The sequence below is a fragment of the Elephas maximus genome, chromosome 11, assembly GCF_024166365.1.
Source record: "Elephas maximus indicus isolate mEleMax1 chromosome 11, mEleMax1 primary haplotype, whole genome shotgun sequence".
In the NCBI taxonomy this organism is placed as follows: domain Eukaryota; kingdom Metazoa; phylum Chordata; class Mammalia; order Proboscidea; family Elephantidae; genus Elephas; species Elephas maximus.
Window position 1 is genome coordinate 20,599,254 of NC_064829.1, and position 72,089 is coordinate 20,671,342.

The 72,089-nt window shown below is 41.9% G+C and overlaps 2 protein-coding genes across 2 annotated transcripts; both read left to right on the plus strand.

Annotated features, from left to right (window-relative positions):
* The first annotated feature begins 1,699 nt into the window (after positions 1–1,699).
* LOC126085493 (myosin regulatory light polypeptide 9) lies at positions 1,700–14,217 on the plus strand. The gene is made up of 4 exons (XM_049900940.1): positions 1,700–1,832; positions 8,238–8,436; positions 8,847–9,008; positions 12,856–14,217. Exons 2-4 carry the CDS (start codon positions 8,253–8,255, stop codon positions 13,026–13,028), a joined length of 519 nt encoding a protein of 172 aa, XP_049756897.1. The 5' UTR covers positions 1,700–1,832; positions 8,238–8,252; the 3' UTR covers positions 13,029–14,217.
* A 6,626-nt stretch (positions 14,218–20,843) lies between these two features.
* On the plus strand, positions 20,844–42,219 carry MYL12B (myosin light chain 12B). The gene is made up of 4 exons (XM_049901034.1): positions 20,844–20,945; positions 35,294–35,492; positions 38,219–38,380; positions 41,807–42,219. The coding sequence occupies exons 2-4, from the start codon at positions 35,309–35,311 to the stop codon at positions 41,977–41,979; spliced, it is 519 nt and encodes a 172-aa protein (XP_049756991.1). The 5' UTR covers positions 20,844–20,945; positions 35,294–35,308; the 3' UTR covers positions 41,980–42,219.
* The last annotated feature ends 29,870 nt before the right edge of the window (positions 42,220–72,089 follow it).

Below are 72,089 nucleotides of genomic sequence, written 5' to 3' on the forward strand. Positions count from 1 at the left end.
TCCTAGTGTTCTTTTTGAGGAAGAGGCCACCAGTGCAAGGACTGCGCTCTCCGTGGTGGGAGGCCACCACTCTGTGGAGGGGAGCGTGTACTGCAGAGCATACGCACTGCTGCCCAGGCCAAACTCCAAGAACAAACTTCGTTTGCTCAGCTGGTGTTTGCGCTGTCACTGCCTAAACCTTAGGCTGTAAGCTGTGTAACTCTGCGTCCCCCCTTCCCTGAAGAGTCACTTAGGACCCCTGTTAACCTGATGGCTTCCTAGGTCTCGCTGTTGAAGAATCTGATTCAGTGGGCTGGAGACGGGGTATCCAATCATTTGTATTTTTAACTAGTACCCCAGATTTTTTTTTTATCCCAGGTGATTCTTACTATGAAGTTTGGGAAACTAACCACCTTTGTTTCAGTCACCCCTCAAGAATTAGGGCCGTTATTCTTTCTAGCGACTTTACTTCTGACGTAACTTTGGAATATGTTGTTGGTTAAAAGAAGAAATGCTTCAGAGTTCCATGAAGGAAGAATTCTGAGTCTATTAAGCTTTTGAGGTAATACTTTCTTTCTCAGGAGGGTGACTCACGTGAGAGCTGGCTTTTAAAAGGACCATAGGACAGCCCCACATTTCATGTTCTGGCCACATGAGCGACGAGCTACTGAAGTTTAGTGCCAGGAAGATCTGATTACCGATTCCAACTCACCCCTTCCTCCGATGAGGTTAGAGAGCTAAGGTGACTGCTGCCGACCTCCTCCCAGCCAGACAGACTTTCGGTGGAAAAAGAAAATCGGGGAGGGCTTTCTCTTTTCCTTTACCAAGACTCACTGTTAGAAACCGTCCTAGGCAAGGAGCCCTGAAAAATAAGGACACATGTTCATCTCCACTTTGGCCATACCGCGAGTCATTATCGGAGTGGGAGGCGGGGGCAGGACTCAGTAAGCTCTTGTTGCTGGTGGCCTATCTTCTTTCCTACTCTGATGCAGGTCAGACTCCCCTTGTCAATCGGAGCCAAGGGGATTTTGGCGGGAGGAGTAACAGCAAACGTTTCTGAAGAGGTGAGGAAGTGTTCAGACACTCTGACCGTATAAAATCCGTCTGGGCCCCAAAAATAGTGGCTGTTTGGCTGTTTGGCTGAGGGCCCTCGGGACTTCACAAAGTTTCCTCCTACATGGAAGCGGTGGAACTCCTCAGAAAATCACACGGTTTATAGCTACCAACCCGCTTACACTAACCCCGCCTCCCCAGTCGCGCGCTGCGAAGCAGCCCCAGGCGCAGACCCGACTCTCGCGCAGGCGCACGACCGCTCGGCGCAGGAGCCCGGCGCTCGGGGGCGGGGTGAGGCCGAGTCACGTGAGCACCGCAGTCCTCTCCGCGACTTCCTTACAAGGCCTTGAGCGAACGGGCACCGCCCCTCGCGGGGCTCTGGAATGCGCACAAAGGCCAACCCACAGGACAGACTGAACCATCCTGCCGAGCAAAAAAGGGGGAAGAAAAGATTTACATTGTAAGAGTAGACACAAAAGGAAATTAGTAATCGGACCCACGCACCATTATACATGTCTCTTTGTGTTCTAAGCCGTCCGCTTTATATTTCCTTCGCGTCCACTCGGTCAGTATCGCGCTTGCTGACCCCGCTGCCACTTCCCTCCCTCTCGCCCTTTCATTAAGTTAGGTCCACTACTTTTGCCGATAATGGGGACCAGCTTCCTTCCGGTTGTCGAAACGAGGACCGGAAGTGCTGAGTTTAAGCGGCTCCCTGGCTAGCAGGAGTGTAGCAGGATAGCGGCAGGCGGCGAAGGCAGCTTGGCGGTCGCTGGAGTGTTTCTGTTCTCCCAGCTGCGCAGGTGAGGGGTGCTTGCGGTCGGGCGCACAAGACCCATCCCGGGGACCCATCCCGGCCGGGAGGGCGGCGGCAGGCACTCGGCGCTGGGCGCGCACCTGGGTGGGCGTTGCATCTGGTTCCCGGGTTTCGAGCCCAGGTGCCAGCTCCCGAATCGGAGGCCACGTCCGGAAGCGGCCCAGAGTCGAACTTTTCTCCTTTGTCCAAACTTGGCGCTCCGGAAGAGTTTGGGCGACAGCCGGGACCGCGAAACCCGAGCTTTCTGTCGCTGACTCGGGTACTAAGTTTAGTTTGTAACTTAAACTTGAGCGATTCAAGAGTTTGCGCAAAAACCGTAGCCCTGTGTTCCCCCTGCTGCAGCTGTTGTTGCAGCTGTGTGGCTGCGTTTAGTAGGAATAACCTATTCTAGTTAGGAACTTCTTCAGTATCCGCCTCTGTAATTAACACTTTTTTTTAACTGACATTTGGGCAAAGAGAGGCTTGGGGTTTAGCTTGCGGCTTGAGAAAAACTCCAAAATGCAACACCATGTCCCTTTTGGATGGGGACGTCGGACTAAATCGACTCATCAAATTGTTTTAAAGTAACTGAATATATACGAAAGGATGTATCAGTTTTTACAGAAGTGTTCTGTTGAGATTTTTTTCTTAATTGCAAAAAGTTTTATATCTGAAGGTAAAGAAAGCAAATATTTTTTAAAGTTACTAGTATGTTTTGTAAGGCCTCTGATAAAACTTTAAAAAGCTTTTTCTTTTCAAACATCATATTGGCAGGCCAACCCTGACAACTCATCGTCTTTGTCAAGTGGTGAGAACTTTTTGGGTGTGGCAGTATAAGAGAACTAAGCCTACCTCAACCGGAAGTTTGCATAGAAAAAAAAGACTTGGTTTAGTTGGAAGGGAAGCACCAAATTGTGGTGAGCACCAAAAAAAAGCTTAAGTTGGAAAAAAAAAAGTGCATTGATTAAATGAGCAACGGACTTGGTCTGGATTTGAAAAACAGCAAATATTATATACTTAAGTATTACAAAGAATGTGTCTGACTACGTTTAAGGAATGGGGGAGTAATATACGCCTTAAGTCTTTTTTAACTACATTCAGAATAGAGGGAATAAAGTTCTACACTGCATAGTTTGGGTGTACCTCCGAGACGTGTTACAGAACGGAAATACACGTTCATGAATGGTTTAAACAAGTTCGTGAAGGTCAGCTTCCTAAAGGGTGATTAAAAGAAACTGGAAACGAGGGCCGAGTATTTGGTATAACTTAAAAAAGATGAGTTTTTCGTTAAAGTATCATATTTCAGAGATATTACTTTGAGTACTCTGTAGAAAAAGTTTCCAGATTATTTTACGTTTATTACCACTTTATAAATGCTGGTGTCTAAGAATCTAACTAGAGCAGTCTAATGTATGTATTAGTAAATGAAACCATAGTACCTAGAAATTCTGAAAAATCTTCTAGTTTTACTTGATGTGTGGGGAAAGCCTCTGAGGATCTTTGAGAATTTTGCATTTCTTTACCCCTCTTAATCCAGTCTGACACCTTTCTTAAGTATGATTCATATCTTCTCTTTGTCATAACCCTTAATGATTTCTCTTCCTATCTCATCAAGCTAAAAAAAAAAAAAAAACACAAATTCATTGCCATCGCACCCCCCCCCCCAACTTGAAACAAAATTATGTTCTTTTAGATCTGTAAACTAAATCTTCTTGACTGGGCTTATATCACCTTTTCATGCATCTGAAATCCTCATATATACCCTCTTTTCACTTACTGACATGGTTAGGTTTCAAAGACCAGGTTGTTATGTGAAATCAGTGTTATGCAAAAATGGAAGATGACCACATCTCATCGCAAAATCCAGGATGACTGCATCATTACGTAACTGCCAAACTGCCAAGAATCATGGCCCGGCCAAGCTGACACATAACCTTAACCATCAAAGTCACTGTTACTCTCACCTCAGCATTCTTTACTGCCAGACATAGGTTGTTAACGTGCAAAATAATTAGATGGTAGATTTTTTACTATTGTCATAAATGCAAAATGCCAGATAATGAGATAGTCAGTGATAAGTGAGGAGAGGATGTATTTTGGAAAAGCCTGCTCTGTAAGTCTCCCTGCTTTCAAGTTACCTATGTTCAGCATTCTTGCTCTCCTCATTCCTATGCGTACAGCAAATACCTCTCTATACCAAATTACCTTTCAATAAATGCTTCAAAAATAAAGACTCGAGACTCTAGAATGGGTCAGGAGCCTCGTAACTAGGCAATCTCAGGTGTGTACAAAGATGATCTTTCCTTCCGAGGTAAAGAATGCTTACATTGATGTGTAAAACAAAAACCAGACCAAACCCATTGCTGTCAAGTCGATTCCGACTCATAGCGACCCTGTAGGACAGAGTAGAACTGCCCCCTAGGGTTTCCAGGGAGCAGCTGGTAGATTTGAACTGCCGCCCTTTCGTTTAGCAGCTGAGCTCTTAACCACTGCGCCACCGGTAAATTTTATTTTACCTAAGCTTTCTAAACTTTTGAGTTTTGCATTTGCTGAAATTTGTTGTATGAAGAGAATTGTAGCCTCGTTTGCGGGAAAGTAAAAATAGTAAACTAGAATCAGAACAAGGAGGACAATGATGCTATCAAAATTTACCTGCCCCCTGGGCTCATGGCACTGTTCCTGATTTGACTCCCTTCCAACCAGTGTTTATTCCACCCATAATTTTAGTTTGGCAGGAACAAATAAACCACAGTTTCCTCATTCGGGAACAACTGACTGTGAAGCTAAACACTCCAGGTGCTGAAAGGCTCCGGGTTTCTGGTGGGAGACAAACTCATAATTCAGAATCCAACTTCCTTGAAAAAATAACGTCACAGGTGGTAATTTGCCCAGCATTACACTGTCAGTTTTGGTAGAATTAGGACTAGAACCTGAATCCTGTAGGTCTAAGGACTCTTAGCTTTTAAATGATCCAGTACAGGGTCTTTCAATGTCTTTTTTTTTTTTTTTATCTGAATCTTTTAGAGGCTCACAGAGGCCTTTGCTGAACTCAAAGTGTTTGATAATCATGTACCCCCTTACGAGTTTTTTTTTGTTGTTGCTGTCACGTATTGTTTTAACTTCAGAGTCATACTTCTGGAATGAAAACTGTGTGACTCATTTCATAAGCTGAACCAATCTCTCTGTTCTTTATAGTTGCCTCCCCAGCTATATTTTAAGCTCCTCGAAGATGGAACCCATGCCTTACGTTTCTTAACCCTTTAGTAGTATGCAACACTAATGACATTTGATGCACCTTAATGTAATTAACCTATCATGCTAAAGTTTGAAGATCAAATACTGGAAAAGCTAAAGAAAAGTTCTATGGGAGACCGCTGTTAGTGCTGACCCCCCCAAAAAACCTTTATAACGTTTTAAAACTTCTATAACACATTTGCAAATTCAAGAACACATGAACAACAAGAAAGTAAAAGGAAACATGCTAAAGTTCAAAAATATGTATCACTTTACAACCAAATCGACTTGACAGCAATAGGTTTTACAACTAAAAGTAAGTATTCTTAAAAGGTATCTAGAGAACTCCTACCAAATTTCGTAATGTAAAATTTTGTAGATTAAAAGGCTAGTCGTGTCAACCATTTGACCTGTAATTCTCATCAGTTTCTTTGTTCTTAACATAACTGGCATTTCTGCGTCATTGGGAGAGGACAGTGTTGTCAAACAAAATACTATTTAAAAAAATATGCTTTCGTTTGCAAAGACATGACATGCTTAAAAATACTAAAGAGATATGGAATGATAAGTATGTACCACCCATCTGATCTCAACCGCTCACTCCAAGTCCTTGAGTACATTTAAGGGGTTAGGTAATAATAATATTCCTTAACATTTTTAACCAAAAAACATACCCACTGCCGTCGAGTCGGTTCCAACTCAGCGACTCTCTAGGACAGAGTAGAACTGCCCCATATGGTTTTCAAGGAGCACCTGATGAATTCGAACTGCCTACCTGACTTTTTGGTTAGCAGCCGTAGCTCTTAACCGCTATGCCACCAGGGTTTCCAGCATTTTTAAAACTTCATTTAAATTTGCTGTTGTTAATTGCGGTCAAGTTGATTTCGATTCATGGGTACCCTGTGTGTGCAAGGTAGAACTGTTCCATAAAGTTTTCAAGACTGTGACCTTTTGGAAGCAGATTGCCAGGCCTGTCTTCTAAGGAGGCCCTGGGTGGGTTTGAACCGCCAACCTTTTGGTTTGTAGTCCAACACTAGGAACTCCTACGTTAGAATAGAGGTAAAAAAACACATCTCTACATAGTTTACATAATGGATATATTGTTGTTGTTAGGGGCCATTGAGTCAGTTCCTACTCATAGCGACCCTGTGTACCACAGAATGAAACACTGCCCTCCCTGGTCCTGGACCATCCTCTCAATTGTTGCTGTGTTTGAGCCCATTGTTGGCAGCCACTGTGTGAATCCGTCTTGTTGAGGGTCTTGCTCTTTTTTGCTGACCCTTTGCTTTACCAAGTATGATGGCCGTCTCCAGGCACTGGTCTCTCCTGATAACATGTCCAAAGTATGTAAGACAAAATCTCACTGTCCTCCCTTCCAAGGAGCATTCTGAGATGCACTGCCCCAGAAGGTGTAACAGAATAAAATGTGTTTTCATTCGTGATTTAGGTGAGCTCAAGAGCAGCCTCCTAAACGATGAATAAAGGAAAGGAGGAACATGGAGAGGAGTATACATCTTAAGTTCTGAGGCCATGTGAGGTATCTCTTCCCAGCATAGTCAAAGATTGCTGTATTGGAATTTGTGGCTACCCTTTGTGGAATTTCTTATAAAATCCAAGAACAGATACAGCTTAGAAAAAATATATATGTGTGTTTATGTGTATATAAGTATGTGTATATATAAATACATATATGCACAGAGCTTTTTGAATTATTTCCTAATTTTGTATCTTATTGTTTCCAAATTGAATTTAGCCTTGGTGATGTGGTATAATCCAAGGAAAGAATGTAAGAAATAGCTTTATAGACTCGTGTGACACATTATATTCAAAGGGTCACTTTGTAGTGCTGAGATCTAGATAGTAGTTCATTCTTCCGCAGTCCACAAACTTATTTTTAGAGCAAGGGCATAGTGTTTTGCTACATCATAGCTAAATGTTGTTTTCCCAACGTAAGCTTTAAAATTGTTATCCTGGTCAGAGAATGAAATCAGTCGTGCCTATTTTAGACCTGCTGGAAAGAGTATAACCGTACAGTGTCAGTTCTGCTGGTTAGAGGTTTTGCAGGCTACCACCTCCACCTCAGCTCTCAAGAATGGTATGGTAAAATTTTGTTATCTGATGACTGTGGGATTTTAAACTGCAAACAAATTCGTATAGTCTCTTAACGGTTGAACATTCAAAGGAAAATTGCCTTTTCATTTTAGGCATTCTTAGACATCATTTTTATTTTTAACTTAAATTTTACAAGGATAAGTTGAGATTATTAGAGAGCAAGGGTAGTTTTCATTTCCTACCTCTTAAGACATTTTCTGAACAAGCTTTTTTTTTTTTTTTTTAACGTTTAAAAAAATTGTTGGGCTCTGATGTCTTCTCAGAGGACTCAGTTGCTTCAAGTGATTTAGCGTGGCTCTGTGCAAGAAACTGGCTCGGATAGAGTGGAAAATAGAACTTCGTTATAGATGAATTAACTTCAGCGTTTTCTATACTTTTCGGTTAGCCTTTCAACAAATACCTTTTTTTAACTACTTGGATTCCAGAAGGGAGGATACAACAAGAAATGTTAGTGGAAAATGGAAGAAGCCTATTTGATCATAGAGATTGGAGATAACATGCCCTATCCGGCTGTTCACCCACCTACTTCATCTTGCTGTCCACCGTGGAGGGGTCCGGTTAGGTTAGGCTAGCACCCCATAATGCTGAAGCGTAGAACTGGCATTGCTTCCCTGGGTCTCTAAATTTTTGTTGTTTCTTGTTTTATTGCTGTTAAACCAGTAATAAGTCCGTTGTCATTAGGCTATACAGCAGTACTGGGAATATGTAATCTTCTTGATACGCTGTGAACGTATAATTAATGTGGGCCGTGGTTTGGAATTTGAAGTTCATGATGGATTGTTTATAAAATGTCACAACTACTCAGGGTGAACAAACTTAAAGCCTGAGTCTGGTTTTTCTCTTTAGTAGCCTGGCCCAGTTAGTAATCGTTTCAGTCAGTTGAGAGAAATTTTTGGCAAGTGATAATGTCCTGTTGAAAAATTTTTAGACGCAGCTCTCTCTGATTAGCTCGAGCGTATTAGGAAGGCTGATTCAGTTTACTTTCATTATTTTGATTCAAACTTAGGTAATCTTAAATGTTGACTTTAGTTTTTTTTTTTTTTTTTGTATTTTTTTTCCTAAATAGGATTTAACCACCACCATGTCGAGCAAAAGGGCAAAGACCAAGACCACCAAGAAGCGCCCCCAGCGCGCAACATCCAACGTGTTTGCCATGTTTGACCAGTCCCAGATTCAGGAGTTCAAAGAGGCCTTCAACATGATTGATCAGAATAGAGATGGCTTCATCGACAAGGAGGATTTGCATGATATGCTGGCCTCCCTGGGTAATGATCAGTTTTAATAATACATTAGCTAGACTTTATATTCTATCTTTTATGTTTATTTCCTAAGTTTATTTCCTATGGACTAAGATTCGAAAAGGCTCTGAAGCAGTGTTCCCCAATGTGTGGTCCTTTAATCACTGACAGGTTCTTGGCTCTGTCTCCGGATTGGCTAGGCACTGTGTTGAAAACACTGATCTCGATTATCAAAACATTTTTCCTTCTGATACCCAATGGAAAAGCAGCGTCTTAATACAGGGTTGTATTCATTGAAAAGACTTTTTCCCCAAATAGTTTTGTTGTCATGAATGCAAAGAGCAGATTGTACAAGTGATAGTCTTTCTTGCCAAAATGCTTACTATAATTAATAATTGGTATGTATCATAATTAAAATTATAGCCCCTTTTGTTTAGGGAAAAATCCAACTGATGAGTATCTGGACGCCATGATGAATGAGGCTCCGGGCCCCATCAATTTCACCATGTTCCTCACCATGTTTGGGGAGAAGCTGAATGGGACGGACCCAGAAGATGTCATCAGAAATGCGTTTGCTTGCTTTGATGAAGAAGCAACTGGTAAGTCAGAGATAACCTTTAATTACAAAGTGATTTAATGTGCAGCTGTGGTAACTAAAATACACAATAACTTGAAATACGATAACACCCTCAGGTTTACACCACACCTGTTTTATCTTGGACGGGATTCTTAAGTACGGCAATCACTCACTTCAGGCCCCTTACCTATTTAGGAGTAGTTTACAAATCAGTAGGCTGTACTGAAAACCTTTTTGGAGGGTACATTACCCCTTCACTAGAATGTTAGCTCCACAAAGGTTAGGCTCTCAGTAAACGTGTTTTGAATGAATAACTTTTACCAGTGTAATCTTGGATAAAGCGTGATTGCTATTGTCTGACTCCAGAATCTATAGGGTCGCTGTAAGTTGGATTCAACTGGATGGCAATGGGTTTGGGTTTTTTTGTTGTTGTTGTTTGGTGACTCCAGTATGATCCTTTTGTTGACGAGGTATCTCTCAGTTCTAAAATTGCTTAAATCTGATTTCTAACCTCTATTCTGAAGTAAACAAAGCAGAGTTTAGGCTCTGGAATAAAACTGTCTGATTTCAAATGGCTATTCTGCTACATAACAGTTGTGTAATTTAGGGCAAGTTAACTTCTTTAAGACTCTGCTTTCTGATTTGTAGAGTTAATTCTTAAAAAAAAAAGTTAACTACATGAATATCTGATCCTTTGGCAGAAATGTATATGAGGAAACATAAGGGAATATTTTTCTGAAACTCTCAACTCACATGGCGTGGCTAACTATGGAAAGGGAAGGCGAACAGCCATTGGCCACGTACATGCCTTGGATTGCTCTGATGCTGGGTAGTTGTCAGGCTGATAGAAGCATAGTTTCCACACTTTCAAGGCTGCCTGCACTATGGGCTCATTCTGCCTTTTCAGATATCTACCCTCTCCTATGTAACCTCCCCATTTCCTTCCAGGCTCCACTACACATCACTGTCCTAATTTTCCTCCACCATTTCTGCCTCTGTGCCTTCATCATCATACCACTGTCTCCTCTCTCCTTTTAAATCTAAACTCTTAATGGTTATTTCTGGAAGGAGTAGGGCGTGGGGGTAGAGTAAGCTGAGGTAACTTTTTTTCTCCCCAATACACTTCTGAATTGCTTGACTTTTCTTTACTGTGAGCAGATGTTACTTTTTTAAACAGGAGGAAATAAAAGAATAAGATATCCATTCTTCAAACTGATCTCAATGGCCATATGCTTTATAGAGTCTTACCTGGGCTTTCATACTATTTTCTCCTGGCTCCCAGGAAAACTAAAAGCCTTTCCCTTCTTCCCACCTCCAAAGTATTTTATTTGTACCTCTCTCCTGGCATATATGCTGTTTGACCTTATATTTTAATTGTGTACTTATTCTCAATCATCACTATCTACCTCTCTCCCCCAAATAATGACTCCGTGTCTTAAAAGTATTATTCCCATCTTCGTAAGCCCTTCTAGCACCTACCACAGTCGCCTGCACATTGTAGGTGGTTAGCGCATGTGATGGCTGAATAGCTTGGCTGGAGATAAGGATTTCTTTCTATGAAGCACAATTATAGGATTTGGGGGAAATTTTTTTTTTTTTTTTTTTTTAGTATAGGATTGAATCAACATAACTCAGAAATCTTAGGTTTATTTTGTGAACTGACTTTGTGCTTTAAACTCACTTTAAGGAAACGATATAGCAGTGTATTAGGTTAATTTCATTATTCACGATTACAAAAGTAAATGGTCAGGTTTTTCTTTTTTAACTATGAATTTCAGAATCTCTGGGCTGGCTATTTACTACCTTTGGTATACTGCTTTAGCAGCTCCCGACCTGGGTTATGCGTTAGAATTATTGGGGAGCATTTAAAAGTGTCAGTGCCAGAGAACAAATCCACGGTGGCACCTGGGCATTTCTGTAAGCTCCCAAGGTGATGCTGACATGCTCTCAGGTTTTATGAGAACCCTGGTATCAAAAAGTGAGAGTCAAAAGCATTCTCTATCCCCGGTGCCTAGCACAGTGTCTGCTACATGCTAGTACTTGATGCTCAAATATTTATTCAGTGTTTTTGCACATCCTGGGCCTGGTCATATTTGTTACTAAGTCTGAATTATATTTGTAAAGAATATTAGAAATCTCATTTTACAAATGCAAAAACCAAAATCTGAAGTAAAGTGCCTGAAATAAAATAGCTTGTTAAAACCAGATCTCAGCACACCCATGTCCATTGCAGCACTGTCCACAATAGCAAAAAGATGGAAACAACCCAGGTACCCATCAGCAGATGAATGGATAAACAAATTATGGTATGTTCACACAATGGGATACTACGGAATGATAAAGAACAATGATGAATCTGCGAAACATCTCAACATGGATGAATCTGGAAGGCATTATGCTGAGTGAAATTAGTCGCAGAAGGACAAATACTGTATGAGACCAGAATTGTAAGAACTCAAGAAAAGGTTTAAACACAGAAGAAAACATTCTTTGATGGTTACAAAGGGAGGGAGGGAGGGAGAGGGGAATTCACTGACTAGGTATAGTAGACAGGAATTATGTTAGATGAAGGAAAGGACAACACACAATACAGGGGAAGTCAGTACAACTGGACTAAACCAAAAGCTAAGAAGTTTCCTGAACACAACCAAAAACTTCGAGGGACAGAGTAGCAGGGGCAGGGGTTTGGGGACCATGGTCTCGGGGGCATCTAGGTCAGTTGCCATAACAAAGTTTACTAAGAAAATGTTCTGCATCCCACTTTGGTGAGTGGTGTCTGGGGTCTTAAATGCTAGCAAGCGGCCATCTAAGATGCATCAATTGGTCCCAACCCATGTTGAGCAAAGGAAAATGAAGAACACCAAAGATACAAGGAAAATATTAGCCCAAGAGACAAAAGGGCCGCATAAACCAGAGACTCTTACCAGCCTGAGACCAGAAGAACTAGATGGTGCCCAGCTACCATCAGTGGCGGCCCTGACAAGGAACGCAACAGACAGTCCCTGATGGAGCAGGAGAAAAGCGGGGCGCAGAACTCAAATTCATGTAAAGAGACCAGACTTAATGGTCTGACTGAGACTGGAGGAACCCCAGAAGACATAGCCGCTAGACTCTCTGTTAACCCAGAACTGAGACCATTCCAGAAGCCAAGTCTTGAGCAAAAGATTAGACTGGACTGTAAAACGTAAAATAATACTCATGAAGAGTGTGCTTCTTAGTGCAAACAGATATATAAGACTAAATGAGCAGCTTATGTCTGGCGGCAGAAAGGAATAAGAGCTGGTTGAATGGTTTCGGGAAACCCAGAGTGGAAAGGGGGAATGTGCTGTCACACTGTGTAGATAGCAACTAGGGTCACGTAACAATGTGTGTATAAATTTTTGTATGAGATATTAACTTGAGCTATAAACTTTTACCTAAAGCACAATTTAAAAAAGGAAGAAAAAAAAAGTAATAAGCCAGACCTCAAAACTCCGGTGTTCTTTCCACTGCAGCACGTTATTAATGCTTGTAGAGTGGCACTGGTTTCAGTGTGGCAGAAAACAGTTACTTGCTTGTAGTATAGGTGTGACCACTGAAGCAGCTTTAAGGAACTGTGGGAGTTAGATTGCTTTACTTTGCTCTTGTTTAGGCACAGGTTTTGCCACTGTTAAAAGATCGGAAGACGGAGTAATGGCCCAACAGCCTGGCATCTTCCTAGGCAACTGACTGCCGAGGCCGGCTATAGCGTGTGGAGACCCACCCTTTCATGTATTTGTGTGTTAATAGTTCTTAACCTATACAGGGTGCGGTCAGTCAAGCATAGGCATTCCTTGTAAGTAATCTCAGAGTAGTATGTATTCTGATCCCCAGTTGTTCTTTTTTTTTAGGCACCATTCAGGAAGATTACCTGAGAGAGCTGCTGACAACCATGGGAGATCGGTTCACGGATGAGGAAGTGGATGAGCTCTACAGAGAAGCCCCTATTGACAAAAAGGGGAATTTCAATTACATTGAGTTCACGCGCATCCTTAAACACGGAGCAAAAGACAAGGATGACTGAACGAACTTCAAATTCCGGCCAAACGTTCCTTGTTGCCACTTTGAGTATTTCTGAGACTTTCTTTCTCTTAGAGCCTGTTGCATGCCCTTAGCTTTACAGCTTTCGCCTTTTTGTTGTATTTATTCTCAGCCATTTTGGGCGCATACATCTCTATAATCAGACTGGAAATGGGACTTTAAGTTGAAGTAAAATAGAACCGGGAGAAAGATCATTGCCTTATCACAGCCTAAGGAAAGTATTCTCTCATTTTTCTGATTTACTGGATTTTTACATTTTTTGGTAATAAAAACTTCAAAGTAAACATTGTGATTCAAGTCACCTAATGTTAATTATTTTTGTCGTTTTCAGAATAGAAAAATAGGGTAATTTAGGTTCCCAGCTTCTCCCACCCCCAGATAGCTACAGCCTACACAGAATCAATATATTTTCTCAGAGTCATTCACTAATTTTTTTCCTCAACCATAATTAAACTTTATGATGAAATGCTTTCTTGTTTAAAACTCATTTATCGAAATTGGCTTTTCCTCCACCAATTTCATCTTCCAAAAAAGGTAGGTGAGGCAGATCCTAGAAAAGTGACTTGGTTGTCGGCCACCTCTCCCTTATTCCTTCCAGTTTTCCTGGCAATTCTGTCTGCTGTACTCCTATTCATCCCTCTGTCTCCTGAAAAATTCCTTTCTAGCTACCCCAATCAGGTTTCCTGTGCCTTGTCTTCTGATTTTTTTTTAATTAATTTCCTGTAGAATTTGCACGTGTGTATGATAGCTTTGGGAAACGCTGGTGGCTTAGTGGTTAAGTGCTATGGCTGCTAACCAAAGGGTTGGCAGTTCAAATCCGCCAGGCGCTCCTTGGAAACTCGGACAGTTCTACTCTGTCCTGTAGGGTCGCTATGAGTCGGAATCGACTCGACGGCACTGGGTTTGGTTTTGGTTTTGTGCTGATAGCTTTGCTGGCTTTAAATCCTTAAGTTTGACATACCTGTTGACATTTTGCCCTTATCGTTCTAGGCTTCTGTACGTTATTTTATGTCATCTAAAAGTAGACTAGGCCACTGAATGTTATTTTAATTTGCCCTAATTTTAAAAATTATTTTAGCCCCAAGGGTTCTCTGGAATGCTGCTACCAAAAAGACAGATTTTTTTTTTCAAATTGTATTCCAAAGTGCTGGAAATAGTTTTTTTTTTTTTTTACATTGTGTATAGGTTTTCTTTAAAACAACAATCCCTGTTGAAATCCTATAATTGTTTATGCAGGGAGTACCCACGTGTGAGTTTTGGACATTCCTGACCTGCCCACAATAAAAACAGCTGAAGCTACATGCCTAGGAGAGTGAGGTCATTATTTTAGCCCTAAAAATAATTTCTGCTATTTACAGAAATGCAAGACTGTTTCAGAGTCATTCAGGGAGTGGCAGACGATTTGGTTCTCTTTGGGCTTCAAAAATCAGACTCACAAAAACAGTTTCATGAGTTTAAGAATGATCCTGAAACATTGAAAAATGTTGGCTGAAAAAAGTTGACAATTAGTGTAATGTGAATAATTGACAATTACTCTAATAACTTCAGGTTTTCTGTTAATATTAAGAAGACCATCCTTGGACAACTATTACCTCATTCGACAAACAATTGCCAGATACTCTCTGGGCAGTGGGCCTTGGCAGTCAACAGGATAGGTAAGCTAGATCCGTTAACCTGGCGAGGCCCTCTTCTTGGAAGTAGAACCAGTAACAAGATTCCTATTGTCCCTTTTGAGACTAGAATCTTCATACCTGCTTTAATTTCTTGCATTTTATGAACTCCTGAATTTCGTTATGTGGTTTAAACAAAGTACTTTTTCTAGCCTGTGGACATGGTGCTAAAATTTTGTTTGTTGAATTCCATTTCAAATGAAAAAATCACCTCTGCTTTCTTAACAAATTTCAGTTGAAGAACAGATTCATTACTTCCACTACAGAAAAAAAGAAAGGTCTCATCTGAAATTCTCTCTTGGCAGTACCCCCATCCCCATTTCAGATAACAGCTTAAGGAACCAGCCTCCTAGGAACAGTGGTCTCCCCTGAATGAAATAAGCTCCTAACTTAGTCATAGCCGTTTCTGCTTAGTCACTGGACCTTCTCAAGCAACTGTGATTGCCAGTAAACAGCCAACAGCATTTATTTGAACAGTGGGTTGGACTGAAAAGCCAGTCTCTGAAAAGTCTCCATGATGAAAGTCATACTTGAAACAATCCTTTTCAAAAGTTCTGATGAAACTGTCCACGTAGGGGGCAGCATCCTTATCCATTTAATATATTGTTATTTGGACTCTAGTGCTCGAATTTTATTTGATCAAGTGGACTATGACTGGGTGAGAGCAGGAATTGATGAATGTTGATGGGAACAAAGGGAGGAAGGGCAGACTGAGACACGTAAAAGCCAAGCTTAAAAAGGAAAGGCAACCATTTAGCAGGAAGTATGAGGAGAGTACGCGGAGGAGTAACACCTAGACTTCACGCAAGCAGACACGTGAGAGGGATCAGACAGAAGATGATAAAGGGGGTTGGAGAGGTAAATAGAGCCACAAAAACAGTGTGTTCAAGGGTGAGGAGGTTAGTCAATGGGGTAAATCACGAAAAGATGAAGTAGGGGAAAGTTTAAATGAGGCCTCAAGAACTGGCAAATCCTTGGTCACCTCTGCTCAAGCTGTAAGTTTTCATTGCAAAAGCCAGAGTGCAGCATGGGATGGTGGACAATGCCTGAGTTTGGGGTCAGGAAGACCTGCATTTAAATCCCATTGTTTGCTTCATCATGGCTTTATAACCTTAAGCATTTAACATCTTTGACTTACTCACTTGTAAAACGGAAGTAATGCTATTGGCTCCTGATAGGAATGTAATCTATTAATACGAAAGCAGCATTTTGGGGATTAAAAGCAGCATGGGTTTTTAAGCCAGACTTGGTCGAGCTTGAATTCCGTTATTTGACTAGCTTTATGACCTTGGGCCAGTCACTCTTAAGTGTCAGTTTCCTCAACTGTAAAATGGGGTCAGTGCCCTCCAAGGTTGTGAAAATTAGAACCGTGAAAGGTAAAGGGTCTGGCACATTGTAGATATTCAAACAATAGTTTTCTATTGTTCTGTTTACCGGGGGGGTCATGAAATTAGGGAACGAAGAAGCTTTAAGAAATGCAGGATCCAAAGGCATGTCTTTAGAAAGAGTGGAGCCTGTTTGTAGGCAAAGGGGAAGGAGACAAACCAGGAGAAAACAGAGAAACAGAATGAACCACCCCAAGGCAATAGGAAGGGATAGGACCTAAATCACATGTTATAGGATTATCCTTAGAAAAAAAGAGGGGAAGTCAGGTGAAAATAGTTTAGTGGTAGTTGGAGATTAAGTAAAAGGCTGAGGTTAGAAAAGTTCATAGTTCATTGATAGTGAATTATTCCAAAATAGAATTTTGTTACCTTGAAGGATTATGGTATCAGGTGGCCTGGCAGCTAGCAGATACTCAAATAGTTTTTTTTTAGATTTCCTGAGTTAAGTCCAATATGCCAGATTTTGTGTGCCTCAGTTAAGTGTACAATTTATTTCTCTGTAATCTAGTTTTCTCTCTGCTGCCATTAAAGGGGTTGCTGGAGTTAATCCCACATTGAAGAAATGCTGCCCGGTTTCTCCAGTGTGGCTTATCCTGTTTTCCACTTGTTCTTCCAACATCAAATCCCTATGCCCTTTCATGCTAGATTTCTTAAATGCTTGCACACAGCAGGAGGCAGGACTTTTCTCCAGTACTTAGCCAATGAATATACAATTTGTTTTTTAATATTTCATAAATCATGTTTTGGCAGTCACCCCTTTTTTTTAGTAGTCCCTGATTTATAACAGGGTTCCATTCTGACAACAGGTCGGTTCTGATCTAAGTCAAATATCTCTTTTTTTTTTTTTTTTAGTTTTCATTATTATTGCCTTTTATTATCAGTATATAAATCCGATCTTTGTCTTTGGGGGTTGGAAATATTACATATAAACTTAGATATATTTTAAAATACATAAAAAAAACACATCCGTGAAAAAAATGGATGACATTGACATTTTGTCATTTGCTGTAATAACTCCACTTGTGGAACGTTCTGGATCAGCTGGATTATTCCTGGGAGTGGGGATGGCGTTTCTAGTCAGAAATTTAGTGTGAGTTGTCTGTATGGTCTTTTTACATGGTGCAACACTGTAGTACATTTTACTAATGACAAGGTGTACAAAAAAGATAATGATCGTAAGTATGGTTCAAGGTAACCAAAAATGTTGTAAGTCAGGGACTACCTGTATTTATTACCTTTTTAAAAACATTCTTTTTAATGACCATAATCATCTTTGGCATGGATATGCCAAGTTCACTATTTCCCAAGCACTTGATGTTTAGATACCCAGTGTTTTAATATGTACAAGTTTTTTCTTTCTCTTTCCAGAGAGAACAATACACCTTAGGATTATTTTTTAGAACAAAGCTGTCCAATAAAACTCTCTGTGGTAATGAAAATGTTCTCTGCACTGTACTGTAAGGACACTAGCAATATATGGCTATTGAACACTTAAAACGTGCCTAATATGACCGAGAACTGAATTTTAACTTTAATTAGGATAGCCACAGGTAGGTAGGTAGTGACTATCATTGGACAGCACCGTTCTAGAAGTTTAAGTATGGAGAATAAGGTCAAAGTACAGTCAGATGACTTAACTATGAGCTTCAGGTAGCCGGAGTTGGGGTGTATGGGGTAGAAAAAGGCCATGCTTGGAAGAGCTCTGTGAAAAAGACCTAAGAAGCCAAAACCTTCTGATGAGTAGGAAAAAAAATTATGTAACTATTGAACCAAAGGGCAGACTGCAACTAAGAGAAAGTAAATATTTTAGAACCAGGTAACTTCTCAGTAGTTGCTTTTCCAACACTACTGAGATGTCGTCAGTTATGAACTGGATTTAGGGCAGTGCTAGAGGACCGCAGCATCGCCTGGGGGCTTTTTAGAAGTGGGAATTACCACCCCACCTATGAAATTAATATCTGGGAGTGGGACCCAGGAATCTGTTTTAATGAGCCCTGCAGGTTATTCCTATATGCTGCCGTTGAAGAGTTACTACTATAGAGTGCTGACCTACTTAGAGTTCCCATCATCTAGATCAATGTATTCTACAGTGTAAGCTCCCTGAGGGAAGAGACTGAATTGTCCATTCATCTAGATTATTTGAAGGTGAGGGAAACTACCCTGTCACAAGTGATACCTAGAACAAAACCTGAATAATGTAGCTTCTGGGTTCCTTTTGCCAAAGAGCATTATATAATTGTGTGTGTGTGTGAGCAGGCTCGCACATATGTATGTGTCTGCATAATTCTAATCTTTTCTGTTTAATGCCCCAAAGGGAAGCAAATAATTTGAATAAAACTTTCTTGTGTTTGCAAGGAAAATTGACAGTCATAGGCTGTGGCCAAGGCCTGATACCAAAACCAAACCCATTGCCATGAAGTGGATTCCTACTCATAGCCGATACATAATCCATATTTATGCCTATTCCCAAGAAAGGTGATGCAACCGAATGTGAAAATTATAGAAAAATATCATTAATATCACACGCAAGCAAAATTTTGCTGAAGATCATTCAAAAGCGGCTGCAGCAGCATATCGATAGGGAACTGCCAGAAATTCAGGCCGGTTTCAGAAGAGGACGTGGAACCAGGGATATCATTGCTGATGTCAGATGGATCCTGGCTGAAAGCAGAGAATACCAGAGGATGTTTACCTGTGTTTCATTGACTATGCAAAGGCATTTGACTGTGTGGATCATAACAAACTATGGATAACACTGCAAAGAATGGGAATTCCAAAACAATTGTGCTCATGAGGAGCCTGTAAATAGATCAAGAGGCAGTTGTTTGGACAGAACAAGGGGATACTGAGTGGTTTAAAGTCAGGAAAGGTGTGCATCAGGGTTGTATTCTTTCACCATACCTATTTAATCTGTATGCTGAGCAAATAATCTGAGAAGCTGGACTATGTGAAGAACAGGGCATCAGGATTGGAGGAAGACTCATTAACCTGCGTTATGCAGATGACACAACCTTGCTTGCTGAAAGTGAAGAGGACTTGAAGCACTTACTAAAGAAGATCAAAGGCCACAGCCTTCATTATGGATTGCACCTCAACATAAAGCAAACAAAAATCCTCACAACTGGACCAATGAGCAGCATCATAAACGGAGAAAAGACTGAAGTTGTCAAGGATTTCATTTTACTTGGATCCACAATCAACAGCCATGGAAGCAGCAGTCAAGAAATCAAAAGACGCATTGCATTGGGCATATCTGCTGCAAAGGACCTCTTCAAAGTGTTGAAGAGCAAAGATGTCACCCTGAAGACTAAGGTGCACCTGACCCAAGCCATGGTATTTTCAATCGCATCATATACATGTGAAAGCTGGACAATGAATAAGGAAGGAAGATCGAAGAAGAATTAACACCTTTGAATTGTGGTGTTGGCGAAGAATACTGAATATACCATGGACTGCCAAAAGAACAAACAAATCTGTCTTAGAAGAAGTGCAGCCAGAATGCTCCTTAGAAGCAAGGATGGTGAGACTGCATCTTACATCATTTGGAAGGGATCAGTCCCTGGAGAAGGACATCATGCTTGGCAGAGTACAGGGTCAGTGGAAAAAATGAAGACTCCCAACAAGGTGGATTGACACAGTGGCTGCAACAATGAGCTCAAGCAGAACGATTGTAAGGGTGGTTCAGGACTGGGCAGTGTTTTTGCTCTGTTGTACATAGGTCGCTATGAGTCGGAACCGACTTGACGGTGCCTAACAACAGGACAGAGTAGAACTGCCCCACAGGGTTTCCCAGGTTGTAAATCTTTGTAAAGGCAGACTGCCACATCTTTCTCCTGCAGGGCTGCTGGTGGGTCCATACTTTTGGCTACTGATCGAGTACTTTAACCACTGCGCCACCATGGCTCCAAAGGCCTAATCCCGTTGCCATCGAGTCGATTCTGACTCATAACGACCCTACAGGACAGAGCAGCATTTCCCCCATAGGGTTTCCAAGGAGCGGCTGGTGGATTTGAACTGCCAACCTTTTGGTTAGCAGCCCTATCTTGTAACCACTGCAGCCACCAGGGCCTAATTAATTAAAAAAAAAAAAACCTGTTGCCGTGTAGTCGATTCAAAGGGCCTATAGACCTTATGATTTCAGGGTAAGAAGGGAAGAGAAAGAGTAAACGATTTATCGGGCTGGAATGCAATTTTAAAGACAACGGGTTTGGAGAGCAGGCAGGAGTCTTCCCGGGCACCGCCCCCCCTTACGTCCCCAAATATCGCATAGGACACAATTACTCTCTGCAAGCTTTACTTTCATTAGCCAATTCTGGGCGCCCAGGACTGGCTGCTTCCACCTGCGGGGTACCCGCAAACCCTCAAGGCTCGCGGCCCTCTCCGCCCCGCCCCTCTCCGCCCCGCCCCTCTCCGCCCCGCCGGCTCCTTCCGCCCCGCCCGGGTCAGATTCCAGCGCGCGGCCACCGCCCCCGCCCCCGCCGCCGCCGGCTCAGGAATGCGGAAGGGGCGCGGGACTCCGCCACCGGGAAGATCCCGGGGGAGGGCCTTGGGGCTCCATTGCACCCGCAGAAGGGGATGCCACGGCAGGCCGGAAAAGAAGAAAGTACGACCAAACGCGGGTTCTGTTCGTTGGTTTGAAGCCCCCCATTTCTCGGCGGACATCCCGGGCTTTGCTCCATCCGAGCAGGAAAGCCAGCAGCACCCCCACTTCGAGTTGGACCCGCGCGTCTTCCGGCCCGCCTCTCGAGGCAGGAAGTGCCGGGCGCCCGCCGTCGCGCCGCATCCCAGCTCGGCGCCGTCGCCGTCTCCTTGCGCAGGGCAGCCCGGCTCTGGTGTCTGGCGACGGTGAGTGGCGCTCGCTCCAGCGCTCCATGGCGCCCCTTCCCCCGCACTCCGACCTCGCGCCCGCGGCCCGAGCGGACGGGCCGGGCGGCTGGAGGACCTGTCTGCGCCAGCCTGAGGCCGGGCGGCCGGGTCCCGCCGCGGGGCAGGAAGGTCAGCGAGGAGGCCCTGGCAGCGGTCCGGGGCCCGGAAGCCGAGGGGCGGGCAACTCCGGGGGGCCGAGGCCGGGCTGGGGTCGCCGCCCGGACGTGGGTGGCCGGGTTCCGTTGGCCGGTTCCGTTGGCCGGTGCTGCGTCACCCGTACGGCTCCGCGCACCTGGTGCCCTGACCGCCCGGCGGCCCCGCCGCGGCCCTGGTCCGCCGATTAGGACCACCGGGGAGTGTTCGTGCTGAGCACCTGCTCCGTGGCCCACACCGCGCTTAGGTGCAGGATATAGGAGCCTTCTGATGCATGGTTCTTGCCATAGGTGAAGCATCAAAACCATTAGAGAACCGAGGCTGGAGTTCATGGCTAGTATAGGCCGAAATGCAGTGGTTTCCTTAAGAGTTATAGCCCTCACGGTACCTTGCGTCTGGTAAAGATTTGATTCATTCGTGTTGATTGAAGAAGAGGACAAATAACAGAAATCAGGAAAGGCTTCTTGAAAAACAATGGGGGCCTCATTGAAATCCTTAGATTAAGACCTAGAAGGACCAGGTTACAGGATGTTTCTTTCTGGCTGGATTAAGAGCAGAAGCTCAGAAGGTGGGAATTGTGGTGCATGGAATGCAGACAGTGGAGGGACCAACCGGAATGGAACAGAACTCTAATGAATAATAATTGGAAACAGGAGTAGTTAGGTAGGTGGGTAAGTGGAACCTTTTAAATGGATGTTTTGAAAACCGGGCGAGAAGTAAAAGATTATGTAAGAGGCATTAGAGAGTCGCATTGTATCATTCACTAAGGGAGTAATATGAAGAAAGGGGTGTTTAGAGGATTGCTTTGGCAGCCTTTGTGTAAGATAAATTTAGAATGATCTTTTGGTAAGACAAAAATGCACATTTTAGAGTTCAGAAGGATCTTTTAAATTGTCTTATGAAACCCTTTCGTTTTATAATTGAGGAAACTAAAACCCAGAGAGGTGAGGTAATTTGCTCAAGGTCACTTGAGGGATTCACTCGATGCCGCCCTGTTCTCTCGGTAAGTCTTAGGTGGACCCTGGACCAGAAACTAATGGCACACCTTTTTGTTTGTTCAGGTTCTGTTTAATGGAACAACTTCTGTAATGGCTGACCTCATATCCATTTATGCTTTAATGATGAGGCTGAGTTTGGAGAAGACGAGCTGCAACTTGTGAAGGGCAGATCCCCAGGTGTGAATGCTGGGGTTAGGAAAGATCAGAGGACCTGAATAATTGTCTCTTTCTCCCAAGATTCAAAGACACCGTATATCTAGGGAAGATTTTCATTATACACTCTTTGCTAGCATCTTTAATGCTGATCTTCCTTCTACACGAACCCCCACCTAATTATCCACATTTTCATGGTAGAGAAATTCAGCAGCCTGTATGCAGAATGGAGTCCCTGCGTGGTGTAAACAGTTAAAAGCTTGGCTACTAACCAAAAGATTGATGGTTCACACCTACCCAGAGATGCCTCAGAAGGAGGGCCTGGTGATTACTCCCCAAATATCACAGCCGTTGAAAACTGTGTAGAGTGCATTTCGATTCTGAAACATGAGGGTTTTTGTGGGGTGGATGGGAAACAGGATATGCAGGATATTAGAGGCTGGTAGTACAAGCACTGGAGCCTGATGGCCTAAGTACAGATCCTAGCTCTAAGCTCCACTGTACTCTAGCTGTGTGGCTGTGGCAAGTTGTGTATTTTATTTCCCCTAATTTTCTCATCTAAGAAATGGGGGTAGTAGTAGTACCTGTATCATAAGTTGTTGTGAGAATTAAATATGTTAATCAATGTAAAATACTTAGACCAGTAACTGGCACATATTTAACACTCAGTTATTGGCCATTATTAGTACTATTCCTCTCAGGTATGGAGCAAAGGGTAGCTGATAAGTTTTGTTAAGTATCCCTTGAGGAAGAGAGCAGCAATTCCAGTGGAGTTTATGCTTAATAAATAGCCTTATTTTGAGAGTCAGATCCAGCATTTACCATATGATGAGTGTATATGTGCTTTTGTTTGTTATAGGAGGGAAGCATATGTATGTATTTGTTTAATAGTACTTACTAAGCACTTGCAGTGTACAAGGCACTCTACTAGGCCCCACAATCCAAGGTGGAAAGACTCATAAAAGATGCATGTATAAAATGGCATAGCAATGGAATACTACTCAGTAAAAAAGAACGAGCCACTGATGAACACGAGAAAGGTGAATCTTAAAACATTACATTAGGTAAGAGCAGTCAGGCACATAGGGCGCATCTGTATAATTTCATTTATAAGAAGTCCAAAGGCGGGCAGAACTCATCTATAGTGATACAAATTTGAACAGTGGTGGCCAGGGGACGGGGTGATTGACTTCGAGGGAATTTCTGGAATGATGTTAAAATGTGTAACCTGATAGGGGTGGTGGTTACATGAATGTCTATCTTTATAAAAACTCATAGTTAAAATCTATACATTTCACTGTATGTAAATTTCACTGTAATGAAACAGTGATACGGGAGTTCAGAGGTTGGAAAGTTTACAGCCAGTTGAGGTGATCATGAAACTGGTAATAAAGAAATGACAGCATTATAATGTATGTGGTTAAAAAAAAAACAAACCATGCCCATTGCCGTTGAGCCAATTCTGACTCATAGCGACCCTACAGGACAGGGTAGAACTGCCCTAGAGGGTTTTTCCAAGGCTGTAAATCTTTACCGAATCAGACTGCCATATCTTTCTCCAGCAGAGCGACTGGTGGGTTCCAACTGCTGATCTTTCAGTTAGCAGCCAGGTGCCTTAACTGCTGCACCACTAGGGCTCCTCAGTGTATGTGGCAGATATGAAAATATGGATTTGTTGGTGGTGTTAGGTGCTGTCAGGTTGGTTCCTACTCATAAAAAAAAAAAAAAACTCATAGTGGCTCTATATACAACAGAACGAAACACTGCCTAGCCCCGTGCCATCCTCACAATCGTTGCTATGTTTGAGTCCATTGTTAGAGCCTCTCTGTCAGTCCATCTCATTGAGGGTCATCCTCTTTTTCGCTGACCTCTGCTTTACCAAGTGTGACGTCCTTCTCAAGGGACTGGCCCCTTGCATGTTGCTGTGATGCTGGAGCTATGCCACTGATATTTCAAATTCCAGCAGAGTCACCCATGGTGGACAGGCTTCAGCAGAGCTTCCAAACTAGGACAGACTAGGAAAAAGGAGCTGGCAATCTACTTTTGAAAAAATTGGCCAGTGAAAACTTTATGAAAATATGGATACTACAGGAAAAGTGGAAACCCTGGTGGCATAGTGGTTAAGTGCTACAGCTGCTAACCAAGAGGTCGGCAGTTCAAATCTGCCAAGTGCTCCTTGGAAACTCTATGGGGCAGTTCTACTCTGTCCTACAGGGTCGCTATGAGTTGGAATCGACTTGACAGCAGTGGGTTTATGGGAAAAGTTTAACTGGCATTAAGAAGAGAAAGGTTAAGTGCTCGACTACTAGCTGAAAGGTTGGTGGTTCAAACCCACCCGCTTGGGAGACGGGCCTAGGGAGCTGAGCTACCAAAAGGTCCCAGCCTTGAAAACCCTATGGAGAAGTTCTACTCTGCACACATGGGGTCACCATGAGTCAGAATCGACTTGATGGCAACTAACAGCAACAACGTCAAAGAAGAGAAAAACTAAAAAATTGAATTTGGCTCTGTGAAAAGAATACTAAATGTAATAATTTGTGGAACTGATTTATTTTGTGCTTAATATGCACCTTTTTTTTTTTCTTTAATATGCACCATAGAAACAATTATGTGTCATCATGCATATGAGGTTAGTTTTGTGGAGCGTTTTTCCTTGATTATTTGCTAAGTTCTCTTTATGATTACTGTTTTTATACTGTTGATCATTTATCCAGTTTTTTGATTCCCTCCCCCCATTAGAAAGTGTTAGTTCTTGTCTATAGTAGTGACCGTGGGAATTCAGGAGAAGTCTCTAAAGATTCTGATAATCTTTGGTAAAGATGAAAATTGGGTCAGAAGTGACCTGCAGTTTTAGCTTAAGAACTCCTCTCTGCTTTTGTGTGTGTGTGTGTGAGTTTATCCACCCTGGCCACCGCACCTTGGTACTGCCTTGCTAACCAAGCCCCGTGGCTGTCTCTCTGCAACCACAGTGCTGCAGATCGGCTGAGACTCGAACTCCTTATCACCCTTTGCTCACAGAACCACCTCCTGCTCTCTTCCCCTGCACTAATTTTGAGCAGTAACTTCATGCTACCAGTTTTTCAACCATTGTTTAAGAAAAGCACAGTCATTCAAATGTGCATGGAAACTGAAGGAAACTCCAGTTAGGAAGCAAGAGGAACTAGCCAATCAGCAGATGAATATCAGCCAGAATTGGATAGTGATGACAGGAATGTTGACAGAAGGGATGAATCTGTTGCATTTGAAAAGAGGGACCCACAGAACTTGGTGAGAAATTAAATTTAAAAAAAAACAAACACTTGTTGCCGTCTAGTCAAGTCCAACTTATAGCCATCCTATAAGACAAAGTAGAACGGTCCCATAGGGTTTCCAAGGAGCGGCTAGTGGATTTGAACTGCCCAGTGATTCAAAAGATTCAAGATGTCTGAAAGCTAAGTTTTGTAAAAGGTTCAGTTTTTTTTTTTAAATGTTGGCAAACTAATTTTAGTTTTTTAAAAAGCCATTTTGAAGGTCATCCCTGGGGGGAGATGCATATGGTTTGGTAGCTGCTGACTTGTGACTTTTGATTTGCCTGACCTTTTTCTTTTATAGGTAAGGAAAGTGAGGCCTGGGAAGGCTATAATGATCAAAGGCCATACAAGTTGTCAGTGACAGAACTAGAATTAGGACCCAGGTCTCCAGCATCTCCATGAAACTATAATGACCAGCATTGAAAGACGAAGGGAAACTAGATGCAGAAACAGCCAGTGGGTCCTGAGTGGTTAACAAATTGGTTCTGAACTTTCACTGTACATTGGAATTACCTGGTGCCTTTCAAAAAATAAAGATGCCCCACCCCCATCCCCAGATACTCAGTTTTATTTAGGCTGGACAAGGAGCCCTGATGGCGCAGTGGTTAAGAACTTGGCTGCTATCCAAAAGATCGGTAATTCAAACCCACCAGCTACATCTCAGGATAAAAGACCAGCAGTCTGCCTCATAAAGATTACAGCCTACGTGGCAGTTCTCTGGGAATCTACTCAACGGCACCCAACAGATTAGGACCCGGGTGGCAGTTTTTTAAACTCCCAGAGTGATTCTGATGTGCAGCCAGGATTAAAACTAGAGGGTTAACTATTCGGAGAGCCACACTTGCCATATGGTGACAGAATGTACTAGCTGACTTACATGCTTAAAGGCAAACGACTCAAAGAATTATGCTCCCTGGGCATCTTTCCCAGGCTTCCAATAAAATCACGTAGGCTGGATGAAGTTCACAGGCAGTTTCTGCTTATAAATGATTATGTCGTCGTCGTTAGCTGCCGTCAGATCACTTCCCATGTGGGCAGAGTAGAACTGCTCAGTCGGGTTTTCAGGGCTGTGCCAGGCCTGTCTTTGGAGGCACCTCTGGATAGGTTTGAACTACCAACCTTCTAGCTAGTAGTCAACATTTAACTGTTTGCACCACACAAACCAGAAGCCAAACCTATTGCAGTCAAGTCGATTCTGACTCATAGCGACCCTGTAGGACAGAGTAGAACTGCCCCATAGGGTTTCCAAGGAGTGGCTAGTGGATTCGAACTGCCAACCTTTTGGTTAGCAGCCATAGCTCTTAACCACTGCACTACCAGGGCTCCTCACTGGGACCTGTGATTATACTGCCCATGTTTGATTTGCATAATAGTACAGCAGGTGTCTTTGCAAACATTCTGTGCTAATGGGATTATTATCTAAACATGTTGATGCTACAACCACCTGTAATACCACTATTCCTAATTCCTTGTCTTGTTGTAACCTTTGTGAACACTATATACTTTTTAGACACTTTAAATTAGAAATTTACAGAAATAATAAAATACAAATTTAGAGAAGGAAGCAAGAAGTCTGTTGAGGATTATGCAGTATATTATGGGCTGTGTTCTGTATGGCTGTTTTCTGTCTGTAACTAAGGGTAGAGTTGGGTTTTTTGTTTCTTTGTTATTATAGCTGTAGATTAAACGCCAGTAGTTTGACAGTTCTAGTAAAGGTTTCAAACCAAGACCATGACTGATTGAAAGTGTTGCTACTTGATTAAACCCTAAACCAGGCTGCTACATTGTACAATTCTCCAGAGTGCCCGTAACAGTTAACCTTGCATTTTCTTCCCATATACTTTTTTTTAGTTCTAGTCTGCACGTTGGTTTCCCCAGTATTGTTTGGATTTATTTGAAAACTCATTCTGCCCAGGATTTGAATTTAGAGGAGAGTAGCTATTCAGAAATCAGTGTTAGTTACATTATATTGGTAGCATTGAAAGGCTTTTTAAAATTCCACATTAAACTCAAAATAAGTAGGAGGAACATTTAGTATGAAGTAGAATGCACATAGGAAGAAATAACCTATAACAAGTGGGGTTTCAATATTAGCTCTGCCACTAGAGGCAAGTTATTTAATATTTTTAATCTTCAGTTCCTTCCTTTAAATCTCTTGTCCTAAGGTAAGAGATGTGGGCCAGGGTGTTTTTTGGCTGGGAAAAAAAAATAGCAAGAGCAATATTATAGAAGCCACACTGCATGGTGCCTTAGGAAAAGATAAGCCGTTTGGTGTTGCCGAAGAGAAGGTACAAGGTGGAGAATGGCTAGAGGTGAAGCTGGAAAGGCCATTCCGGAGCAGGGAAAGGAGGATGTTGAGTGCCATGCTTAAGAACATTTACCCTATAGGCAGTAGAGAACCAAAAATTTTAGCAAGAGGAATGCTATGGTCATATTCATGTTTTAGGTATCTTTGGCTAGGATATGAAGGGTAGTTTTGAGGGGACCAAGAGGCAAAAAGAGACTGGTTAGGAAGTCATAGAAATATTCTACACAAGAGATGATGAGGGCCTAGTTTAGGGTGGTGATGAGAAGGAATGAGAAAGATGAGCTTATCTGAGAAGTATTTAAGAGGCAGGACTTGATTCATCAGGGAGAGGTATGAGTCGGGGGTAACACCTAGGTTTTTGGCTTGGCGAGTGGGTAAATGATGGTGCTATTAACTAAAACATGAGAAAGCTTATGAGGGAAGATAATGAATTCTGTTCTCAACATGCTGATTATGAAATGTCTGAGATATCCAAATGGCTGCCTTTCACAGGCAGTTGGATATTTGAATCTGAAGCTCAAGGGAAAGGCCAGGCGTGAGATACAGAACTGGGAGTCATAATTACTGTCAGAATGGTGAGAGTCGATGAGATCATCCAAGGAAAGCAAAGAGTAAAAAGAACGTGAAGCCGTCGACACCCAGAATACTGGGAAACATGAGTATTTAAGTGAGTGGAGGAGATAAAAGCCTAAGAAGAAAATGGAGGAGTAGTCATAGAAATAGGAGAACCAGTGAGAGTAAGTTGGTATCACCAAGTTGATTACAGCAATTTTACGTTGACCAATCTTTCCAGTATAAAGTTTAGCAGTCTCCCTTATTAAAGGGCAAGAGCTGTTGAGTCCCTGAAGATAAAATAGTGTCACATACAGCAGAGTGGACCAAGAAGATTTAGACTGGGTTTAGCTATTTGAAAACAGTTGCGGTAGAGAATTTAAAACCAGATTATAGTGGTGGTTTGAAATGAATGGGAGGTGACATAGTGGAGAAAGCCAAGATACTTAACTCAGAAGGTAAGGAGAAAGAATGGTAGTTTCTTCTGGGGCAAGTGTTCCCTTCAAATTGATTGCTCTGATATAACTTTTGCCTCACTTTGCAACTGATGTTATGCGTACTTATATAGGGTGTGTGTGTAGTTTTTATTGGTATCATATTGGGACCGCTATGAGTCGGAAACGTCTCAATAGCACTATTTTTTTTTTTTTTATACAGTAAAACCTGCGTAAGGTAGAAACTTGTCAGAGAAGGAAAACTCAAATGTTTTCCACTAAAATGAGTGTTAGAAAATTGGTGAGACTACACCCTGTCAAAGGTAGAAAATTTGTAAGACCTGAAAATACAAGGCGTCAAGTCAAGTTCTGGCTGTCACAGCAATTCATGAATTGCTCTTAGTTTTCTTCTACCAGGAAACCCTGGTGGCACAGTGGTTAAGTGCTACGGCTGGTAACCAAGAGACAGCAGTTCGAATCCGCCAGGCACTCCATGGAAACTCTATGGGGCAGTTCTACTCTGTCCTTCAGGGTCCCTATGAGTCAGAATTGACTCGATGGCATTTGGTTTGGTTTGGTTTTGGTTTTCTTCCAGCAACTTCTCTTCCCTGTCACCTTTACTGGAAAATCAGATTTCCTCACCGCCTGATGGCTCTTCTGCCCTTAGCAGGCTACCTCTCCATTCTCTCTAACAGGCATTTTCCCCTAATAAGATCCTTGCATGTTTAATCCTGTCTTTTTGTCAACTTCTTGGAGAACTTGGACAAAGCTTCAAAAATGTTTAAATGTAGTGTCTTTTGAAGTTAGCCTTAGGAAATAGAGTTAGCATAAATCGATTGACTGATCTTTTTTTTTTTTTCTTAGTATTTACTCTCTCGAATGTTTTCCTAAGTGATTCTATTACAAACATAATTTGCTGATATTAAGGGGTAGAAGTAATTGTTGTCTTAAGACTTACTGCCTTTTATACTTATTATAGGAGCCCTGGTGGTATAAAAGTTAAGCGCTTGGCTGCTAACCAGAAGGTCAGCAGTTTGAATACATCAGCTGCTCCCTGGGAGAAAAGACCTGGCAACCTGTTCCTGTACATTATAGCCTAGTAAACCCTATAGGGCAGTTCTGTTCTGTCCTGTAGGGTCGCTGTCTTGGGCTAGGTTCTTTAGAGAAGCAAAATGAGTGAAGCGTGTGTGTATACATATATATGAAGAGAGAGGGAAAGATTTATCTCAAGGAAATGGCTCATGTGGTTGTGGAGGCTGGCAGGTCCCAAGTCTGTGGGTGTGTTAGTCATCTAGGGCTGCTGTAACAGAAATACCGCAAGTAGATAGCTTTAACAAAAAGAAATTAATTTTCTCACAGCCTAGTAGGTTACAAGTCCGAATTCAGGGTGTCGGCTCCAGGGGAAGGCTTTCTTTCTGTGTCGGCTCTGGAGGAAGGTCCATGTCCTCAATCTTCCCCTGCTCGAGGAGCTTCTCAGGCACAGGGACCCCATGTCAAAGGATGTGCTCAGTTCCTGGTGCTGCTTTCTTGATGGTATGATGTCCCCAACTCTCTGCTTGCTTCTTTTTCCTTTTTATCTCTTGAGAGATAGAAGGTGGTGCAGGCCACACCCCCAGAGAAACTCCCTTTACCTTGAATCAAGGAGGTGACCTGAGTAAGGGTGGTGTTACAATCCTCTTAACATGAAATTACAGTCACAAAATGGAGGACAACCACACAATATTGGGAATCATGGCCTAACCAAGTTGATACATATTTTTGGGGGGACACAATTCAATTCATGACAGTGGGTCAGGCTTGAGGTGTCTCCTGACTCATGTAGCTGCAGGGGCTGATGAACCCAAGATCAGCAGGTCAGACATCAGGCTGCTGCTGGCTCATGGGCTACAGAGGCTGACGAATCCAAAATTGGCAGATAAGACAGCAGGCTGCTGGCTCACAGACTGCGGAGGCTGACGAATCCCAAGATTGGCAGGCAGTACACCAGGCTGCTGGCTCAAGTCCCAAGAACTGGAGGTCACATGACGATGAGCCAGATATGGGATCCAGAGCAAGCAAGCAAGCTTTGCGAGGGTGTCCGTATGTATGTTGAATCTAGGCCATACCTCCAAGGAAACTCCCTATACAACTGACTGGCTGATCACATCAGATCACATTATGGAGGATGACTACATCATTACATAACTGCCAAACCACTGAGAATCATGACCCAAGCCCAGTAGACTCACAGTCTTAACCATGACAGTCGCTATGAGTCAGAATTGACTCAATGGCACACAACAATAGCAATACCAATTATATCTTGAAGAAATAGAATCATAGAATTTTTAACATGAGAAAAATACCCTAATCCAACAGCATTTTGTCTGTGTGACTTAACCTTTGATATAATTAAGGTCAAATAACAAGCTAAATTATGGGAAGGAGAAGATAATTAGCATTTATTGAGGACAAGTGAGTAGGGAGGGGAAGGAGTTGGACCGGACATCCTGAGTGTTACAGCAAGGACTTTAAGGCTGATGTATGTCAAACTACACCGCTAAGCCAAGCTGAATTGCTGTGGGGTGTTCTTTGGATTGAAAAAAAGAGAAGTCGACAATGGAGGTGTAGAAAGTCTGAGACCGGAAATTCTTGAGACCCAGATCCAAAATCCCCTTGCTCAGCCACTGACCTGGCTAGTCATCTGTTCCATACTATGGGGTTGCAGAGTTAGGGAACGGTCCGCAAGACTGCCCTCACTTAGGACACCATTTGCAAGTTTGGCGTCCCCAGGACCACCTTCAGGTTGAATAATTTGAAGAATTTACAGGACTCACTCACTGAAAGCTTTTATCGTTATGGTTTATTAAGTGAAAAGATACAGATTAAAGTCAGCCAAGGGAAGAGACGTGGGGAGCAGAGTCCCAGAGATTTTAAGTGCTGAGTTTCCAGTCCTCCTGTCCCTGTAGAGACACAACGCCTCACGGGAACAATGTGTGACCCTACACACACAGCATTGCCAACCAGGGACACTCCTGAGCCTTGATGTCCAGAGTTCTTTATGGGACTCCATCACATAGACATGGTTGATTGCCCACTTAGTATCCACACTACCTGACTCAAAGCCCCTACCATAAATTGCATTGTTGGGACAGTCTGGCTGGCCTTAGGCCCCCAGGTAAACTATCAGGCAGGGCATTCCAAGGGGTTAGAGTTTACATCTCAGGAGCCTAGGGTAAAAGCCAGACCCCTCTTTGGGCAAGGTTAAATTCTTACTACCCAGGAGCCATAGAGAGAGAGAGAGATGGTTTTTTTTGTTTTTGTTTTTAAACCTAGGTAGTATCTATCTGTATCTATCTGAGGTCCCTGGGTGGTGCAAATGGTTTGCTGTTGGCTGTTAACCGAAAGGTTGTAGGTTCAAATCTATCCAGCAGTGCCATGGAAGAAAGGCCCGATGATCTACTTCCATGAAATTACAGTCATTGAGTACCCTGTGGGACACATTCCTACTTCGAAATACATAGGTTGCCATGAATCTGAATCAACCCAACAGCAACGGCAAGTACCTATTTCAGAGCAGTTGTCAAGATTGGATAGGACATTAGATTGGAAAATTACTCTGTTGTCTGGGTTTTCAGAGGTTACATGTAGCTTATAATGGTAGAGCTGAGATTTGAACTCCAGACTTCCTAACCACAAAGCTGATAATATTTTTGTGTTTTATTTGTATTATTTAAAACTTCAAATAAAAACTGGAATGAAAAGTGTCCATTGTTTTGACATTTAAATTACTGGTGGCTTTCAGTAGAGTGTTGGAGGCTACTGCCAATGCTGTATTACAGAGAACCAAAGAGTGATTGTAAAGGTGAGGAAGTGGAAACAGTTGACTGTTAGACTATTCTGAAAGCTTTGTCAAGGGAAAGGGGAGGCCGGGGTGTAACAAGAAGGGAGTGCAAGACTGAGGAGTAGGTTTTGATGATGAGAGCCTTGTTAGCATATGCCTTACATGGACTATGCTAGTATCTTTGCATACATTATTTCATTTAGTTCTCACCTCATATTGAAATAGATACCATGTTTTACTGATGAAAAAACTGAGGCTCCGAGAGATTATGTTATATTGGTTATAAAATGTAAATAAGAGTATACTGTACTCTTGTGAGGACTAAATGGAACACTCCTTGTGAGAGTTTAAGAGGCTGACTTTGGAGCCGTACTCTTCAGGGGTACCCCATTCCTTCATAGCAGTGCTAGTCACGCAGTAAACACCCAGTAAATGTTAGCTGTTGTAAATATATTTTAAAGTTAATTCCCGCCTGATGAAAATTGGTCTTGGGAAATTTGGGGGGAAATTTTTATTTTGTTCTTTTTTTTAAATAATGTTTGTTGTTGAGAATATACACAGAAAATCTTAAACACAAATTCAAGTTTCTACATGTACAATTTAATGACATTGATTACATTCTTCAAGTTGTGCAGCCATTCTCACCCTCCTTTTCTGAGTTGTTCCTCCTCCATTAGCATAAACGCACTGCCCCTGAGATTCCTACCTAATCTTTCGAGTTGCCATTATCAATTTGATCCATTGTAGATAGATCTTAAAAGAGCATAATGCTCAAGGCAGGTATTTTTTTTACTAGTTAAGCTAAACTATTGGTTTTAAGAAGACATTGGGATATGTTTGGTTTAAGGTTTAAAGATCATCTTAGAGTAATAGTTTCAGGGGTTCATCCAGCCTCCACATCTCCAAAATGTCTGGATTCCTTGAGAATTTGAAATTCTGTTCTGCATTTCCCCCCTTTTGATCAGAACTCTTCTATAGAATCTTTGATCAAACTGTTCAGTAGTGGTAACCAGGCACCATCCACTTCTGGTCTCATGGCAAAGGAGGCAGTTGTTCTTGGAGGCAGTTAGCCACACATTCTGTATCCTCCTCCTGTTCCTGGCAGTCCTTACTCTGCTGCTCCAGATGAATAGAGACCAATTGTTGTGCTTGGAATGGCCACTGGGAAGCTTTGAAAACCCCAGGCACTACTCAGTGAACTAGGAGGTAGAACAGAAGCACTAAACACATTACTAGCCCAATTAACTGGATGTCCCATGAAACCATGACCCTGAGCCTGCAAGCCAAGGAATCAAATCCTGTGAGGTGTCTGGTTGTACATAAGCAGCCTCAGCAGCTACTCTTTTTTGTTTGTTTTTGTCAGTGTTGTAAATACATCACAACTTTTGCCAGTTCAACTTGTTACAGGTGTAGAACTTATTGACAGCGATTACATTAATTGGCTGCACAACCCTATCATCAATCAATGTGATTTCTCCATCACCATAAACCAAAACTCAGTACTCTATAAGCGGTAACCCCTCTTTCCCCCTCCCTTCTACCCCTGATAACCACTTAGAAACTGGTCTGTATATATTTGCGCGTTCTTATCTTTTTATATAAGAGGGTTCATGCAATATTTGTCCTTTTGTGATTGACTTATTTCACTCAGCATAATATCTTAAGCTCCATCCATATTGTAGCATGTATTAAGATTTCATTTCTCTTACTGGCTGAGTAGTGTTCTGTTGTATGTAGGCACCACTTTTGTTTATCAGTTCGTATGTTGATGGACAATTAGGTTGTTTCCACTTTTTGGCTATTGTGAATAGTGCTGATATGCCATTAATCCAACAGTAATGAATTAAGTTGTCAAAGCTTTATATATATTTTGTTTCTTAGATTGGTACCAGATATACAGTTTCCAGAGATACTATCCCAGTCAGTAGCTCGTCTTTTCATTTTTTGGTAAAGTGTGTTAATGAACAAAGTTTGTAATTTTTGTGAGATTCCATTTGTCTATTTTGCCTTTTGCTGTTTGTGCTTTTGTTATTAGATAATCTATTGTTAAAAGCTAGGCCCAACAGCATTGCCCCTATATTTTCTTCTAAGAATTTTATGATTTTAGTTTGCACATTTAGGTCCTTAATCCATTTTTAATTTGCTTTTGTGTGTGGTGTGAGGCATGGATCCTGTTTCATTTTTTGCATGTGGAAATCCAGTTTTCTCAGCATCATTTATTGAAGAGACTCTTCTTTCTCCATGGAATGGATTTAGCACTCTTGTCAAAAATCAGTTGACCATAGCTGTGTGGGTTTATTTCTAGACTGTCAATTTTATTCCATTGGTCTAGGTGTCAGTTGTTACACTAGTGCCAGGCTGTTTTGCTTATTGTAGCCGTAGATGTGTTTTAAAATCAGGAAGTGTGAGTATTGTTTCTTAATTCTTTCAAAACTGCTTTTTTTTCCCCAAGCCGTCCACTTGTCACATTGAAAATAGCACTTAGATGCGCGCCTACCTAGCTGAAGTCATTCCACACAAAGGCATTTTTACTCACTAACTTCAGGTGTAATGCATTCTTCCTTGCTTCATGTTCTACGTGTTCTTTTTTACTTTTGTTTTTCTTTTTAACTCCAGAATTAAACAGCCACCATGTCGAGCAAAAAGGCAAAGACCAAGACCACCAAGAAGCGCCCTCAGCGCGCAACATCCAACGTGTTTGCCATGTTTGACCAGTCCCAGATTCAGGAATTCAAGGAGGCCTTCAACATGATCGATCAGAATAGAGATGGCTTCATCGACAAGGAGGATTTGCATGATATGCTTGCTTCTCTAGGTAAACTTTCATGTTCTTTATATGCCCACTTTCCAAAAATAATAATTTAGCTCTTTAAGAATCATGTTCTATGTGTTGGACAAATCTTCCTCTCTTTATCTCAGAAATCTCTATTGAGACATTTCAGGACTTGTCCAGTCATAAGATAGGATAAGCCTGCAGAATTGGGGACCTGGCAGGTGCAGTGGTCAGGTAGGCTGACATTCCTGTTAGCTAAATACTATAGGCCTGTTAGGTAGAAAGCCAGGGGATGCCTACGTATGTCAGAGCTTCAGACAAAAAGTTTAGTTAATAATAAAGACAAGAGGTGAGGTGACAGTAATGAGTGATGATGGTTGCCTCTACTGGAAAGGGGGCACAAGGGGGAGGGAGGGATTTGCACAGCTTTATTTATAAATAAATAAAAAGATACAAGACTTAAACCAAACCTAAATTGCCATTTGTTATTTTGGGTATATAGGTGTTAATTTATTATTTCCTGTATGATTTTTTTTTTGGTCAAAAATGGTTTTGATCTTAAAAGGAAGGAGGAAAAGAAAGAAGAACTCAGAGGATTCTACATCTTCTGCCCAGAGTCAGCAGTAACTTTACAGTTGGGAATAAAGGAATGACAAGCCAGTTAGTCCTTAATAGGCCAAAGCAGCTGGGGCTGGTGGGCTGCGGACGGCCTGCAGTTAGGCTCTGCAGGTGGCAATGTGCTTGGATAGTTAGCCAGAAAGGGCAACTTGAGGGCCAGGGGTTAAAGCGAAAGGGATTTTTGTTTGTTTGTTTTTAGTATCCACAAAACCATTAGCTAGCATTTTTATCTTTTATCTTTTTCTTCTTTCCCCTAACATATTATTTTGAAAATTTTCAAGCCTACAAAATGTGGAAAGAACAGTGTAATGAACACCCATACATGCTTGACCTCGATCTACCAGTTATTAGCATTTGCAACACTTAGTCAGTGTGAGAGTAGAACCTAGATATTGTATATCGTGTCCCAGTGTTTTCACGTTCAGGGTAGCTGACGAAGTGTTTTCTTGGGCAAAATCACCCCAGAAGGAAAATTGAGGGATTTAGCTATATTTCAGAATGAAACACTCAAGCCCCATACCCTGCTCCTAGTAGATGCTCAGTAAGTATTTGTTGAATGCAGAGTGGTAGTAGTGTAAGAGGCCAACTTTGGGGCCCTCTGTTTGGGGGAACCCCATACCTTCGGAGATACACATTTACCTCTCAAATCTACAAACTGTATTGAACACCTTGAATAGGCCCATAAGTGCTTAGCCGGAACCAATTCATTTTAAATCCCTGTATTTTTTGTACGTTAGGGTTCTTATGACAGCTTGGGGTCATACGTTTTCCCCCAGAAATTGGTGCAGAAGAGTCAGGTTAAATCTGAATGTTGGACAGTAAATCTCTTTAGTGACTTTTACTTATTTAATGAATCTTGAGATGAGGTTTGGGCTAATGTTTGTGTTAGCATCTTGAATAGGTGTAATGAGACAGGATTACAATGCAGGGAAATAGATGCCATTGTGGATTTCAGTTTTACCCAGATGCCCAGGATTAAAGTTTACTGCTGAACTATTTCTAGATTTGACTTTCATTAGCTCTTAGCTGGATGTGATATTGAGCTGCTTCCTTAGAGATAAATATCTAACTTACAGGTCTTCTTTTCATGTAGAATCACACATTAGTGCTGGAAGGCTCCTTAGAGGTACCAAGGTCAACCAGTTGATTTTACAGATAAAAGTAAACCCTAGGGCATCACCAGTAGCAGAGCTAGGATTGAAACCCAGGATTCCAGACCCTTAGTTCAGAGCTGCTTTACCACACCATGGGGGCTCACAAGTAGCCTGTTACTATGACCCAGTTTTGCATTCCAGGGGAATGTCTCTCAACTTTTAGGGTAGCATCAGGATAGTTTCTAGAAGAGTTCTAGAAGAGGGAGAAGGGGTCCCAGTTGGAACTGAGATTACAGTTTCTCGTTACAAAACCCATACCAAACCCAAATTCATTGCCATGGAGTTGATTCCAACTCACAGGGACTCTATAGGATGGAGTAGAACTGCCCCATAGGGTTTCCAAGTAGTGGCTGGTGGATTCAAGCTGCCAACCTTTTGGTTAGCAGCCTGAACTCTTAGCCTCTGTGCCACCAGGGCTTCCCTCATTACAAGCAATCCTAAATAAGATTACTCAGTAACACGAGTAAATGGCATTTTGAGAGTTTGTCTGGCAACCTAGGAGTATCTGTAACAGTGCTCAAAATAAGCTCCCAACTTATTAAGTTTTTGAAACACAGTGAATTCATGGGTAAATGTACCATGATAGGAAAAATGAATATTTAGATTTTCTTGATAACTGGTATTGAAACAACCCTTTTGGTGGACCTTTAGTGTTGTCAATATTCAAGATGTGATAATACAGCATTGCCTGGTTCATAATTTCAGGTATTTGTTTTGTTTTTAATGAAACATAGTGAAGGAAAAGTTGACAGAAAGTATCAGTGAGTGAACACCATTCAGCCTAAGTCCAGACTGCGTCTTTACAGTAATGCATCAGAGACCTTTAAAGTTGTCAGACATTATCTTTTTAAAATGTTCTTATTGCAAGCAAGTCAGTTGAAAAATTAGTTTCAAGTGATGGTGATATAACTCTTAAAAATATGTTGAGAAGCATAACAATAGCAAGATGATCATTTATTGTGTAGTCATTAATTATTGAACTGCGAATTCATGCAGGGAAAAATCCAACTGACGCGTACCTTGACGCCATGATGAATGAGGCTCCGGGCCCCATCAATTTCACCATGTTCCTCACGATGTTTGGGGAGAAGCTGAACGGGACGGACCCAGAAGATGTCATCAGAAATGCGTTTGCTTGCTTTGATGAAGAAGCAACAGGTGGCTCCCATTTATTTGTTTCTGCCCAGCCTCATTCCAGAGAGTAAATAAGGCATTTTATAGGAAATAAAAAAAAAAAATTAGTAAGATAAAGATGTTTTTAAATGAGTAAAGCGAGACTGTTGTTTACAGTAGGACAGTATGACCCGGGAACTGCTAGGACACAGATATGTAGGTTGTAAAGCTACACGGTTTGTATTTTTCATCTTTGAATTTCATTCTGAACTTCCTGTGAGCCAAAGGGAGAATTATTATCTGTTAAGTAGTATTCCTTAGACAATGAAAACTATTTCTTTAGGAGACTTTCAGTCTCACTAAAAAGACTGAACTGAACTAACATGAAAAATAAAAATCTTAGTTTTTTTTTTTTTTTTAAAGCTTCTATAGAAAAATTATTTTTTAAAGTGTGTAAAGCCTAGATAGGAGTTCCTGGGTGATGCAGATGGTTAAGGACTGGACTACTAACCGAAAGGCTGGCGGTTCACACCACCCACAGGCGCCTTGGAAGTAAGGCCTAGCAATCTCTTCCAAAAGGTCACAGCTTGAAACCCCTGTAGAGTACAGTTCTACCCTGCACACACGGGCTGGGCATGAGATGGAGCCGACTTGACGGCAGCCAACAGCAAAGCCTAGGTAGACCCTTTTCTTGTCTCATTTTCCTCTTTCTTGTTCACCTTTATCTCCTTTATTCTCCTCCTTTAGTCCTCTCCTCAGCCCCCACATAGCCTCCTCAGATGGACCTTGCGCTTTCCTTCCTTCTTTTCCACCTCTGCCTCTCAGAACTACACTGTCCTTCATGTGCGTTTGGTCTTGGCATTTGGTGCAGTGTCAGGATGACAAGTCCTGGGTTCTAACTCTGGTCCCTCACTTACAAGTTGTGTGACCTCAGGGAATATGCGCAACGTTGCTTATCTCCCTTAAGACGCCCTGAAGGTTGACTCTCTGCCAAGCAGCGTCTAAGTGTTTTTCCTATATGATCTCGTATAATCTTCACTGCAACCCTAGAAAGTAGGTATTATTATTTCCATTTTACAAATAGAGAAATTGAGGGTTAGAGAAGTTAAGTTAGTTGTACAAAGTGACTTCGTTAGTAGGTGGTGAAACCAGGATTCATTCATATCCAGGCAGACTTAACTCCAGAGCCTGTCCTCAACGGCTCAGCTTTGCTGCCTCTGATAACAGGGCCTGGTACATCGTAAATGTCAGTAAACATTAACCTCAACCACCCCCGCCCCCTTCCCTCTGATGAGAATGCCTAAGGCCCCTATCGTATATTTCACTCATTTTATTCTTATTAATATTTATGCACAAGTCTCATCTCTTTCTAGGCTGTACATTTCTGAAGAGGAGAGACCTCTTGTTAAGCAAAGTCTGTTCCCCACAATGCCTAGCACAGTATCTGATGCATAGTGTACCCCAATAAATATTTATTAGATGAATGAATGAATATTCTCAAAAGGATTGACACCAAAGTATTCAAATTCATGTCTTTTTAGAAAATGTCATTTGGAATAAAATGGTAATGAAAATATGAATAATATTATGTATACTTGTTTTTCCTGTGAATCCCTGGGTGGCACAAACAGTTAAGTGTTCACCTATGAGCCAAAAGGTTGGCGGTTCCAACCCACCCAGAGGGGCCTCAGAAGACAGGTCTGGAAATCTGCTTCTGGAAAGTCACAGCCTTGAAAACCCTGCAGCGCAGTTCTATTCTGCACACGTGGAGTCACCGGGAGTTGGAATCAATGCGACAGCAGCTAACAACAGCGATACTTGTTTTTCCTGTAGTGTTATAGAGTTTAACTTATGTCTGATTATTACCTTTGTTGCTTACATGCTGCGTCTTTTGAACAAGTTACTTAGTATATCTGAGCCTGTTTTCTCTTGTGTAGGTGTTCAATAAATGTTAGGGAAGTAGTTCAGAAAAAGTCCTATTTGCAGGCTACCAACAAAGAAATGTACAATTTGCACTGTTCACTTCATTTGTTATTTGGTGAAACAAATTCTTGTATGAGAAAATGTTCGGAACCCTTTTGTACATTTCCTGACTCAGACCTGGAATCAGCCACTTCTCCACGAAGCTCGTGTTCCTTTTAATGGAAATGTATTTAGAGACTACAGTCTGTGCTGGGGTTGCTCATCACTACTGGGCTGAAAAACCATTTTGAGAAGTTGATTGACAGCTTCTTTAAAAAATATTTTCAAAGAAAATCATTACATTTCCAAATTGCTCAGAAATGCAAATATAGCTCAGATCATTCATCAGTGGAACAAAGAATGTTACAATCTGTATAGTAATTTTAAAAAATTAATTTTTTGTAATAGTCAAAGTTTTTTAAAGATGCTGTGGTTTATGTATATATTTTTAGATACTACAGAAGTTTAAGATTGAATGAGAATCATCAAGGAAATTTAAGAATATAGAAAAAATCTCACTCTAAAAAACTTGAAAAATTTTCAAAGAATCTAAGTGTTAGAAAAGTAAAAAAAGTTCTGGTCCATCTGTTCCATAGGATTGAGTTCCCCACTTATGTGTTGAGCATCTCTGGGCTGCGCACAGGAGTCCTGAAGATGAGTACGGTACAGACACTGCCCTTCGTAATCATGCAGTCTGTTTTATAGTACAGGGACGTGCTTGTATCTGAATGGGCGGGTGCACGCCAAACTGCAGTGTCAGTTACATCTAAGAATAAAGGTGAAGGAATCATCGCTCTTAATTTTATATACCCATGTATTGTTTACATTTGTCACAAAGAGAATGTATTTTTGAAAAAATTCAAGAGTGCTAAGGGCTTTCAAAGTATATAAGATATTTAAAATGGAAATGGCAGAATATAAAAGTATATGTGATATGACTCAATTGTGGAAGAAAAAGAAACATACATGTGGACAAGGACTGGAAGGAAACGCTCAGAAGTGCCATGTCTGCCATGTCCACCGTGTTCCTGGCACCCAGCAACAAGTAGAGCCTGGTGACTGAATGACGTCCAGGGCAGGAGGGTGGTCAAGACTATGGGTTTTCTAATTGTTAAAACTATTTTTTTTTTTTTTAATTGTTAAAGCACTTTTTTTTTTTAAGTTGAGAGTAGATGGTTTAAAATGAACTATTTTGCTTTATTATGAGAGCTTTCAGCTTTTTTTTTGTTTTGTATCTATGAAATATAGAGGGTTTTTTCTCTAGAAAATACTTGCTTTAGATTAAATCATCTAAAAACTTCAGTAATGGAACTTATAAAATTAAGCTAATACTGGGTTCTAAACATAATTGGAAAATGATATGGTTATCTTTGCCTTAGTTTGCTAATTTATTTTGTTCATGTAGTTATGGATATTCTGAAATACTTTGTAAGATTGACATGGTTTAGAAATGAAGCATTAAAGAGCTGGGAAAGTATTTATTATTCTCTTCTTTCTGTTACCCCCCAGGCACCATTCAAGAAGATTACCTGAGAGAGCTGCTGACAACCATGGGAGATCGGTTCACGGATGAGGAAGTGGATGAGCTCTACAGAGAAGCCCCTATTGACAAAAAGGGGAATTTCAATTACATTGAGTTCACGCGCATCCTTAAACACGGAGCAAAAGACAAGGATGACTGAACGAACTTAAGTTAAGCCTTCCAATTACCTTGTCCTACACTATTTTATTTCCAAGACACTTTCCCCTCATAGATCCTGTTTCATGCATGCACTTAGCTTCACAGCTCTGCCCTTGTTTTGGATGTATTTATTCCAGACCTTTCTGCCACATAGCACCTGTATAATCAGGCTGGGAATGGGGATGAGGTTGTAAATTGTACTGAAAAAGAGATTACGAATAAAAATCGACAAATGTGAAATCCCAGGAAAATATATCCGTATTTCTGTTTTTGCTGGATTTTTACATTTTTATGTAATAAAAATGTTATTTTGAAATAAAGATTATGCTGACTCAGATGGAATATAATGACAAGTTAAATAAATGAATGGTAGTTGGGGGTAGTCCTTTTTTCAGGCTTTCAGCTTCTCATAATTCAGATCTCATGGTAAAACTGGTTTCTTAGGGATATGCAACAGTGTTCTCGGAACTGATAAGTACCTCATCTTGCCTTTGTGTTTTTCACACCTCTCTAGTAAGATGTTTGGAAACCCTGGTGGCATAGTGGTTAAGTACTACGGCTGCTAACCAAGAGGTCAGCAGTTTGAATCCACCAGGCGCTCCTTGGAAACTATGGGGCGGTTCTGCTCTGTCCTATAGGGTTGCTATGAGTCGGAATCGACTCGACGGCAGCAGGTTTGGTTTTTGGTTTTTTTTAGTAAGATGTTTAAATTATTGTATGATAAATATAGAATGTATCTGAGGAAATAGTAAACATTTTATTGATATAAAATTCTAAGATGAAGCAAAATTCTGAAGAAGAGTAGTTACTATTGACTGTGTACTGTGTGTGAAGCCCTGGATCCTCCCAACAGCGTTGTGAGATGGATTTTTACTAGCCCTGGATCTCCTGTGGGGGACTGAGCTCAGGGTGGTTGAGTCAGTGATCTGCGTGACTATCAGTAAGTGAAAGAGTTGGCAGTTCCAACATGGGTGCCCAACCCAAGAACTTGTAGTGCTTTAACCACTCTGCTGTCTCCGTGAAGAGCTACAGATGCCGTGGAAGTCACTCATTTCCATTACATTAAAAAGCCATTCTGTGGCCATTATTGAAGTGTAAAACCATCTTGGAGTAATGGATTATTTGAAGAAAATTTTGGAAAATGCTATCCTGGTTAAAAAAAACAGAAGACAAAAGATAACCAATACTGTTGTTACTGTTGTTGCATGTTTGAGGACATTCCATGTAGTATAGATTGTAGGGAAGGACTGAAAAACATTGTGTAGACAAGGTGCTGCGAGCTCATTCAAGGGCTCAAGACCCAGCACTTTGAGAACTGGGAGAGAGACAATCTACAAAAGGGAGAAACCCATGAAAAAGGAAAGTTGCCAGTGTTGTTTAACACCTGGTCGCCCTGCTAAAAGAGTTGTGTTGGTATTTAACCTGTGTAAAATCAGTGAATTTACATATTGTTTAATATTTGTGCTTTGCAGCTAGGTGAAGTAGGCAAATATCTCTTTGCTGTCACTTAAATTCTCTGGGCTTCCCTCAGCTTTTATATGAGGGAGGTTTTCAACTGTAGTGGTTAGTGGTCTATCCCTGTACTTGCCAGCTCCTGAGCTCTGTCATCTATCATCAATCCTCATGACCCACAAGGTGAACAGGGCAGGCATCGTTCAGCTTTGATAGATGAGAGCCCAAGTTTAGAAAAGCAGACGCACCTGTGCAAGGGCCCACACTTAAACAGCAATTTACATCAGGCTGCCTTAGAGCCGCAAGACCAGGCTGAGGATTGCTGTTTAAGGAAAGGGAAAGATACGGCGGGATAATCTTGATCACCATTAAACCGGTATTTATCAATCACCATTATAAATAATAGTGAGTGTTGGGCCAACGGGAAAGCGAGACAGCCATGAACGCTGTGGGAGAGGCAGGACCACAGGTAGGCAATGTCAGGTAAGTATGTTCAGGAAGGAACTGAACAAGGCTGCTTTAGGAGGTAAGTCAAGACCTCAGTAATAAGAGGGGCACTAGGGTGGTCTTGCCTGCGTGGTCTAAGCTGGAACTCAGAGGGCATTGGGCAGGGGAGAAACATGATTCGTGGTTTAAAAACTCAATCTCACTGCTGTGTATAGAATGGATAGGCAGGGGTAGGAACAAAAACAGCAGGGAGGCCATTGCCACTGCCATAGTCCTGGCAAGACAGGCAGGTCGCACTGGGTAATTGTAGAGGAAATGGCTATTAAAATGCCTCTCCTGCCTACGTATTTCCTCTCTGGCATAATTTTGAACACACTCCGCTGCTTAAAGCCAGATTTGAAAAATTGAAAAAAAAAATTTCAAGGTTTGTATATATTATATATGTATAGTGAAGTAATCTTGATCATCATTAAACCAGTATGTATCAATTGCTGTTACATGCCAGGCACAGTTCTGAGTGTTGGGATAATGGGAGAGCCAGACAGAGCAGTCTAGCTCCAGAATCTGTCTCCCTTCCCAGGGAAATGAGCGTTGGAAATAACACCGCTAACGTTTCTTGTAGAGCAGTTTTAGAAGTCACGTTGGATCTTCAAAACTAAGGAGGTGGGTAAAGCAGACATTGCTGTCCCATTTTGCAGGTGAAAATACAGAGTTACAGAAGTTAACTGATTTTCTCAACTTGTCATAACTGGATAGTGTCTGAGCCAGGACTAGCTTCCAAGCTTTCTGACTGAGGTAGGATGCGCTTCAGTAAACCTACAGCTTCCTAACTGAATAATTAGTACCTGTAGCATGACCAGAATTTTTTTCTTGTGAATTTATATATATGAAAGCTTTTTAAAAATTTATTTTCAGTTATTAAAAATTATTTGCACATTTAACGAATCCTTTCCTGATAAAATAATTTTATAAAAGTAAGTTTTTAAATTCTATATGTAAATATTCAAGTAATGAATTTTCTTGGTTGTAAATTTTTTCTTTTAAACATTTTAATGTTTTTGAAACCAGGATGTCTTACAACCAACGTGTATATCTAATTTTGTTTATCCAGAAAAGGAGTTATTAAATCAATGTTGCCTCAAAATTAATATCTTAAAAGATAGGAAACATGGTCTTTGAAATATAAACTGTACCCTGTTAAATGTATGTGATGTCATGTGGGAGATCTGAATGAGTTTGTGAAGGTTTATCAGATACTGCCATTTTGAGTGAAGGTTTCTTGGGCAGAAAGATGGTGAAGACCAGACAGCACACGTCGCACTCCGTACTTGCTCCCTGGAGGTGTATTTTTTAGAACAGGAAATGTCATAAGCAACTGCAGAGACAATAACCACAAGCGTCCCTAGGCGGCACTATTGTCCTTAGTACTGCAGTAACCGGTTTCTCCATGAACTTCTGGTAAAGCAGCCACACCGTGTATCTCGTGAGTGTTAGTCCCAAGACTAACTTTGCCAAAGTTGTTTCTTAAAGAGAAAGAATTGATGACAACGTTTATTACAGTGAACTTCATACTGTTCCATGAACCCCAAAAAGGGGGGAGCAATCTCCAGGACTCCTTTTTAAAAAATATCAATGGCAAATGCCGTATTCATTCATACACTCAATCATTCATTCATTCATAAATAATTACTGAGTTCCTGAAAAGTGCCAGGCTCTCATTAGCGTCTGGCTGCTTTCACAGTGAAGCAATGACTTGAACATAAGGTTGTTGGGCTTTGCACTTGTGTGACCTGACTCCACTTACTGCCTGGGTCATACTGAGCAAGGCATTACTATCCCTTCTACTTTAGAGAGTCAGTGGATATCTATGAAAACACTTTGAAAAGTCATGTTCTATATGTGAATGGTAGATATGACTACTAAGGCCAAAAATGTTGAGAACCGGTTCTATAGCATACTCTATTTGAGTCACACAAAAAAACCCACAAGCTAAGGTTATTAAGATCAGCCCAAAGCAAATGACCTTCGAGGCAGCTTCTCAGTTGTACTGTCAGAATCTAAAATGAAGTAGATTGAAAGTGGTCTGTAAGAAGGGTACTAGAAGCATGTCATGGGGCATGTGTGTGAGTGGGTGTGTTTAAATGTAAAAAATGTTCTCAACATATCTTGCAGGAAGTCCACCTAATCTCCCACCAACCTGTCGTACTTCACTGCCGTTGATCTTGCTCCCAGAGCACAGCACTTCCTTTCAGACGCTTGTTCTGAATGAGCTTGGTGATGATGCATACTTCCCTAGACACTGGGAACTACCCAACACCCACTGGGAGCTAGCACAGCAAAAAGCATCGTTTTGGGTTTTTTTTTTTAATAATCTGAAAGGAAACTGACATCGGCTGATCTATGGGGCTGAACTTTTCTCCAGTTCTATTTTTGCATGTGATCTATTTATTCAGCTCTTACTTATTGAAGTGCACGTTATGTTCTCTGGGAGTGTTTCCATGCCGAGCCCACTGGACGTCCATAAGAAATGCTAGCTCTTCTTTCCCCAGAGTTCCAAACAGCTGTGCTGGGCCTGCAGTGATGGCCAACAGCTCACCGGAGAGGTAAAAACCGGATTTTTAAAAAATGCTTGCTCTGACAGGGCTACTTGCTTTCTCAGCACTACCTTTTATGCAAGGAAATTACATAGCTAAGAACTTGAGCAGACATGAAAAAGAAAAACCTCGGTTTTTAAAGGATTGGAAAATATTTAAAACTTCCTGCTTATTTTAGAGGCAAAGAAATTTAGTCTGTTTTCTAGATTATGTCCCCAGCAGATTACAAACAGTTGAGAGCAGGGTCCACTTGGTATCTGGAGTGCTAGAGCTGAAAGTTATCTTGAAAGGGAAATGTCAACTTCTCAGATTAGAAGACTGAGGCCCAGAGTCTTAGTAGCCCAGTCTGTCATGGCAGAACTAGACTCCTGATGCAGGTTCTTTCTTAGCCTCTGTGACCTCCTTTACCTCACCCAGTTTATCAAGCACTCTTTCTAAATACCAACCAACATCAGGAACCGAATAGGATTGGCCTGCCCACCCCATTGTTTGGTCCCACCCCATTGTTAGGTCCCACCCATTGTTCCATAGAGGATCAGTAAAAAAAAACAAGGGAAACCCTCAACGTGAGGGAATGACACAATAGCCCTAACAATGGACTCAAACCCACCCACAATCATGAGGATGGTGCAGGACTGGCAAGGTTTCCTTCTGTTATACATAAGGTCACCTTGAGTTGGAGGCGACTGGACGGCAATTAACAGCAACAACTCTATCAAAGCTTTGAGCTTTGTTTTTAAATTGCCCTTGAGCCCACCCCCCCATCCCCAGGCAGTATTTTTACACCTCTGAAGCCCAAACCTTGACTGTAAATAGGAAAAAACAAGGAGAAGTAAACTAGAGTACAATGCCTGCTTTCATGTGCGTAAACAGAGCAATCTCCGAATAACGATTACAATGGCAATTTTTAATGGGTGACTCTGGGAAACTACCGGAGCAAAAAAAAAAAAAAAGGTATGTCTCAGCCTCCCTCCTTCCCCCATTTTGGGTCAGAGATCCCGGCTTTAAGAGTCTGCTAGTTTTTGCATCACACATGCAGATAGCTTTTTTTCCTACCTTATTTGTGAGACTGGCAATTTCCTTCTCTGTTAAGAGGAAAATGGGAATACACTGCCAATCTCTTCACATCGCATCAACTCCACAGGCTCAGGACCTATCCCTTTATGTACTGGGCTTGCCCTGCAGTGGACATTCCGGAATGTCAGTGGACTGGCCCATCAAAGCAAGTCCACCTGTATGCCAGTGTTCATTGCAGCTGTAGTCACAATAGCCAAAAGTTGGAAAAAAAAAAGTGTCCATCAACAGATGTATGGATAAACAAAATGTGGTATGCACGTACAATGGAATATTACTCAACGGTAATGAGAAATGAAGTCCTGATACCTGCTGTAACATGGACGAACCTTGAAAACATTATGCTGAGTGAAATAAATCAGTCACAAAGGGACAAATATTGTACGATCCCACTTTTATGAAATATCTAGAATAAGTAAATGCATAAAGATGAAAGTTTATTAGTGGTTCCCAGAGGAGAAGGAGATGAGGCCTTACTGTGTGATGAGTACTGAGTTTCTGTTTGGGGTGATGAAAAGCTTTTGGAAATAGTGACGATAGTTGTACAACATTGTGAATGTAATTAATACCACTGAATTACACTCTTAAAAATGTTTGCAATGGCAAGTTTATGCTAAATGTGTTTTACCATAATTTTTTAAAAAGGCAGGACTGTTGTGTGCCTGAGGGAAGAAATGGAGGAAATCCCATTGTTACTCAAGGTGGTCACTGTGAAGAAGTGTGCAAATTGAGGCTGGCCCTTCCAGCTGCTGGGCTTGGCTGAGGGCTGAGTAACTAATGTGAGCCGGAAGGGAAGTGGATGCAGTCAAATCCTTACAAAGAGGAAAAAAAAAACGCACCGGTAATTCTAAAGAGATGAAAAATCAGCATTTCTTCACTCTGGACAATCCTGGGGATTGAAAATGTTAGTATTCCTGCTCCCCCCCCCCCCGCCCCGGGTGTATATCTGGGTTTTTGTGCACACGGCTTTGCTGTGATTTTTTCTGTCTCACCACCTGTGCTCCAGATGTCGGCCATCCTCCCTGCTCTGCTACCTTGCTTGAGAATTTCAAAATGGACCTTGTTTTTGAAAACTCATCCAGAGCACACTTTTATTTTATTTTAAAAGACATGCTTGATTAGAAAATACAGAGAAATTTGCCCTACTTTATTTGCATCTGGGCTAAATTAGCAGCAGGCAGCAAAACGGACTACCGCCTAACCAGTGGAAGAGCTATTGATGGACTGACCGAGGGGGGCGGGGTGGGCGGCCACGAGGCAGGGGCCTCCCCAGAAATGACAGAAGGATGTGTGAATCTGTGCCCTCAGGTTCAAATAGGGCCCAGGTAGTTCATACTGTGTTCCTACACAGATTCCTAAATCTTTTCCTGGGTTTGGTTTGGTTTTTTTTTTTTTATCATATGTGTAGTCTGCATGTGCACACGTGTGTGTGTGTGTTCATGCAGACATAGATGTGTAAGACATCTGTGATGGATTGAATGGTGTCCCCCCAAAAGTTCTATAAGACAGCTTTCTGGGTGGTGTCTTATAGAAGGAGGAGAACAGATAGACATACACAGGGGGAAAATAGACGCCATGAGAGGGCCTGTCTACAAGCAAAGGAATGCCAAGGATCACCAGCAGACACCAGAAACTGGAAGAGAGGACCACAGAAGATACTGACATGGCCAACACCCTGATTTGGACTTCCAGCCTCCAGGACAGCAAGAAAACACATTTCTGTGGTATTTTTCTTGCGGCAGCACCAGGAAGCTAAGACATTATCTCTGGAAAGACCTATAAGAATTGGGTTGCCATTGAGTTGAGAATTTGGTAGGTGCAGAGCAGGGATGAGAGGAAAATTTCATTACATGGTAAATACTTCCCTTTTAAATTTTTGGAACTTATACTTACATTCCTCATTAAGAATTAAAACATTTTAAAATCATAATGACTAAGGAATATATTCTACAAGACTGGGCAAGTCTAAAAACAGATCCCTGAAGTAATTTCTCCTTTTGTATAAGAGGAATAAAACCCTACTTGTCACCTCCATTTGAAGGAAGAGTAAGGTGGCATATCTATACACCACTGTTTTACTACAAATATCTGTGTAAGCAAATGGCTCTTGAATACCAGGAGTTTGGTCTCCTGATAAAAGATGGCGAGGACTTTGGTTTTGGTCAGTTGAGCTTGGAAGCCACCTTCTTTCCCCTGTGGCTAAGGAGGCCTATGCTCTTGGAAGAATCTGAGCTAAGGCTAGAGTACCCAACCCAGCCCATTGCCCTGGAGTCTGGAGTAGGGGGATGGAAAGATGAATGAACTGGAAGAAGACACTGAAGAAGCAGGGTCAATGCAAGTGCATGAGATTGTGGGGAACCCTCTCTCATACCCCACCCCAGCAGCCAGGGCAGGTGGAACTTCAAGATACATAGAAAGCTTTGGTTATGCCATCTTGGGTCACTCCTTGCCATCACAACCAGATAGGTGCTCAGTGTCCTAGGACTTGAATCTAGGCCTTTCTCTAATTCTTTCCAGATTCTGCAACATGGTCTTCTTTGCACATGACCCAGAGCAGGTAGAGAGGTGATAGGACAGAATGCAAATGGTAGACAACTTAGCTGTATCTCTAATAGAATGTACCTTGCTCAGGCTGTTTACTTATTTATTCATTTAACAGACATGTATGGAGTGCCTACTGTGATAGCTTGCTATGTTCCTCAGTGGTTTGGCAGACACTATGTAATCACCTTCCATTTTATGTTCTAATGTGAGCAGCCAATCAGTTGAAAGGGGAGTTTCCTTGGGGATGTGGCCTGCCACCAATATATAAATGGAAGTTCTGGAAAAGCTTGCTCTTGATCAACTCCACACTCTCCTTGTTGCCTGACCTCAGCATAGCCCTGCAGAAGTCTCTGGGCTGCTGCCTGGTCTGCAGATTTTGGATTCACCAACCCCCGCAAACCTGTGAGCCAGCCGAGGCCTCCAGCTTGCTGCCTAACCTGCAGATTTTAGGTTCATTAACCTCTGCAACCGCACAAACCAACAGAGGTCTTCAGCCTGTAGCTTGGCCCATGGATTTGGGCTTGCTAGCCCCTACAACTGAGTGAGCCACTTCTTCACAATTGCATGGGACATTTCCCTGAAGTAAATTTCTCTCTGCATGTATCTATATACGCTTCACTGGCTTCATTCCTCTAGGGAACCCGGACTAAGACACCTACAACATGCTAAAAGCTATGCTAGGCAGTTGTTAGCTGCTATCGAGTCAGCTCCAACTCGTGATGACCCCATGTACCACGGAAAGAAACGTTGACAGGTCCTGAGCCATCATCACAATTATTAGGATGCTCAAGTCCATTACGGCCACTGTGCATTGTGAGGGTCTTCCAACTTAGGGGGCTCATCTTCCAGCACTATCTCAGGGAATATTCTCTTGTGATCCACAGGGTTTTCAGTGGCTAATTTTCAGAAGTAGATCACCAGGCCTTCCTTCCTAGTTTGTCTTAGTCTGGAAGTTCCACTGAAACCTGTCTACCATGGGAGACCCTGCTGGTATTTGAAATACTGGTGGCATAGCTTCCAGCATTATAACAACACACAAGCCACTACGGTACCACAAACTAACAGACAGGTGGTGGTGTGTTAGACTAGGGAGATGCAAAACCTCACAAAGTTCACAATCTAGTGGAAAGATAGATTATTTCTCAAAAATATATGATTGTGATAATCTAATACGACTTAGTGTAACCTAAGTCTAGGGTAATACAGAAGCATTTACAAGGGGCACCCAACCCAGACTGAGGGTGGCGCTGATCAAAGAGGCCACCAAGCTGCACCTTGAAGGACACGTAGGAATCTGCCCAGTAGGCCACTGTGGGAGGCGGGAGCGTGTGTGTTATTGCTGGTTGGTGGGGGGAGGGTGGAGGCTGAGAAGAGCGTAGGACATTTCAGAGTTAACGATATACGAAATGAGAAATGACCGTGGCACATGGAGCAACTGCAAATTTTCCAGCATGGAGGAAGCATAAAATGTGAGATAGACTGGGAAGTAGAAAGGGAAAAGGGATAGGACAGATCACGAAAGACTTTAAATGTCAAGCTAAGGAGTTTGGAAGAATGTTAAGCAGGAGAATGACATGATTTACTAAGATTTGTGTTTTCCAAATATCATCGGAGGCAGCAGAGAGAATGTATCGGCGATGCAAAATGGGTGATGGGTTGTAGGTATTGTTAGTTGCCATTGAGTCGGCTCCAACTTGTTGCACCTGTACGTGTGACAGCATTAAGCTTTGTTCGGTCCTGTGCCATCTCATGATCATTGGTATGCTTGATTCCATTGCTTTGGCTATTGTGTCCATCCATCTCATTGAGGGTTTCCCTAGTTTTCACTGACCCCCTACTTTACCAAATATGATGTCCTTTCCCAGCAATTGGTCATTCCTGATTATGTGTTCAAATATTAGAAATAGGAGACCAATTAAGTGGCTGTTACAGCATTTTGACCAAGGAAGGATAACATGGTAAGTCAGTGGTTGCAGGAAAAGGAAAGAGGTAAAACTAACAGGAGGGGTGACCCTCTGATTTTCCTTCCCTGACAAATACGTATCAGGATGTCATTGCAGATCTATCTGAATGACCAGACAGGAACAAATCATATGTCAGGTTAAGGCGTAGTTAAGTAGTCCAAAGCCAGTACCAAATGCATTCAAACCTAGCCAGTAGGAAGGAGATAGGAGATAAAGTCAGGTGGGATAGACAGTGAAGGGAGATAGTACAAGTAGAGGGAAGGAAAGTAACCTCTCTAACAACATAGTAGTCTAATTTTGTGGGTTACTTGCAGCTGCTGGCGAGCATTCCAGGAGACTAAAAGGAACAAACATGGAACTGACATATAGGGTGGGGAGGAATCTAGGATCATTCACTTTCTGGCTTGAGTAACTGACTAGGTGAAGATACAGTGAAGGGAGATAGAGAGTTGAGAGTTCAGAAGGAAAGATTTGGGAGAGAAGATGATGAGTCGAGTTCAACTCTCTTGGATTTTAGGTGCTTGGTGGCATCCAGGAGCCCTGGTGGCAAAGTGGTTAAGAGCTACTGCTGCTAACCAAAAGGTCTGCAGTTTGAATCTACCAGTAGCTCCTTGGAAAACCTAATGTGCAGTTCTACCCTATCCTATAGGATTGCTATGAGTCGGAATTGACTTGGTGGCAACAGGTTTAGTTTGTGGGGTTTGGGTGGGCGTCTGGGCCAAGGTGCCCATTGTTACTACTGTAATGTGCCATCAAATCGATTGTGGCTCATAGCAACCCTATATGACAGAGTAGAACTGTTTAGGCATCTAAAAATAAAAAGCTAGTGTTCAGGAGAGAGAGCTGACTTAGGAAAAAAAGGTTTTAAGAGCCTAAATTAGTGTGGTTATAGTGAAAATAAATGAAGGAAAACGTTCTGAAGAAACCCCAACTTTTAAGGGGTGGGAAGAAGAAACATGAACTCACATGAAATGTGAGAAGGAACAGCTGAAGAATTGGGAAAAAAAAAAAAAAAGGAAAACTGGTTCAATGGCTATGGTTTGCTGCATCCCATCATCCATTCCATCCCTTCTCCACTGGGTAGCAGCCTTGTGGTTTTGGTGAAGATGACCCATTCCCAGCTCCAGGGTAAGTTCACGTGGCCGAAACCTAAACCCTCATTCCCACTGTCCCAGTGATTAGCTTAGCTTAAGGGTAGGGAAATGACCCAAGTCATTTCAATCCAAGTGAAGCCCAGGACGTTAGTTGAACTGTTGGTGTCTTAGTTATCTAGTGCTGCTATAACAGAAATACCACAAGTGGTTGGTTTTAACGAAGGGAAATTTATTCTTTCACAGTCTAGGAGGTTACAGGTCCAAATTCAGGGCATCAGCTCCAGAGGAAGCCTTTCTCTCTCTGTTGTCTTTGGAGGAAGGTCCTTGTCACCCATCTTTTCTTGGTCTGGGAGCATCTCAGCGCTGGAATCTCAGGTCCAAAGGATACATTCTGCTCCCGGTGCTGCTTTCTTGGTGATATGAGGTTTCCAACTTTCTGCTTGCTTCTCTTTCCTTTGATCTCTTGAGAGATAAAAGGCAGTGCAGGCTACACCCCAGGGAAACTCCCTTTACATTGGATCAGGGGGGTGACCGGAGTAACGGTAGTGTTACTATCCTACCCTAATCCTCTTAATATAAAATTACAATCACAAAATGGAGGACAACCACACAGTACTGGGAATCATGGCCTAACCAAGTTGATACACACATTTTGGGGGGATTTAATTCAATCCATGACAGTTGGGGAACAGAATCAATCAATCTCACTCTCCCCCTGAATAGTTATGAAGAAGCACATAGACCAAGTTGCTGTTGGCAACTATTGTGCTGGTTATTAAACTATTGTCTCTTGACTCCAAACCCACCCTCCAGTTTCTGCTTTGTGATGCTCAGGCTAGGACTCTGCAAACCACATTTCTCCTTTGTCAGCTGGTTCCCTGTTAGGTTCTGACTGTCGGGGGCACTAAAGAGAGAGAGTTGGCTATGATGGAGCAGAGAGAAGAGATTTGCTCCAACCTGTGGGCTGCTCCTGTCAGTGTCACTTCAACAGTGGCTCTTCATTCTGCTAGAGGTATGTGGTTCCGATTTCTGTCCACATTCCCAGAACAACTTCATTGTGCAAATGCCCCTCCCCACCTTGCCAGAAGGTGCCAGCACTAGCTGGGCAGCACTCCCTCCTCAGAGGTCTAAGTGCCAGCTCTGCAGGGATACCTCTTCCATTCTCCTGAGGCTCCAGCACCAGCAAGAAAGCACCCCCTTGTCAGTCCTGTCTAGCAGCTCTGCAGGATCTCCCCCACATCCTCTTCCTTTTGTTCCCCAATCAAAAAACTAAACCCACTGCCATCGAGTCAAACTCATAATGACCATATAGGCAGACTAGAACTGCCCCATAGCATTTTCAAGGAGCACGTGGTGGATTCAAACTGCCGACCTTTTGGTTAGCAGCTGAGCTCTTAACCACTATGCCACCAGGGTTCCCTTGCCACCAGGGTTCCCTTGTTCCCCTAGTTGAGTTAATATACCTGTGTTACCTCAGTCTCCCTTTTATGCTTTTTTAATCCTTTGCCAGTTATCAATTTATTGTGTCTTGGCTCCAAATCTGTCCTTCTTTGTCCCATCTTGTGATACTGGGGCTGGACCCAGTAAACATTTCTCCTTTGCCTGATGGCAACAATGTGAGGCTTTGTTAGTAGAGGGTGCCGGAGGGGCATTTCAGGAGGAAAACGCCTCTTTTCCTGGCTCCTGTGTACTTTAAAACTTCTCATTTCCACGGCATATGGCAGCCATTAGGATGCAAAACATCCGGAGACGCTCACCTTCCAGCATGTTTCACTGGCGCCTTCATCGGTGGCTTTCCAGTGAGTTTTGCCAGCACCCACTGAGCAGCTTCCTCGCTAGTCTCACCGGCACTCCAGCAGGTTTCCTGCTTGCCATCTCCAGCCTGTGGAGCCTCAGCAAACTGTGCTGACCAGTGGACCACAGCCAGGCCCTCTCTAACCAGGTCTGAATATCAGCCTCAGGGTGGGGCTGAGGGGCTCTTCTGTGCTTACTCCTTCCTTGGGTACTATGCCTTGGCTCTGAGGTAGTGACTGCTCCCTCTATCTGTTATTCCTGTATGCTGTATTCTGTAGAGTTCTTTTTCCGTTAATTGTTAATTCTCTTTACTGATTAGTAATCCTTTACATTAAGTTTTCCCTCTAAAAATCACTGTAATAGTTTCTGTCTCCTGACCGCACCCTGACTGATACAGTCATCCAGTACAAATCCTTGTATTAAATTCTCATGGGTAAAATAACTAGCGTGATTTCTCTTTTCGTGACTGGACCCTAACTGATGCAGACATCTTGCAATCATAAGAAGACCCAGCCTTAGAAAGATGCTGCCTTAGAAAAGGTGGAGCCATAAGATGGAAAGAAACTTGTTCTTGGCAACATCCTTGGCAAAGTTATATCATTTTCAAGTCTTGTCTGAGGTCCACATTAACTCTGAAAACATCTAAATAATAAAAGAGCTGTAAAAGAAGGTAAGACAAAAGAGTCTCATGAAAGAAAAAGTGATACAACTGCCCACTGCATATTTAAACGTTTATTTTAAAATAGATGTCCAGTTTATTTGATGATATGAAAGCAACAGGTGATCTTAGTGAGAATACTTTTGATCTCAGATTACAATTATTGAAGAAGTAAAGGAGGAGGAAGAAGATGAAGTTGGTGTAATGGTAACCTCCAAGGACAGTGACCAGCCACCCCTGTTTGCCAGGACTGAGGGGTTACCAGGGTGCCAACCTTTTAGTATGAAAAGGCAGGAATTCCTGGGCAGACCAGGACAAGTTGGTCACCCTACCTACAAGTGCACTACCAGGTAGCTAACCTAGAGGCCAGGGAATAGACAGGTTGAAATAAAATTAAGATGCTTGAATCACAAGGTTTATTGAATAAATGGAAAACATACAGCAAGAAGCCAGGGGGACAGGATGAGGTAGGTTATCACACCAAGGATAGGGTATGTGTGAGGTGGAAGCCACACTAATTAAATCCTGTGTTATACAGTGTTCATACATCCTTTCTCTCTCCCACACACACTGATGGGATGGTTACAAGGACCAGAGTTAAGGGTGAGCAAGGGGACTCAGACTGGAGCCAACACACATTTGCAGGAAGACAGGGAAAACAGAGCAGCTTCAGGTCCAGCTGCTGCTTCCCACCAATGAGGTGAGTCATCAGATCAGCAATAACAGCTCTTTCAAATAGATGGAGGGACAAGTACGCCTGCAGTTTTATGACCATTTTGTATCTCATGAATGTTATTGCTGATCTGTCAACTTAGCTTGTTGGCGGGCACAACGGTAACTCACCAATGACCTTCTGAGCAGCTACAGATGTCTCAGGCAGAGGGCACGTGGGGCCAGAATGGGCGTCACCAATGAGTAGCTGATTTAAGGATGACATAGTTGTTATTTTAGAGGATACATGATCTGTGATTTTTAAATATTTCTGGTTTTCTTGGCCTTCCATGTCTTTCTTTGTATAAGTAGCATTCTTGTCTGTTCCATCTCTTTTTTCTGTGTTTATCAAACATATACTCTGGACCAAGACGGATGTCAGAGGAGACTCAAGCTTGTTCTCGAATGTCAAGCAGCTAAAGCAAAAGGAAGAATTGATGGAGTAAAAGAACTGAACAGATTTCAAAGGGTGTCTCGAAAAGACAAAGTAAAATATTATAATGACATGTACAAAGAGGTGCAGGTGGAAAACCAAAAGGGAAGAACACGCTCGGTGTTTCTCAAGCTGAAAGAACTGAAGAAAAAATTGAAACCTCAAGTTGCAATAGTGAAGGATTCTATGTGGAAAATATTAAACAACACAGGAAGCATCAAAACAAGATGGAAGGAATACACAGAGTCACTATACCAAAAAGAATTAGTCGATGTTCAACCATTTCATGAGGTGGCATATGATGAGGAACCGATGGTACTGAAGGAAGAAGTCCAAGCTGCTCTGAAGGCATTGGCAAAAAACAAGGCTCCAGAAATTGATGGAATATCAATTGAGATGTTTCAACTAACAGATGCAGCGCTGGAGGTGCTCACTCATCTATGCCAAGAAATATGGAAGACAGCTTCCTGGCCACCTGACTAGAAGAGATCCATATTTATGCTTATTCCCAAGAAAGGTGATCCAACTGAATGTGGAAATTATAGAACAATATCATTAATATCACACGCAAGCGAAATTTTGCTGAAGATCATTCAAAAACGGCTGCAGCAGTGTATCAACAGAGAACTGCCAGAAATTCAGGCCGGTTTCAGAAGAAAACGTGGAACCAGGGATATCATTGCTAATGTCAGATGGATCCTGGCTGAAAGCAGAGAATACCAGAAGGATGTTTACCTGTGTTTTATTGACTATGCAAAGGCATTCGACTGTGTGGATTATAACAAATTATGGATAACATTGTGAAGAATGGGAATTCCAGAACACTTAATTGTGCTCATGAGAAACCTTTACATAGATCAAGAGGCAGTTGTTCGGACAGAACAAGGGGATACTGATTGGTTTAATGTAAGGAAAAGTGTGCATCAGGGTTGTATCCTTTCACCATACCTGTTCAATCTGTATGCTGAGCAAATAATACGAGAAGCTGGACTATATGAAGAAGAACGGGGCATGATGATTGGAGGAAGACTCATTAACAACATGGGTTATGCAGATGACACAACCTTGCTTGCGGAAAGTGAAAAGGACTTGAAGCACTTACTAATGAAGATCAAAGACCACAGCCTTCGGTATGGATTGTACCTCAACATAAAGAAAACAAAAATCCTTATAACTGGACAAATGAGCAACATCATGATAAACGGAGAAAAGATTGAAGTTATCAAGGATTTCATTTTACTTGGATCCACAATCAACAGCCATGGAAGCAGCAGTCAAGAAATCAAAAGACGCATCGCATTGGGTAAATCTGCTGCAAAGGACCTCTTTAAAGTGTTGAAGAGCAAAGATGCCACCTTGAAGACTAAGGTGCACCTGACCCAAGCCATGGTATTTTCAATCACATCGTATGCATGTGAAAGGTGGACAATGAATAAGGAAGAGTGCAGAAGAATTGATGCCTTTGAAATGTGGTGTTGGCGAAGAATATTGAATATACCATGGACTGCCAAAAGAACAAACAAATCTGTCTTAGAAGAAGTACAGCCAGAATGCTCCTTAGAAGCAAGGATGGCGAGATTGTGTCTTATATACTTTGGAAATGTTGTCAGAAGGGATCAGTCCCTGGAGAAGAGCAACATGCTTGGCAGAATGCAGGGTCAGCGGAAAAGAGGAAGACCCTCAACGAGGTGGATTGACACAGTGGCTGCAACAATAAGGTCAAGCCTAACTATGATTGTGAAGATGGCTCAGGACCGGACGGTGTTTCATTCTGTTGTGCATAGGGTCGCTATGAGTTGGAACCAGCTCAACGGCACCTAACAACAACAAGCTCTGGTCATGTTATTTATGCTCAACGTATCTCTCAGGTTTCTAACTTAACACATTTACTATCATTCTTCAACATGTTTTACAGATTTCCCCTGTTGTTCTGCTTGTTATTTATAGAAGAATTGAATATTCTCAGATAACACAGCAAAATCACACCACAGAAGTCACAATGGCATGAGTAGACTTTTCATTGTCAAAACATGGCTGCCAGGGAAAAGTGTATTTATGAGAGCGATTTATAAAATCATGAGTTTCAGTTTTTTTTTTTTTTAGTAACCTGAAGATATACAGACAGAACAGACGGAGTTTAAGCTAGAGATATGAGAAGCTAACTGATGGAGAACAGTCCTTGAGAGAGGAGGAAAAGACAGAAATCTAAGTGGTCAAAGATTTCATCCACTCACACTAAAGGGAAGAAAGGATAATGGTGACAAGACAAATATGTTTCCAGCGGTAGATGGAGTTTACCATGTATTGTGGCTTGAACTGTGTCCCCACCCCCACCCCCAAAAATATACACTGAAGCCCTAATCCCTGCTATTTATGAATGTGACTTTGTTTGGAAATAGGGCCTTTGCAGATGTAATCCAATTAAGAAGTGGTCATATGGGATTAGGATGGGCCCTAATTCAATATGATTTGCCAGTCTTCTTATGAAGCCCTGGTGCCATAGTAGTGTAGAGCTTGGCTACTAACCAAAATGTTAGCAGTTCAAATCCACCAGCTACTCCTTGGAAACCTTATGGGGCAGTTCTACTCTGTCCCATAGGGTTGCTATGAGTCGGAATCGACTCAACGGCAATGGGTTTGCATTTTTTGGTGATATTTTCATAAGAAAAGGAGAAGAGGCACAGAGACAAACAAAGAAAGAAGACATCCATATGACGGTGGAGGCAGAGAATAGAGTTATGCTGCCACAAACCCAGGAACACCTGGGGCCACCAGAAGATGGAAAAGGCAAGTAAGATTCTCCCCTAAAGGCTTCTGGGGGAGCATGGCCCTGCCAATACCCTGATTTCGGACTTCTAACCTCCAGAATTGCGAGAGAATAAATTTCTGTTTTTTTTTTTTTTAAGTCAACCCAGTTTGTGGCAATTTGTTACAGCAGGTACAGGAAACTAATATACCATGTGTATCGCAGCTTTCTTTGTGAAGTAGTTTGACTTTTAAACAATCACTTTCAGGGACTGCTATATCTATCTGTCTTTCTATCTAATCATTTATTTCTGTACAAAATTTACTTTTAATTAGGTGTGCAGGCTTCTTAATGTATCTACTTGGCTACGCTAAACTACATTTCCCAGAATTCCCTTTCTCGCCTGTTTCTGGTTACGGTGGGCCCCAACTGAGACTACTGGGAGACGAAAGGCAGACTAGAAGCAGCAGCTGCTTTGTAGCTGGTACAAGTTTTTGCTGATCTGCGTCATCGGTGGGATGCAGCAGCTGAGCCTGAAACTGCTCTAACTTCCCGGCGATCCTCCCTGAGATTCCTCTGACTCCTAGGCCAGATGTAGGTATGTCCTTGGTTCCATGAGGAAGAGTCCCCATCCCCAACACCAGAGGCAACATGAACGGTCGCAGGTTTCAGTCTGTCCTTCTGGCTTCCAGCTCCATTGATATGTCCCAGCCTGCTCTTCATCTCCCTGCTTTACTTCCCCGACTGCTGCCCGCCGGACTTCAGGCTCCCTCCAGGGTCAGGTGTGAAGACATCAGTCTTCCAGAGACTGCTTGACCAGTTCCAGCCGTTGCATAAGGCCAGATACAGCAATGCAGATGTGTAGATATATCTCCTAGTGGCTCTGACTGAACCCTGACTGATATTATTAGGGAAATTATCAAATATATACAAATGCCTTATAACAATGGTCAATTCACGGCCTCCTCCCAGTTTCCTTCTCGCAGTTAGTCCTCGCTCCCCACTCCTCTTTTAATGTGTTCTTTTTTTTTTTCCATTGTGGTAAAATGTATTCTACGTTTCTATAATGTTCTTAAATCAGGGATAAAGGTATGAAAGTCACTATTATGCTTTCAAAATACATATATAATATTCATAATATGAACTTAGAAATATGTCTACCTTTTTGAGACTCTCTAACTAGGAAACCCTGATGGCTAGGAAACCCTGATGGCATAGTGGTTAAAAGCTACAGCTGCTAACCAAAAGGTCGGCAGTTGGAATCCTCCAGGTGCTCTTAGAAACTCTATGGGGTGTTTCTACTCTGTCCTATAAGGTTGCTATGAGTCAGAATCAACTGGACCCCAATAGGTTTTAACATTAACTAGGAGCCCTGGTGGCATAGTGGTTAAGAATTTGGTTGCTAATCAAAATGTCAGCAATTCGAATCTACCAGCTGCTCCTTGAAAATCCTGGGGGGCAGTTGTACTCTGTCCTATAGGGTCACAAAGAGTCAGAATTGACTCGATGGCAATGGGGTTTGTTTTTTTTTAAAACATTAACTATAACTTATTAGAAACCTGTAAATTACTAGAAAATTATTTAGAAAACTCCTGAACTTAGACATAGAAGCATGTAAAGAATGTAAACAACTTTTACGTTCACTTTTACCCAGCATGCGGTGACAAAACATAATATACTTCATCTTTGTAAACTAGCCTTGAGACATAAGTTTAAACAACGTCCCTAATCTCTAACGATGAAGAGAAGACATGACATTCAGCTAATCTCTAACCCGGGAGAGAAGACATGACATACTAGACTTTGATGTCACACTGGGCCTCACTGTGGGAAGCCAAGGTGAGAATTTTACATATAAACCCTGAATTTCTCCTCACTCACCAAGAGAAGGCAGAGACAAAGTGATCCTTCTCTAGTCTCTTATTCTGTCTGAATACTGACAGTCTAACCCTGGTGGCGTAGTGGTTAAGTGCTATGGCTGCTAACCAAAGGGTCGGCTTTTCAAATCCACCAGGCGCTTCTTGGAAACTCTATGGGGCAGTTCTACTCTGTCCTATAGGGTCGCTATGAGTCGGAATTGACTCAATGGCACTGGGTTTGGTTTTGGTTTACTGAGACTACCAGCTGCCGCTGACCTTGAAACTTAGCTACGAGGGACCTCGACTGAGTTCAAGCTGTGGTCAAGCCTTCCTCCTGAAACGTCTCATTAAAGGTAAACACTGGAAGTCTAAAAACTTGGACTCTAACCATTGAACCAACATTGTAATTGTTAATTCTAGTTCTCTAGTTCTAAATGAATGTTATGAGGTCTTATTTGTGTGCCTTGCCAGGACGACCCTGCAGTAAATGAAAAGAGTTTAGGAACGTCAAACCTGAGTATCTCTCTATTAATTTCTAAGATAAAATCCTACATTGGCAATATGTAACATAAAATTTGCCATTTTAGTCATTTTTAAGTATAGAATTTAGTGGCATTAACTATATTATCAGTGTTTATTTTCAAAGGTTTTTCATCACCCCAAGCAGAAACTCAGTACCCATCAAGCAATAACTCCCCATCCCTACTGCCTCCTAGTCTGTGGTAACCACTAATAAATGTTTATTTCTATACATTTGCCTGTTCTAGATATTTCATATACATGGGATCATGCAACATTTGTCCTTCGGTGTCTGGCTTATTTCATTCATCATAATGTTTTCAGGGTTCATCCATGTCATAGCATGTATTATAGATGGAATTTTGTCTCCCCAAAAGATATTTTGAACTCCTAACCACTAGTACCTGTGAACATGAGCTTCTTTGGAAATAGGGCATTTAAAGATATTATCAGTTAGCACAGGGTCCTAAAGCCATCAGAGCGGTTCCCTTCTGAAAGAAGAGGCACAGAGATACAGACAGAGGCAAGATGGCCATGTGAAGATGCGTCTGCACACCGAGGAACATGTGGGGCTACCAAATGCTGACAGTGACAAGAAATGGCCTTCCTTAGAGCCCACAAGAGAGAGCATGACTGGCCAGCATGTTGATATGAATTTCTAGCCCCCAGAACTGTGCGACAATAAAGTACTCTTCTTCTAAGCCACCCACTTTGTGGTACTTTGCTACGGCAGCCCTGGGAAAGCAATACCGCATGTATCAGAACTTCGTATCTCTCATGGTGATAGTATTTCATTGTATGCGTACACCACATTTTGTCTACCCATACATCTGTTAATGGACACTTGGGTTGTTTCCACCTCTTGGGTATAGTGAATAATGCTGCAGTGAACATTGGTGTACAAATATCTGTTTGAGTCCCTGCTTTCAAATCTTTTGGTTATATACCTAGGAGTGAAATTGCTGGGTCACATGGTAATTCTATGTTTAACTTGTCGAGGAGCTGCCAAAATGTTTTCCAAAGTGGCTGAAATTTTATAGTCCCATGAGCAGTGGATGAGGGTACAGATTACATCCTCATCCTCACCAGCATTTATTTTCTCTTTCTTCCTTTTTTTTTTTATATTAGCCATCCTACTGGATGTTAAGTAGTATCTAATTGTGGTTTTGATTTGTATTTCTGTAACGACTAATGAGGAAACCCTGGTGGCATAGTGCTTAAGAGCTCAGCTGCTAACCAAAAGGTGAGAAGTTTGGATCCACCAGGCCCTCCTTGAAAACCTTATAGGGCAGTTCTACTTTGTCCTATAGTATCACTATGAATTGGAATTGACTCGACGGTAATGGGTTTTTTGTTGTTATTGTTAATGATTAATGATGTTGGGCACCTTCTCATGCGCTTATTGGCCATTTGTATATCTTTTTTGGAGAAATGTTGATTCAATCCTTTGCCCACTTTTTAAATGGGTTGCTTTTGTTTTTGTTGCTAAGTTGTAGGAGTTCATTATATATTCTAGATATAAAACCCTTGTCAGGTATATGATTTCCAAATATTTTCTCCCCTTCTGTTAGTTGTCTTCTTTGCCCTTCTTACCCCCATCACTGGATTATTTTGATGCAAATCCTCAGCATGGTATCATTTTATCCATAACTATTAAAGCAAATACAGTGAAACGTGAGAGCCGGAACTCACTGGGACTGCCTTGTTTTTCTGGGTCTCACAAGTTTTCCGCCTTTGACAGAGTACAGCCTTACACTTCTCTGTCACTCTCTATTAATGGAAAATATTTGAGTTTTCTGTCTCTGACAGGTTTCTGCCTTACACAATTTCTGGGTTTCCCAGGTTTTACTGTATTTCTAAAAGACAAGGGCATTTATTTTTCAATAACAACAATACCATTCATCTGTCTTTAAAAATTGACCATGACTCCTTAATATTATTACATTAATAATAATAATAGTATTGATATTATATAACACTCAGTTCAAATTTCCCCTGTTGTCTCAAAAAAAATTTTTTTTATAGACAGTTTGTTCAAATCAGGATACAAAGTCTGCATATTTTATCTATAAATACTGGCCAAACAGCCTAGTTGCAGTCATGAATTACCTAAAAAAAAAAAATTTTTTTTTTTTACATGTGCTTAAATCAGTTGGTCTTGAGTAGAGCAGATCACCATCCATAATGCAACGTAATGTAATCACTTTCCATAATGCAATCTATATGATCCTGTAAAAATAGTGTGGCAGAGGTGTCCGACCTCCTTTAATTTCACAAGGGGGAAGGAGATTCAAGATAACAGCCCAAGGCTAATTCCTTTAAGGAGGAGGTCAGACATACTTTCTCTCCAATGTTTTTACCAATTCTGACACCAACTGTCTCTCCCACAGCACTCTACGTCTCTGCTGCGTTTGATAATTCGTTGCAATGGCACACAGAACTCAAAGACCATGCTCACAGTCATGGGTTTTTTTAGGGAAGTAACAGGTTACAATTCAGGTTCAAGAATGCTCTGGATACAGTTCTTTGATAAGGACAGTTCTTCTCAGCCATGCCTGCAGGCACATCTCCGTCTTGCGCCTCAGCCTCTTAGCCCCTTGGCCTAGCCTCTGCCTTGCTTGTGTAAGTATTACAAAGGTCTCTTAGATCTGCTGGTAAGTGCGTGGAGGCACCCCACCCCACCAGTAAGCCTCATGCCGGAAGGCACTCAGCTTTCTCGTGCTATGAGCCAGGAAGCCCACTACCGGTCTCCTGGTCTTGCTTCCTCTCTCGGTCTTGCTGCCTCTCTCAGTCTTCCATGTTACAGCTCCTGTGTCTCCCTTTAAGGCTAGCAAGATGGCAAAACCAATCAACCCCCTCATTAGGGTTCTATACACCTTATTTGCATGGTCCCACCCCCACAAGGGTGCCATGCACCTTATTTACATTATTAGCAAACTATCCAATCTGCTTGATGGCCCACAAGCACCTCATTTACATGGTCCCACCCTGTCATTTGATGGGAGTTAAAAAGACTATGACTAGAAGGGCCATATTAAGTAATTTACTGCATCACAAATGCATTCCATTAATGAGTTGAGAGCATACCAGTGTAGGGTGGATCCTAAACCTAATCACTTCTGAGTTATAAAGAGACCAGAATGGACACAGAGAGACACACACAGAGGGAAAGACAGAGGACATGTGAGAAATGTCTATAAGCAAAGGAACCCCAAAGATGGCTGGCAGATAACAGAAACTAGGAGAAAGGGTTCTAGAAGGAATGACTGAGACTGTGATTTTGACTTTTAGCCTCTGGAACTGTGAGAAAAGAAATTTCTGTTCTTTAAAGCCATCCACTTGTGATATTTATATTACAGCAGCATTAGATACCTAAGACAGTTCCCATCACATTTTTTCCTTCCAATTTATTTGCTGAAGAAATAGGGTGTCTTGTCCAGTAGAGAAGCACTTCTCAGACTTTAGAGTACATAGAAACCATCTGGGGATCTTGTTAAAAAATAGATCCTGCTTTAGTATATTTGGGCTGCTGTCTGAAATTCTGCATTTATAGCAAACTCCCAGGTGAGGCTGATGATGCTGGTCCATGGAGTAGCAAACTCTAGAGTCTCATACCTTCTGGGTTTTGATGATTGCACCCCATGGCGCCTTTACCGTGCTTCCCTGACTCCTCTCAATTGGTGGTTCAGAAGAAGCCCCTTGTGTGTAGAGCAACTTTCTCTTTTGTAACTCTTAATATTACGTCCAATGTATAGTTAAGCAACTTAGAACTTATCCATGAGTATCTTTATAGCCTTCCCAATTATTTTCTATATTCCCTCCAATTTAAAGTTTAGGTCCAGTTCATACCAATTGCACTTAGTAAAACTAATTTTTAGGGGAAAGAGGAATTATATTTTGTGTACATGAAGCAGGGGGACATTTTAACATGACATGGAAGAAGGCCTAGATTTGGTGGAAGACAAGAAGGAAGCTACTACAAGAATTACTTGGATAGAGGGTGGGGTCCTTGGGCAGGGGGATGAAGAAGGGTGAGGGCTGGGTGATGCGAGTGCGGACAGAGTGTGGACAGAGGGCGTGGAGCCAGTTATACACAGTGATTCTCAAATTTGTTGATGTTAGTTGCTGTTGAGTTGGCTCTGACTCATGGTGACCTTATGAATAACAGACTGAAAACATTGCCTGATCCTGTGCCATCTTCATGATTATTGGTACGTTGAGTCCATTTTTGAGGCTATTGTATTGTACCTTCCAACCTAGGGAGCTCATCTTTCAGCACTATCTCAGACAATATTCTGTTGTGATCTGTAAAGTTTTTATTGGTTAATTTTCAGAAGTAAATTTCCAGCACTTCCATCCTAGTCTGTCTTAGCCCGGAAGCTCCTCTGAAACCTGTCCATCATGGTTGACTCTGCTGGTATTTGAAATATTGGTGGCATAGCTTCCAGCATCATAGCAACATGCAAGCCACCACAGAACAAAAAACTGACAGACAGGTGGTGATGATTCTTAAAAGCAATTCCACCCCTGAGTGAGCAGGAGAGGAGTGGGATGCAGACCTCAGATTCTTGTAAAAATCCCAGACTTAATGGTCTGACCGAGGTTAGAAGCACCCTGGAGGTCATGGTCCTCAGACTTTGTTAGCCCAAGACAGGAACCATTCCCAAAGCCAACTCTTCAGACAGGGGTTGGACTGGACTATGGGATAGAAAGTGATACTGGTGAAGAATGAGCTTCTTAGATCAGGTAGACACGTGAGACTATGTGGGCAACTCCTGTCTGGATGGGAGATGAGAGGGCAGAGGGGGTCAGAGGCTGGCCGAATGGACACGAAAATAGAGAGTGGAGGGAAGGAATGTGCTGTTACATTAGAGGGAGAGCAATTAGGAGTATGTAGCAAGGTGTGTATAAATTTTTATATGAGAGACTGACTTAATTTGTAAACTTTCACTAAAAAAAAAAAAAAAGCACAATAAAAAAAAAAAAAGTTCCAAAATTCTGCTCACCAGAAGCACATGGGGGCTTGTTGAAAATAATGTCCTATTTTGAGGCATCAAATCAGAATCTCTGGAAGAAGAGGCTGGAATATACCTGTCAGGCACCCCCTGGAGATTCTGACATATTGCAAGGTTAGAAGCCACTGAACAACATCTGGTCCCTGACGTGCACAGGCCTGGGTGCACCTTCACACTTACTGGGCACTTGCTAGTCTGGGAACGTGTCACTTCAATTAAATGGGTGAGGCCTTAAAGCACAGTGGTTTAGCACCCCACTGAATTCCACCTCTGTCAAAGAGTGAGGTGTTTACACTTTACCATGCACATACCCATTGCGTTGGATTTCAGATTAATTCAATAAACTTGGAGTTGCCAGGCTCTGAAGAAATTGGACCTGGGACAAGAAATATGGAAGTAAAATTTGTAAATTGTTTATAAATTTCAGTATTGTTTTTGGTCATGAAGCCAGACTTGACCCTCCAAAGCAAAGCTCCTATGCCCCATGAACAGGGGCTCCTGGCTTGCCTCCCTCTTGGCCTGGCGGTCTCCCTCTGCCCTCACCTTTGGTGCAGACTCCTGGTTTGGTTGTGAACACTATCATTACCATGGGCTTTAGTGATTCAGAGGCTAAACACAGCCTCTCAAGGATCTGAGGGAACCTCCTTGTTAAAATGTTTACTTGGCTTCCTCTTCGCAGCTGCCGGTGCTGAGGGCACACGCTGTTTCCGGCTCGCTATAGATAAGAGCCCCTTCCTCCCCCCTTCGCCGGCACTCAGCTCTTCCTTCTGATTCCACATGTTTTTCCTTTTCTTTTCTCACATGTGGCCCTCATCCTGCTGCTGAGTGTGCATCTATTGGCGTTCTTAAACCCCTTGAGAAACCCTGAAGCGTCTCCAAGACATTAGAACATCCAAGCTACAGGAGGCGTTGCACTGAAGACGTATTTTTTTCATTACAATCACATTGTAGAAGAGTAACACCAATAAATTTAAAAACCTTAATACGTTTTACTGATTCTTTGAAAAGTGCTGTTTTCCCCGTGAGCCTGAACGATATTTTGTCAGAAATGGAATGCCAATTATTCAATAGTCTAAGCCAAGAACTCTTGGGAGATGATTCTGGTTCCCACCAGCCCGTCCACAACACTTCCGGTTGTCCCACTTCCTTATACACTAGGAACTCAGAGAGCACATTCCAGAGGCAATTTGAATTGTCCGTAACACCTTCCCCTCATTGGGTCTGATCTCAAGAGCACAGGAAGGATGCAAATCAAACCGCCTAGGCTCAAATCCCAGAAGTTACTACCTGCGCCATTTTGGGCAAAATGTTAAGCCTTTTTATGACTCATTTTTATCATCTGTAAAATGGGGATATTTTGCGCTTAAGGGAAACCCTGGGGGTCTAGTGGTTAAGAGCTTGGCCTGCTAACCAAAAAAGTCAGCAGTTTGAATCCACCAGACACGCCTTGAAAACCCTATGGGGCAGTTCTACTCTGTTCTTTAGGGTCACGAGCTGGAATCTACTCAATGGCTATGGGTTTGGTTTGGGTGTTTTGATGAGGTTAAGAGCTCAGCTGCTAGCCAAAAGGTTGGCAGTTCGAATCCACCAGCTGCTCCTTGGAAACCCCAGGGAGCAGTTCTACTCTGTCCTATGGAGTCACTGTAAGTCAGAATCAACTGGATGGCAATGGGTTTTTTGTTTGTTTGTTTTAAATATAAGCACCCACCTCTGAGAAGTGTTGTGACCTTTAATTGTTATAATCCATGGTAAACACTTAGCAGAGTATCTGGCTCATCATACGTACTCAAGATGCACTAGTCATTGTTTCTCCAAGGCTAGTAGTACAGTATTATCATTAATTACAAAGCTAGTTTTGGTAAAAGTTTATTAAGAACATGACCACTGTCTTAACAGAAAACTAGAAAACAATCAAGGAATGGAATTAACCTTTACATGCCTTTTGATATTATTTAGTCGAGTATGTTCCATATTCTTGCCTATTGTAGCCCTTTGAACACATGGCTGGCATCCTAGGTTGATCGCATACTGGTGTAGTGTTGCCAAAACGTGACTAAGTCAAATTACCCCAATATGAGAGCTGGCACATGTTAGTTACACAAGGAAATTTCAGAAGATCTGCTCATCTGAAAATAAAATGCCGGAACAGCACATTTGTTTGATACGAAACAGCAAACTTTCTGTTTCTATGTATCCCAAGTCATCTAGTGAGGAAATGTTCCTTGACTTTACTTGTTTAAAAGTAATATGGGGTAAAGGCACATGATAAAAAATGCATTGTGGCATTTAATTTTTTTTACTTAGCATGCCTTGCAATCTGAGACTTCTGTTGTCTTATCTCACCTTTCATTTCTTGTATCATGGATTTTATATACTGTCTTAGGCTGGGTTCCTTAGAGAAACAAAACCAGTGAAGCATGTATTATGTGTATACAGAGAGAGAGACACAGACAGGGAGAGGGGGAAGGAGAGTGAGAGAGAGATTTATCTCAAGGAAATGGCTCATAAGGTTGTGGAAGCTGGCAAGTCCCAAGTTTATGAGTCAGGCATCAGGCTGGGGGCTTCTCCCGACTCATGTAGCTGCAGGGGCTGACGAACCCCAAGATCAACAGGCAATATAGCAGGCTGCTGGTCAAGTCCCAAGAATCAGAGGTCAGATAATGATGAGACAGTTGTAGGATCCAGAGCAAGCAAAAGTCAGCAAGTTTTTCCAGAATGTCCATATATATCAGATGCATGCCACATCCCTGAGGAAAGTCCCCTTACAACTGATTGGCTGCTCATATCAGATCTCACCATGGAGATGATTACATTATGGAAGAGCAATCAGTCCAATGTCTGCCATATTACACCATTATATAACTGCCAAACCACTGAGAATTATGGCCCAGCCAAATTGACATGTGACTTTAATCATCACATATACTTTTACATTTTTTTTCCTAGAATATGAAGCATTTGTTGTAGGAATTTTTCTTCAGGTTTTTTAAAATCTTTTGTTCCTTTTTCTCTTTCACGGTATTTTTGCATTGTTTTTGTGTAATTCTTCTCTCCATCTATTTAACACATGGAGTTCTAACCAGATTTTCAATTTTCATAGATATAATGTGGATAAATTCCTTTTTATTACCTTTATCACAGTGATCTGAGACTTGCTTTTCTTCCTCTTAGAAATTCAGTGTGAGGCTGAGTTTGGTGAACTAGCTTCCCTTCCACTACCTGAGAACATGCTGGAGGGGGTATCTACAGACATACCTCACTTTACTGTGCTTGGCAGATACTGTGTTCTTTACACATTTGAAGGCTTGTGGCAACTCTGTGTTAAGCCAGTCTATCAGTGGCATTTTTCCAACAGCATGTGCTCACTTCATGTTTCTGGGTCACATTTTGGTAATTCTCACAATATTTCAAACTTTTTCATTATTAGTATATCTGTTATGGTGATCAGTGATTGGTGATCATTGATGTTACTATTGTAATTGTTTTGGGGCACCATGAACTACACTTAGTAAACGTTGCGTGTATTCTGACTGCTCCACCAACCTGCTGTTACCCCATCTCTCTCCCTCGCCTCAGGCCTCCCTATTCCCTGAGACAAGACAATATTGAAATTAGGCCAGTTAATCCTACAATGGCCTCAAAGTGTTCAAGTGAAAGGCGGAGTTGCACTCTTAATTTAAATAAAAAACTAGAAATGATTAAGCTTAGCGAGGAAGGTGTGTTGAAAGCCGAGATAGGTGGAAATCTAGGCCTCTTGCACCAAACAGTTAGCCAAGTGATCAATGCAAAGGAAAAATGCTTGAAGGAATTAAAAGTGCTACTTCAGTGAACACACAAATGATAAGAAAGCAAAACAGCCTTATTGATGATATGGAGAAAATTTTAGTGGCCTGGATAGAAGATCAAACCAGCCACAACATTCCCTTAAGCCAAAGCCTAGTCCAAAGCAAAACGCTAACTCTCTTCAATTCTATGAAGGCTGAGAGAGGAGAGGAATCTGCAGAAGGAAAGTTTGAAGCTAGCGGAGATTGGTTCATGAGTTTAAGGAAAGAAGCCGTCTCCATAACATAAAAGCTCAAGGGGAAGCAGCAAGCACTGATGTAGACGCTGCAGCAAGTTATCCGGCAGATCTAGCTGAGATAATTGATGAAGGCGGCGATGCTAAACAACAGATTTTCAAAGGAGATGAAATAGCCTTATATTGGAAGAAGATGCCATCTGGGACTGTCATAGCTACAGAGGAGAAGTCAATGCCTGGCTTCAAAGCTTCAAAGGACAGGGTGACTCTCTCATTAGGCGCTAAAGCAGCTAGTGACTTTAAGTTGAAGCCAATGCTCATTTACCATTCTGAAAATCCTAGAGCCCTTAAGAATGATGCTAAATTTACTCTGCCTGCAATCTATAAGTGGAACAACAAAGCCGGGATGACAACACTTCTGTTTACAACATGGTTTACTGAATATTTTAAGCCCACTGTTGAGACCTACTGCTCAGCAAAAAAAAAAGATTCTTCTCAAACTATATCTGCTCATTGACAATGCACGTGGTCACCCAAGACCTCTGATGGAGATGTACGAGGAGATTAATGTTGTTTTCATGGCTGCTAACACAACATCCATTCTGCAGCTCATGGATCAAGGAGTAAATTTCAACTTTCAAGTCCTGTTAAATTTAAGAAATACATTTCATAAAGCTATAGCTGCCATAGATAGTGATTGCTCTGTTGGCTCTGGGCAAAGTAAATTGAAAACTTTCTGGAAAGGATTCACTATTCTAGATGCCATTAAGAACATTTGTGAATCATGGGAGGAGGTCAAAATAGTAACATTATCAGGAGTTTGGGTTGACTGATTGATTGGTTGGTTGGATTGATTCCAACCCTTACGGATGACTTTGAGGAGTTCAAGACTTCAGTGGAGGAAGTAACTGCAGATGTGGTGGTAATGCAAGAGAACTAGAAGTGGAGCCTGAAGATGTCACTGAATAACTGCAATCTCTATATCACCTTGACTTCCTCTCCATATGAAAGATCTATGACTACGTTTCTTAGTCCCTCTTTATTGTTTTAATGTTGTCTTCTTTTCCATAATGACTTTGCTGTTTCCCTGTTTTGACCGTTTTTTTTATCTTGATTTATTTTTGTGATTTCCCTGTCTGGGTTGACATCTGGTTGCTCTGTCCTGCGTTCTAGTCTTGGGTTGATATCT

Bases quoted from the DNA above. Each gene is read 5' to 3' on its own strand.
- LOC126085493 (XM_049900940.1), top strand. From the start codon at position 8,253: ATGTCGAGCAAAAGGGCAAAGACCAAGACCACCAAGAAGCGCCCCCAG. The intron at 8,437-8,846 runs GTAATGATCAGT...CCTTTTGTTTAG, and splicing joins TGATATGCTGGCCTCCCTGG to GGAAAAATCCAACTGATGAG. The intron at 9,009-12,855 runs GTAAGTCAGAGA...CTTTTTTTTTAG, and splicing joins CTTTGATGAAGAAGCAACTG to GCACCATTCAGGAAGATTAC.
- MYL12B (XM_049901034.1), top strand. From the start codon at position 35,309: ATGTCGAGCAAAAAGGCAAAGACCAAGACCACCAAGAAGCGCCCTCAG. The intron at 35,493-38,218 runs GTAAACTTTCAT...GAATTCATGCAG, and splicing joins TGATATGCTTGCTTCTCTAG to GGAAAAATCCAACTGACGCG. The intron at 38,381-41,806 runs GTGGCTCCCATT...GTTACCCCCCAG, and splicing joins CTTTGATGAAGAAGCAACAG to GCACCATTCAAGAAGATTAC.